The sequence below is a fragment of the Stylophora pistillata genome, chromosome 10, assembly GCF_964205215.1.
Source record: "Stylophora pistillata chromosome 10, jaStyPist1.2, whole genome shotgun sequence".
Classification (NCBI taxonomy): Eukaryota; Metazoa; Cnidaria; class Anthozoa; order Scleractinia; family Pocilloporidae; genus Stylophora; species Stylophora pistillata.
The window spans coordinates 9,809,548-9,874,262 of NC_142528.1; the positions used below are offsets into that span (position 1 = coordinate 9,809,548).

At 39.3% G+C, this 64,715-nt stretch overlaps 5 protein-coding genes and 2 pseudogenes across 5 annotated transcripts; all 7 read left to right on the forward strand.

Moving 5' to 3' along the window:
- The window catches only part of LOC148721748 (uncharacterized), a 1,682-nt pseudogene extending 1,296 nt beyond the window's left edge, over positions 1 to 386 (forward strand).
- Positions 387 to 3,786: 3,400 nt separating this feature from the next.
- On the forward strand, positions 3,787 to 8,240 carry LOC148721749 (uncharacterized). Its single transcript, XM_088737249.1, has 5 exons — positions 3,787 to 4,275; positions 5,106 to 5,356; positions 5,946 to 6,060; positions 6,461 to 6,610; positions 7,767 to 8,240. Exons 1-5 carry the CDS (start codon positions 4,185 to 4,187, stop codon positions 7,994 to 7,996), a joined length of 837 nt encoding a protein of 278 aa, XP_088593375.1. The 5' UTR covers positions 3,787 to 4,184; the 3' UTR covers positions 7,997 to 8,240.
- A 3,593-nt stretch (positions 8,241 to 11,833) lies between these two features.
- Positions 11,834 to 16,391, forward strand: LOC148721750 (uncharacterized). The gene is made up of 6 exons (XM_088736958.1): positions 11,834 to 11,842; positions 12,197 to 12,333; positions 13,754 to 13,884; positions 14,329 to 14,538; positions 15,637 to 15,786; positions 16,254 to 16,391. Exons 1-6 carry the CDS (start codon positions 11,834 to 11,836, stop codon positions 16,307 to 16,309), a joined length of 693 nt encoding a protein of 230 aa, XP_088593084.1. The 3' UTR covers positions 16,310 to 16,391.
- Positions 16,392 to 18,042: 1,651 nt separating this feature from the next.
- LOC148721751 (uncharacterized) lies at positions 18,043 to 20,713 on the forward strand (annotated as a pseudogene).
- A 467-nt stretch (positions 20,714 to 21,180) lies between these two features.
- LOC148721752 (uncharacterized) lies at positions 21,181 to 25,325 on the forward strand. Its single transcript, XM_088737247.1, has 4 exons — positions 21,181 to 21,906; positions 22,479 to 22,593; positions 23,018 to 23,167; positions 24,300 to 25,325. The coding sequence occupies exons 1-4, from the start codon at positions 21,784 to 21,786 to the stop codon at positions 24,860 to 24,862; spliced, it is 951 nt and encodes a 316-aa protein (XP_088593373.1). The 5' UTR covers positions 21,181 to 21,783; the 3' UTR covers positions 24,863 to 25,325.
- Positions 25,326 to 26,043: 718 nt separating this feature from the next.
- On the forward strand, positions 26,044 to 32,207 carry LOC148721753 (uncharacterized). The gene is made up of 6 exons (XM_088736959.1): positions 26,044 to 26,066; positions 26,418 to 26,515; positions 29,167 to 29,417; positions 29,973 to 30,087; positions 30,166 to 30,315; positions 31,036 to 32,207. Exons 1-6 carry the CDS (start codon positions 26,044 to 26,046, stop codon positions 31,557 to 31,559), a joined length of 1,161 nt encoding a protein of 386 aa, XP_088593085.1. The 3' UTR covers positions 31,560 to 32,207.
- Positions 32,208 to 35,507: 3,300 nt separating this feature from the next.
- On the forward strand, positions 35,508 to 53,303 carry LOC111344400 (uncharacterized). Its single transcript, XM_088736960.1, has 8 exons — positions 35,508 to 35,634; positions 36,049 to 36,198; positions 36,995 to 37,509; positions 37,925 to 37,961; positions 47,576 to 47,826; positions 48,406 to 48,520; positions 48,935 to 49,084; positions 50,931 to 53,303. Exons 1-8 carry the CDS (start codon positions 35,508 to 35,510, stop codon positions 51,452 to 51,454), a joined length of 1,869 nt encoding a protein of 622 aa, XP_088593086.1. The 3' UTR covers positions 51,455 to 53,303.
- The last annotated feature ends 11,412 nt before the right edge of the window (positions 53,304 to 64,715 follow it).

Below are 64,715 nucleotides of genomic sequence, written 5' to 3' on the forward strand. Positions count from 1 at the left end.
AACACCAACCTTGCTAAGATAAGCGGAAACTTTTAATTGTATTTTTCATTTTATTTTGTAAGCTGCTCTATTGTAATTACCACGAGTGTATTTTCGGAATCAAAGTTGTGAATTCTCACCGAAGTTTCCTACTTTTAATGACCTAAAGTTTACTGAGTATGTTCTTTCATTTTCGGCATATCAATATTTCAATGTAGATCATTTAACTTCAAAGAGACGTTTTCCGCTCATATTCAACTATTGTCAGTTTAAAGGACAATAGAACCACGCGCTCGATAGCACTTAAGCAAGCTTTGTTGATTACATCCTTGATTACTAAACTAAAGAGGCTAGAGGTCATGTCGCTTGTTGACCTGACCTAGAATAAAGTTTACTGTGGAACCAAATGCAGTCTCATCTTTAACGTCCGTATAAGCTCTTTCGAAGTAGATCTCCGTGTACCAGGAAATCGTGACGAGTTTCCGTTCTCGCTGCCGAGTGGGCTCTACCGAGTTATTTCCCCCAGTTATTGTTGTGCCGTCCGCGAAGGTTTAGTTCCCCAGTTAATTGGGTCGCGAAAACTTGTCGTCACACCTCACGGCAAAAAGAAAAGGACTCAATGTAAAAGAAATAGTCTCACTGCAAAAGAAATAACCTCACTGCAAAAGAAATAACCTCACGGCAAAAGAAATAACCTCACTGCAAAAGAAATAACCTCACTGCAAAAGAAATAACCTCACGGCAAAAGAAATAACAATGTCCTCACGGGAGTAAAAGAGAGCGCGGGGGCTAGGAGGTTATTTCTTTCGCCGTGAGGCTTTTTTTTTTTTTGCCTTCGGAGGTTTTTTCTTTTGCCGTGAGGCTTTTTTTTTTCTTTTGCCGTGAGTTTCTTTCTTTTACCGCATATACAGCAAAAAATTGTCATTTAACAACACACTTTCTTTGCAAGACTCACAGCAAAGGACAGCTGATTTCTAACCCGCCTTTTTGAAATACAGTTTTTCCAGTTTTCGAGTTTTTTTTAGTATTATTTGTTCACATCAGACGGTTATTACTAGGCTGGCTTGCAAATAGTGAAGAGCTAATCGCGGCAAGCCAGACAGTTGATAAATAATTTTACACAATTTTAATGTAGACATTAATCTTCGTGCTTACAAACATCCAGGTATTAGGATATATGTAAAGAGGAAAACTACAGATTAAACATAATTACAGGTAGTGATTAATCTTTCATCTTATTAATTAGAGTATCTATGTCGACATAGGAGTTTTCAGTTTCTAGAATTTCGATTAATTTTGTTCTAAAGGACTTTTTTAAAAGAGTTCTTGGATGATTTTTTGAGACTAGTTGGTATCCCATTCCAAATTTTAACGCCAACACGTGAAAGGGCCTTACTTTAAACATTAAGCGCAGATTTTTTAGTATAAAAATGCTCAGACGTTGATGAACGGTGTGCCGTAAGGGTGAACGCTGGTAATTTTAGAAAACAACTTCGAAATATTAATCGGTGCAGAACTAGTATTGATGTCGTACATTAAATTAGCAATTTTTTCATAATATTGGAATTTGAGCGGTAGAAGTTTTGTTTTCAAGAAAAGGGGTATTGCATGCTCCCTTACTGGGGCAAAGTGAATAGGACGGAGTACACGTTTTGCAGGACAAGAATGTTATTTAACAAGGTCTTAGATGCAGTTCCCCAAGAAGTTAATCCATCCGTTAATCCATAAGTTTGATATCTTTCTGTTAAGTGTAAAGCCTGGTTCTGCGATCGTGTGCGATCGAGTGCGACCGCGATCGCAGGGGATCGCAGGAATAGAACCATGTACTATTCGTGCAATCGGTTGCGATCGTCTGCGATCGAGTGCGATCATATGTGAACATAGTTCTGCGATCATGCGATTGGAATGTGTCTAATAATGCTATGCAAGCGGCATGATACCCTGACAAGCAGTTGTTTATCAACTTTTACACGTGCGTGTGTTTTGACAAAATAGAAGGTGAAATTGACACAGAACAGTTTATGGAAGAAATTAGAAAATACGATTGTTTGTTCAATCGCTTTAGCAGAGAATTCTCTCTTTCTGCACCAAGAAGCGACGTTTATTCTTTTGACTGGCAGCGATTCTCCCTTTAAGTAAAGACACTAGAAGCAGAATGTTAACACTTGTTGAAAGTTCAGCGTCCTTTGCGTTTATGTTGGTTGACTGGATTGCTGCTGAATGGTAAACCATGAAATGTCTTGAGATTTTCGTGAGAGTAAAGGACAATAGTATCATCTGCAAAAAGAAAAACTTTAAGCTTCCTGGAGCAATATTAAATATCATTGACATAGAACAAAAAGAGGAGCGGCCCTAAAACGGCTTGGGGTACACCACAGCTAACTACTTCTTTATCCGTAATATAAGAGTTAATCTCAGTTGTTTGAGTACGATTTGTTTAATATGAGGAAAACCACCGATTGACAATTTCTCGAAAGCCGTAATAATTAAGTTTATCAAGTAATGTTTTATGGTCCACCAAGTCAAAAGCTTTTTTAAGGTCGATGAACACCCCACAAGAAAAGAGTGTTTTATCCATATTGGTACGGATGGACTCCACCATGTCCAGCTGTAAAGTATAATTGAATGCGCTTGGCGAAAACCGTATTGGGATGAGGATACTAGTTGGTGTTTTTGTATGAAAACTTTCAATTTGTTGTACACAATTTTCTCAAAAAATCCTGTTGAAGTTTGACAGTCAGATGGAATCGGTCTATAGTTGCAAGAATCTGTTTCATCATCAGCTTTGTAAACGGGTATAACTTTGGACATTTTCAGTTTAGAGGGGTATGCCCCTAGACTGACAGACTTGTTCAGAAAATTTGCAAGGACAGGGGATATTATGTCACAAGAGCGTTTAAGAAGTTGTGTAGGACAAGACTACAGGCCAGATGATTCATTGTTCGGTATGGATAAAATTTCAAGCTTCACTTCATGTGGAGTAACAGGTTTGAAGAAGAATGAGGTGTCAGGTGATTTGGAGTTACAGAGATAGTCCATACAAGGATGCTCAGTTTGTGTCATTCGCAATCAATATCTGACCCTCAAATGAATTTTAAAAGACACGGCAAACGGAGGCTTTTGTTGAAGTACTATTTTAGGCAAGGGTACGAATACGAGGTGATTCGTAATCCGCCATGTTTAAATACACAGTGTCATACGCAATACGCAGTCAGTATTTGAACGATATGAGCCGCTGACCCTCAAAGCATTTTAAATTTTGTTTTGCCGTGAGTTAATTTTGTTTTACCCCGAGTAATTTTATTTTGCCGCCAGTTATTTTATCCTGCCGCGAATTATTTTAATTTGCCGTGAGTTATTTTATTTTGCCGGTGCTATTAGCGGAAAACGAAAAACGACTTGACTTGACTTGTAATCTGTTTTTCAAATTCCATACGAAAGCGAAAAACGGAAAACGAAAATAGAATTCCCAATTCATTTTTTTACAGCGTAGCGAAAAACGAAAAACGAAAATGAAATTTGATTTTCATTTCCTACGCAATTGACAAACGGTTGGTACTAAGTACAAGCATTATAAACGTCCACCGTCAAAGGCTGCCGGCATTCTGAGGCCAACTCGACATTCCTATCCCTTATAATTTGGATGTATCAACAAAGTTGAAATGGTAAATTGGCCACCGTAAAGATTACAAAAGCTGACGTTTCGAGCGTTAGCCCTTCGTCGGAGCGAATGGCGAAGGGCTAACGCTCGAAACGTCAGCTTTTGTAATCGTTACGGTGGCCAATTTACCATATCAACTTTGTTGATACATCCAAATTATTTCGTTACCCCCACCGACGCAGCCCCCAACAGTTTCTTTCGAAACTATCAGCCTTTATTTATTTCTATCCCTTATGTAAACGAAAATGAATTCCGGAAATAGAACCCGGTTTCAGAGCAGCTGCACAGCACTCACTAAAACATTACCATTGGTATTGTTGACCTTGGCAAGTAGACTACTAATGCAAACAGTGATCACGGGCGCCTTAGAATGTTTTACTATTAATGAAGTCACCCTTACGTGTTTGCTGATTTCCTGTCTTTAGACTGTACTTCTTTAAAGTAATTAACCTTCCGTTATTGAAGTGTCCATCAGTTAAGTATTCCTTGTGGTTCTAGGTCTCGTTAGTTATCCTCCAACGGCCAGCTGCCGAACTTGGATTTGATGGCTCGGTCAAAGCTGTTTTTCAAGCTCAAGCAAACAAATATTTTTCCTTTCATGGTTCTCATGCTGACTGAAATCGTACAAGGAAACGGTGAGTCCGTAAATCATTTGGAATCTCAAGTAATTTCACGCACAGTAAGACAAAAAATCCTAGGGTTCATCTGGAATCATTTGCAATCTCAAGTAATTTCATGCACAGTAAGACAGATAATCCTAGGGTTTACAGTAACTTCGCCATCACAACAAACTCTTCACCACAAAACTCGCCACGACTCAAAGTGAAATCACCACCGGTGGCGATTGACTGAAACGTTTGTGTGAAACTTTCATCCGAATAAACGGTAGTTAAGATGTGGTAGTATATTGCGAAAAGGGAAAGGTGTACTGTCTGAATAATGGAAAGTTAAACGAAATAAACATGATCAGTTAGCGAACAGCGAAATCAGTCCTTTCTTTGTTTGGTAAATCCTTTGTTTCAATGAGTTAACGAATGCAGTCATCAGAGAGAAAATCGCTGGCATGCTACTTGTTATTCTGACTTGTAATTATAAGTTTGATCGGTTTGCCCTTCAGGAACTCCTAGAGGGCGTCAAGTCCCTTTCTGCAGAATTTTTCCGTGTTTACACGCACTCTTAATTTCACATCATAAAAACTAAAAGATGAAAAACCTTCAAGATCTAACCTTGCGTATGATATAAGTTTCATTAGATTTGATTTCGAATCGTGCTCATAAGAACAAAACTAAGTTGGACTTGAGTTTGCACCTGCGCTGGATGGAAATAGAAGTTAGCATACAATGAAACAATATAAAATAACTTTTATTCATTTATAAAAGCCTCATCGCTGACACTAATATCAAAAGGGGATACTGAAAAGCAGATGTTAATATAGACAACTAAACTCTTTTTCTTCTTTTTGTAGGCGATTGTCGCACTCTACAATTTGGGCTCCAAATGGTGGGGAGATCTCTGTTGAATCACACGATCATTTCGGTCGTCATAAACTCGATGGAAATTTGTGAATTGAGGTGCTATCTTGAACACGACTGTGTGTCGATCAACTTTGGAGCTGAACATGACGGAGGGAATAGATGTGAACTAAGTGACTCAGATCACATTATTCATCCTGGAGATCTTAAAAGTCGAGAGGGATTTATCTACAGATCAGTTGAGGTATCATTGTATTGGTCTTTCAATTCCATGGAAGTCTTACGCCATGAGATTTGAGACCACAAAATTAGCTGAGTAAAACGAGGGACATCGCACATACTTCTCAACTTTGCGCCAAGACGTTGACGAGTTGTTTTCCCTTCAGGCGCACTCTGTTTTTCTAACCTACTTAGAAAATGCTTATCCTGGGCTTTCCGGCTCAAACCAAACTAAGAAAAGAAATCGTGGCACTCTTATGTGTTCAGTACGCACTGTTTATTTCCTCTCTGCCTCTATCTCTCCTTATTTTTACGACAAGCATTTCCTTTTCAATCTCTTTTCCTCTTATTCTCTGCTATTTTCACAAATTTTTTATTTTCTCTTGTATAATATCTCCCTTCTACAGTAGAACTCCAGTAACACGAGCTCGGTTAACTCGAACTCGGTTAACTCGAACTCCCTGGTAACTTGAACAAGAGCCGATTTCCCTTGAACCATTTTTTGTTTCCTTGTGGAGTTCGAGTGAGCAGGGTTCTACTGTATTTTCTAGCAATTTCTCGCCTCATTTAATGAATAAATAAGTTTGTAATAGAATTTCTTATTGCGTCAACAGAATTTTTGCACCAGCAATCCTTGTTCATCGAATGGCCGCTGTCAAACAGGATTTGGAGATAAAGGATACCGCTGTATATGTTCTACAGGATACACAGGGGAACACTGTTCCACTGGTAAAACTTTTTGTGACAGTTTTTTGAATTTCTGCCTTCCCTACCGACAACTGATAAGATTTAACCCTTTCACTGGCAAGATCTGATAAGAAATTTTTCATACTGTCTGCCATCCAATTCACATGACGTTTCTTCAGAGAATTTGCAATTGGATCCACTTAGGATCCTCTAATTGATATTTTTTTTCTCATCACTTGTCTGCTTGATATTGTATTGATACTGTCTTGGGTACCCATGGGAGTGAAAGGGTTTTATCATTATTGTTATAGCCAACCATCTATAATTTTCATCACTTTGTATTGTTAAGCGATTACTTTTCAGAGTTTTTGAGGACACCAATAAAATTTAGGCGCAACTCACGCCTAAGACATGTATTTTCGTTATGATTCGTTGCATCTAGCGATCCTCGGTCACGTTAAAGAAAAACCCGGAAAATCTTGTAAACATATCTTGGATACTGGGTCATCGAAAGGAAACGGGGAGTACTGGATCGACCTCGGGAACAGCGGAGACCCTTTAAAAGTTTACTGTGACATGACAACTGATGGAGGTATGAAGGATTCTTGAAATATTGATAAACCAATCGGGTAGCAACCTCCAGCCTTAGTGCACCTCCCCGCATGAACCCAGCCACGTGATAGAAGCTCAACTTACTCTGCCATACAGTTCTTACAATGTTAGTTTGGAGAGTTTGATTTTGGATCAACTGATAATCCCCTGATTGTCTTTTTTCCTTATTCTCATACCTCGTCTGCTTGATATTGTATTTATATTGAGATAGAATGAATATATGAAGTTTATATATTTTGAACTGCGGTATTAGATACGTATGATGCACGATCCTCGCAGTAGATAGCGCTATTTATGCAATAGCGAAAATCAGACCTGAAAAAAATCAGGCCTGTACGGGACTCGAACCACTGACCTCTGCGATACTAGTGCAGCGCTCTACCAATTGAGCTAACACTCGCTTTCACGGGTTTATTACGAATCAACTTAACGGCCTGCTCCCAGTTGGCTTGTTAGCCCAATTGGTAGAGCGCTGCACTAGTATCGCAGAGGTCAGTGGTTCGAGTCCCGTACAGGCCTGATTTTTTTCAGGTCTGATTTTCGCTAATGTATAAATAGCGCTATCTACTGCGAGGATCGTGCATCATACGTATTGTATTTACATTGTAAGGAGAAATTATGTCTTGATCACTCAAGGCAGTTAAAGGGTTAAGGGTATCATGAAGAGAGGATTAGCGGCATTTATAATTCGTGCTTTTATGCACGAGCAAGCATAGACAATCCCATCAATGTACACATTTTATGAAAGCTTGATAATCATGGAAACAACCACAACTTTGAAGTTCCTTAAAAGGTAATTTCTGCCAGAATTTATGTTTGCGAGATTCGCGTGCTCTCAAAGCAACCATCCGACGGCTGTTGAATCCTTTTTTAAGACTCGAAAACTCTGTAGGCCTGAAAAATTGATTTTCCGATTTGTGAAGGGTTCGCAGATCCGTTTCAAATTTATTTATAAATTGATATTTTGCATGCTTTTTGTAATCCTTGTGTCGATCTCTTTCAATAATATTTAAACTTTCCCGATCCTCCCTCCGTTCCTCCTGAAACCATGTGTTCCCCTCCCCCTCCCCCCCCTAAAATCCTCCGACTCTATTCAGGCGATAAATGATGACACAATTAAGTTTGCTTGATTTCAGGAGGTTGGCTGCTGGTCGCAAACATTGTGGCTGAGGATTCCATTCCTCAGAAGATGACGTCTATGAGATCATACCTTAGAATACAAGACTACCACAATTCAAAAATGTTCCTTTCCGATACTGCCATGACCGAACTGCGGAAGCGTTTGTCTTTCACTCAGCTGAGATTCCACTGCAGCAAACAACTGGGACGCACGTTCCACGTGACCACTGTCGCTAACAGCTCTTGAACTTGAACTTTGAACTTTATTTTTATTTAGACACGGTAAATCTATCAGATAAAATAATAATATTATTACAATCTATTTTTACAGTTACAATCTATTTTAATTTATATAAACATGATCTAAAATTTAAAAGTAAAATAGAAAAAAATAAAGAAATTCTGCTTTACATAGATGCCGTGTGTGTTTTGTCGATTCAGAGGAAGAAATTGCGACAACCATTTCGGAAGGATTGAAGTGATTTTGCTTGCCGCAAAGTGATTGAAGTGATTTTGCTTGCCGATTTTGATTTTCGCTCTGGCGAAGCCGTGGTCAAGTACTTCAGCGGTCAGACGGATGAGCGACCTTCTTCATGCAACTCTTTCCAGAGAGTAGAGGGGGATAATTCTTACCTTTCTGTGATGTGTCATGGGTGGGGAGCCACTTATGGTGGGAAATGGGGTCACTTGCGCCGGAATAACAGGCTATTTAATCACTTGGCGTACGTTTCACCTATGTATCACTGGCATATCCGCCAGAAAGACTTGTTGTGCGATGACAAAAGAAACAAAAATAACCTATCACGTGGAGATTTTTGGAAAATATATGCGCGATAAGCTATCTTAAGAATTACCCTCACTCGACACATGACGATTGAAAAGAGTGAAATTGTGACTGTTAGATTTTTCGGTACTCTTTCCCCATCACAGTCTGTAGTTACATTTTTACCATGAGTATAATTCAACGAGACAATACGGTTGATGAGAAAAAAGAGAGAGTTCTAACATCATTTGAACATCATAAAAAGCTGCACCCAGCCTTTTTAATCTTAGGAAAGCACACCAATTAAATCAAGAACAAAGGTTAAAAAGGTGAGTTATTATCAAGTATAACCTACCTTATTTACTATATTTCGGGTATTATAGTTTTCTCATCGTATATGTTAAAAAGACTTTGATTACAAAAATCTTTGCGAAAGGTGTTCAAGAACTTGTAAAACGAAGACAATGACGTAATAACTTTCATTGTTGTCGCATAAAGTATGCGACCTGGTGACACTCTTTGTGGAATGATCTTGTTCCCAATTCAGTTGTCATTGTATAGTGTTATACTTCGGTAGCAGAGTGTTTTAGAGAACCGTTATGAAGGACCTCGAGATAAGTTTATGTTTAGAGCCGTCCCGAAGGACATCGATACTAGTTCAGTGTTTAACAAATGGCAAACACCACAGCGTACACTATTGAGTTATGGATGCACGCGGGAGGTTGCTAAGCACGAAAGAAGCGTAAGAGTCGCGCGAGGAGATAGCCGAGAGCGACTCTAGCCTCTTGAGTGCTTAGCAAACTTCCCAAGTGCATCCATAACTCAATAGTGTACGCTGTGGTGTTTACCAATTGTTTTATTACATAACATAACATTGATACATTGTAGCTAAAGAGTTCCCATTTATTTAACAAAATCTTACGTGACCAGAAAATACAAGCGCGCGCGGAAAAATAGTCTTTGCATTTGCTCACGTCAGCAGTGTACACCCATGGGAAAATGGGGGACGCTAAATTGACCGATCAGAGCGCGCGCTTTAGTTTGGTTATGTTATAATTCTTTTGGTGTTTCGTCCAACCAGTATATGAAACACGGAACAACTTGAACCCTTTCATCACAAAAAGTGAGAAAAAAACATTTCTCTTTACAGTATCAGTATATTTTCCAGCAGGAAGTTGATAAGATGAAAGAAAAATATCAACCAGGATCATTGACTGATCTAGCTCCAAATTTTCAAACTTTGAGCAATGCACGGCAAACAGAGTGGATCTCTGGATCATCGACCTGAAATTCATAATATCTGACCCATACTTCTCCATTCTAGCAGCTTCAAGTACTTTCACGTATGTAAATAAGTTGTAAAACTGGTGTGGAATCGCTGAAAAATATCGCGTAGTCTCTTAGTTGATCAGTTAGATTTTCTCATCGTCTGTTTGCTGGATAACACCCTGATATTCTTGATATTAAATGTCAATCACTTCTAAGAACGCAAATTGAAGTATTGCCCTTGAAAGTGAAAGACCAAGCCGACTACTCTTACATGTGATCTTTATGTGTTTTTCATGTATTCTTCATGAAAAAATTTTGATACTTATCCATTTTGATAGCCGCAAATACCTGCAAATTGTAGAGGAAAAGCATCGTAATATCAACATTAATTTATAAGTGCTAATTAAGTGTCACATAACACCTCTGCTTGCTGAATTACATTGGTTACCAGTGCGCGCCAGAATACATTATATAGGATACTTTTAATAACTTATAAAATTTTGGACCGTCATGCGCCTAAGTACCTTTCAGACCTAATCAGCATTCAACAGCCTTCGTGCTATAGCTTAAAACGTAATGACAATGGTCCCTTGCTTGAAAGAGCAATTGCGAAAACAAAGAAAACAATAGGTGACAGAGCACTTCAGATAGCTGCTCCTCTTTTTTAATTGGAACGAGTTACCTAGGTCTGCACAGGAAGCAAGGAACTTAGAATCTTTTAAGACTATAATTAAAACATTTTTATACAGTCAAGGAATCGTTTCACTTATCTTAGTAATCTTCTTTTATCCATTAGTATTTTAGAACTTCTTCTGTATTATTCGATTTACATTTTTAAATGTAAATAGTTTGTAAGCTTTACTGAAAGATTTGTAAGATTCATAATAGAGGTTTAAGTTTAGTTATTAAGTTATACGTTATTGTGATGAGCTTTTGAATATTGTATTGGCTAGGAGAATTTCAGTCAGTCAGTCAGTGAGTAACTTTATTACCATGTCAAATCTTCTAGCTGACCACAAGTCGTCTACTAATTAGGGACACTTAAAATTACACTTAAATCTAAAAATCACACTGAGATATTTAGGACAGGTGTATAAATATATAGCGGGAGTAAACATATATAAGTTACAATGAAATGTTTACAATAAGTTAAATTGCGTATACTTATGAATAAAATTAATTGGTACTTGACAATTATAATAGAATAACAATTTTAATAGTTAAAAACTTAAAAGCTCCCGTTAATTAATAATTACAAAGGTGACAGTTAATGCAGTCGCCATCAGTAATTAATGTAGCAGGATTCTCCCTCCTAATATTTGCTTTAAATGTTTATAAGGAAGTTATGGCTCTGTTCTTACCGGATAGTTTTGACCAAATTTGGTATCGGATCAACTAATAATCCCCGAATTGATATCTTTACTTTATTCTGTTTACTTGTCTGTTTGATTTCGTGTTGATATTGTAAGGAAAAATTCTGCCTAGGTCACTCATGAAGGTTTAAGGGTTGAAGCGAAAACGTTGCTTTGAAAACAGAAGCTATAATCGGGTACGAAAGACCGTGACGATAACTCGTAAGCTTCCTTACAACCCACGCAGGCCCATCAAAAGTAGGTCAGGAGATGAATGACACAAATTGCACATCATAGTTGACAATACGACGTGTTGATTGACTCACACCGGCATATATTCGCATGATTAGGTACTAGTGAGTGGCAGCGTTCATTTCCGTTAGACAATTCTACAGACGTTATTATTCGGTTCAACAGTTAGAATTTCCTTATCATTGATCATTCATGATAACCAGTGGTTATGATGAGGTTGGCAGTCAAAATCACATCCTATGTTCTAGGAACCACTTCCTGTATTTCTTAGAAATCCGTTGACATCACCTGTAAATCCAACAAATATTATTAACAAGATAATCTCATAAATCGTTTCGATTAAACTTGATATCGTTTGAGGTGAAAACATTCCATATAGACGGCATATTCCCGTATCTTTACGGACTACATACGTCATTCTGAGGATTCCGTTTGTTAGAATCAAGCGATGGAAACTGTAAGTACGTACAATCAGTGCGAAAACGATATCATCGAAATGGGTTGATGGTTTTTACGGCTAATGGTTAAAATTTTTGCTATTTACGGCTAAGGGTGAATATCATTGCCAGGAACGTTAGCCTTAAAAACTCTTTACGGAGGCCAATGTACTTTGTCAACCCAGTTGATAAAGTCAGATTATCTTGTAATACCCCTTCCCCACCCCCCACCGCCGCAGCACCACAGTTTCTTTAGAAACTTAACTTCTTTATTTAATCATTACCGTGGTGATAAATAACAATACACTGGATTTGCAAAGACGCGCTAAATCTTTCCCCAAGGAAAATTTTCTCCTTTTTCTTTCAATTCGCAGGACGATCGAAAGGAAGGGATGACAGCATTTGTCGAGAAACGAAAAGCCGACTTTACGGACAGTTCACGGTCTGTTAGTTTTCGGGGAAATCGTAGCTTGCGAGAACTGTGGAATGTTGGGTGGGAAAGTTTAGACAGGTGAAAGAATAGTAACAGCTTATGCACAATGACGCGTGAAGCGTAACGAAAACATGTAGCATTAATTTTCTAAAAAACAAGAAGACTTAATCAATAAAATTGAACGAAAAAATAAAATAAGTAAAGTGGTATCATGATCATTTTTCGTTCGTTCGCTCATGTGTTGTATGGATACCGCGCAGTATACATTGCGTCTGGAAGAAGTATAGATTTCAGTTCCGTTTAGTTCGATATGCTAATTAAGACTCAAGCCAGGATAATTAAGTGACGCACTCTAATTGAGAACTCTCCAGTAATTGTTAACCCACTGTAAACCAAGTTTTTCTGTACTCATTCTATTTTTTAGTTTAAGTGTATAACAAAACATTTAATGACTTGCCCCACAGGAAACAGTGCTTTTTATTTCCTCTCAGTGCTGAATGGAAAGAAAACTCAATCTTCCGCTAGGGGTCAGTCATTAAATGCTTATCATCTTAAACGTGTTAGGTGTCTGTATTAGAATAAACTCTATTGGTAGGGTAGCTAGAGGGAAAAAGATGAAAAGTTTTTAGAGCATCGAAAGTTACATTCCTTATTTTGTTTTCCTTCAATTAGATTTTACTTACGCAGATCAGAAATAGAAACACATACATGTACAGTAGAGCACATAAACCTGCTAATTGTGACTCGTAAATGTATGACTTAGCGCGTTGGAAGAAATGCTGTTAGTTTACTTCTCTGCACAGAAAACACTAGAGCTTTGGATGTTTACATTTATGTTCTGAAAGTAGTTGAAGTTTTCTTTTGTGTCCGAGTAACCTGCCGCCTACGCTTTGCTATTGACAAAAAACCGAGTCATTAGACCATTTCAATATGAGGCATTACTAATGTAGGAGTATCAAGCCGTTTCTATTCATTTCATTCATATTTTATGAAAAGTTGATCAAAGATATTTGCAATATAAACAAACACGCAAAGAGCTTGTGGAAAAAATAATCAAAGGTGAGAGTAACTGAGTCGTTTTGAGGAGGAGGCAAGTTTTTCGATTTGGCAGAAAAGAAGATTACCGCCTAACTTTATTAAGAGTGGATATATAATTCTTGAATAGTTCCGCTCCGATAATAGGTGTAAGTAAGACTTGTAAAAACAAAAGACCCATAATAGAAGACAAGTCGAGAAAAAGTCGGAAACTGACAGGTAAGTGTGAGTGAGGAGCTTGCTGTATTTACTTGTTATCGAGTGAATACCTTATGCGAGCCGGTGGACAAGTAGGGAATTGAAGATCCCATTTTATGGCTTGGTAGTTTAAAAGGCCTTTGTATTCTTTCGTCAGGCTCAGAAAAAAATTTATAAAAACTTCAAATTTGTAAGCTATTTGTTGTTTTAAAAAAGGTCGTCATCTGTCAACGATGCTTTTTTTTTTCTTTTATAAAAATTACAGGATGAGAGGGCATTTTGTTGGTTTCCTTTTCTGTCCTGTTCTGTTGAGTGGTGTCTCTGCATTTCTAGAGGCATTCAGTTCGTCGCTGAGTACTGACTTGAACAAGGACGAGCTTTTCGAAAGAGTTGAAGGTAATGCGAGAATGTGTTATAGTTCCCAACACAAACATTAGGTTCTACAACATAAGGCTCTATAACATATTATGATGCCCCTCACTGGCAGTCAATTTTCTATACTTTCCTCGTTATACTCTCTTTGTGACGACTGCTCCCCTCTCCGTTCCCCTTAAAGACCATGTGATTCCTCCAAAATCCCCCCTCCTCCCCATCCCAGGTGATATATAACGACTGGTCTCTAACTCCTTATAACTCTTAAGGCTACTTCACCTTTTTACAGTATCGGCAATCAAGATGGCTTCTCAGAACTGATTAAACAACTACACACAAACTGTTTCCGTACTTTATCGCTCCCCTTTTCACTTTGTTCTTGATTAAAGTATTTACGATACACTGTATGAAGATAACTGATGAAACTAACTGAACTTGTAGCTTTCACGACTTTTGTTGCTTTTCCAGGATTTGAGCTCGTTGGTCACATCACCAAGACATTGTACGCTGACGAAATTAGCTGTGGATTAAGATGCCTTCAGGATAAAAAATGCCGATCATACAACAGCAAATCCGATACTAATGATGCAGGGAAGGAATGTCAGCTGAGTAACCAAACCAAACAATCAATTCCGGAAAACCTGAGGCAAAACCCACGTTTTACTTATTATGGAACAGGTATTGTTGAGTAAGGTACTTAAGGCTATTTTAACATCTATGCTATTAACCAAGCGTGAGGTCAAGATGGCTGGATATTGGCCGTGGTCTTTTTTGTATTCTGTGGACCGAGACGAAGTCGAGGTCCATAACAATGCGAAAAAAGAACGAGGCTAATATCCAGCCATCTTGACCGAACAAGCTTGGTTAATAAAGGATTTATTATAACGCAAAAATATTTCGTTTTATTAAGAATTGAGAATGACTTGTTTATTTCGAGAGCTGGGATAGAAAGCCAACTGTGTCAAGCACAACAAACTCACGAGTATCGTTTCTGTTTTCTTTGTTTTGACTATCTTCTGCCGCTTTTTGCGTTTCCATCCCCCGAAATTGTCCAAGAATTAGAAACGTAGTTCTAATTCTATTTTATTTCATGCGCAGGATCGATGCGGGCAATCCCGGGCGGGTAAGATGGGCTCATCATGCCCGCTCAGGTAGCCAATCAGAACACAGGATTCGCTTCATCTCGCCCACGGGCACTGCGAGCGATGTAATAAATTATTACTGATGGTTTCAGTCCAAACGTCTGTTAATAATCAACACCAAACTTCTAGAAAAAGATTTTAAAAATTCCCCATACTATTCTATTACTCGGATGGAGGGGGGGGGAGGGGGGGGGGTTCGGAGGATTTTGGTTGTGTCAAAAAAAAAAATCAACCTTATCCCCCAAGTTCCTCCTCATTGGTAAACAATTTTCTTTGGTCTTCCATTTAACCGTCTCTGTTAGCGACGACTGATCCCCTATCTGTTCCCCTTGAATACTATGTGATTCCCCTAAAGATCGTCCCGCGCACTTTCCCTCTGGTAAATGATGACTGACTCTTACTTATAGTCATGGTCAGAGGTTTTCAAAGCTCTCTCGTGTTATGTGTTACTTTTCCTTCAGTTCTCTTTGAGATCGAAGGGCGCTATCGATCCTACAAAGATTTTCAAAATCTAGAGTGATCTAATAATTAAGCGAAGTGAATTACCAATGGAATAAGACCTACATGGGGTGTTTTGTTTCTGAGTTTGATCCTCGTCTGTTTTCAAAGATTATTCTTTCCTCCTCTAATACAGATAAACGAGGTCTTGATTCTGCTTATCCGGCTCATTCCTGCAAGGAAATTCGGGACTCTGGACACTCCGAAGGTGACGGGGAGTACTGGATCGACCCTGAGAAGAATGGAAACCCTTTGAAGGTCTATTGTGACATGTCAACATATGGTGGTGAGTAAATGCGTTTTTGTTTTTGAGACACGAGGACTTTAACCGGAGTGCATTGGACTTTGGGCCGGTTTTTAATGAAACATTCTGTGGTCTGGGGTGTTAGTGCTTTCTCTACTAAGGTGTTTGTTATGGTTTTTTAAAGGGAAAGTACGGTCTAGAAAAAGTTTATCTTAATTAGAAGACTTTTTCCTCAGGAGTTCGAAAATAACTGCCATTTTGTCTAGTTTCCTTTGTATTAGCGATAAGAGCGCTTTGAAGTTGCCCATTTTTACAACTTTCGTGGTTTGAAAAACGCCATCTTGGATATTACGTCATTGTGACGTAGCAATAGTCAAACTTAGTTCGGCACTTTGTCCTTGTTGACTAGTTCGACCTTATGTGAAAACAATTTTCCAATACTCCCAATAGGGGAAATGAGGTGAACTATCCTGTTGTTGAATTTCAAAATACATACTAATATTCAAAAGGAAAAGATGCAAGCCTCTACAAGCTACCGGAAAGTGAAATATTAAGGAAAAGTTAGCCGGCAAAAATGACCCGCGACGACGACTTTCCGAACCCTGTAAAATCTCACAACTTCCAGAACGAAGACTTCCAGCGAGATATACAGGCATGTAAGTTTTCCTTGTTGACCTTCGCTTCGAACTGAAAACTATGCTTACCTTTTCCATATTCAACACAGCTCCCCGTTATTTATTCTACGAGTTTTTCCAAACCATTTTAATGCGAGCGAATAAATTGAAGCTCGTAATGGTGGTACACCGTGTGTGGCAAATTTTCAGTCGCCACCCTTGACCAAAGCCGATTTACAACATCATGCGCTTTTCCAAGCGGTGTACAAATATATCTTGTCTTTCCTAAGTCTGATAAGTGTCCATCGAGTAAATTTTCTTTACCCCAACAGTCACATTCTCCTGCGGAGAAAAAACTACGTGACATTAATACATCGCTAGCAAATTTTCAAGACAAACACGTTTGCGACTAATACAAATTATTAAAAACTGGATCATTGGATAATGCAATTCAAGACTTCTTATTGGTTTAGCCATTATGGTATATGAGCCAATATACCATAGATCTACAAATATGGTAAGCGTACGCGTCAGCTTAAAATTAAAAGGGAGCTAAAAAAATAAGATTGGTAAGATTTGTCTAATATCTTGGAGGCGTTTTTAATAAAACAATTAATCCACGCGCGCTTGTTGGATGTGAGATGATTATGGCCAACTCGGCATACGCGCCTCGTTGGCTATCTATCATCTCATATCCAACGCGCGCTCGTGGAATATTTGTTAATTATCCTTCGTCAGGCAGTTGCCATATTTCACTCTATCATATCGATTGGACACGATAAAAATAATATGAAAATATTTATGTCTTCCAACCAACTACTTGACGTAATTATGCAGTGCTTATGCTTTCAAAAGAAATCGAAAGTTTCATTTTAACTTCAATTCCTAATGTAAACACTGTGAATGAATGAATACCTTTATTTAAGTGTCAGACTAAAATAGCAGTACATAACCACTAAATGGGGACACTACAAAATAAATTAAAAATGACTAAATTCATATATTAATTAAAGTTAAAATGCTAATTGAGCTAAAAATACTAAGATTGGTTAACATGCTAAAATATTTACAATATGTACAAGATAAAATGTACATTAAAAAAAACTTTTTTACATTAAGTACTGCATAAAATACAGTTGGTACAGTAATTATCGGTCAGTAAAGTATTTAGATCAATCTTACGGATATTTATCTTGAAAGATGATAATGTTGGCAGATCTCTAATGTTCTTGGGTACAATATTCCATAACTTAGGTCCTGTATATCTGATAGAGTGCTTACCATATGTTGCTGTATTAAATCTAGGAATAACAAATTCTTTGCTACGTAGGGCATATTTCGTATCAGACCTCCGAAATAAACTGTATGACAGTGGCGATTTTCTGGCGCCCGTCGAAAATAACATAGCTCTACTTCTCACAAGTCGCGACATTTAGAGCGAAAAATACGGCGCTGAAGCTAATTCTAAGCAATAAAGATGAAAAAAAACTTTGCAAATTAAAGGTAAATGCTGCAAGAAACAAAATTTAATTCGTAACAATTAACTTCTGCCTTTTGTAAGCGTTAATTTTGGCAGCTAAGCGTTTGTAATCAATTTTGTCAGTGTTTACGCATACGAAGAATGATCTTCAAGTCTATCATTTCTAACTTGTTGCATGCCAACTGGGGCTGATCTTAGTTCCAAATGGCTCGTGTTCCGTTCATGATACACCGAAAGCTGGGTTCCTGTAACTGCAAAAATAGTTACATGGATAGCACTGAATTATTTAGAGTTTGTTTTATCTTAGGGGGTTGGCTTCTGGAGTCAAACGTTGAGTTCTGAAGCCCCTCTCCTAAAGTGTCAGTTGAGACAACGTACCGCGGAATCAGTAATTCACATATGGTTCTGCAGAAAGGTGCCATGAAAGAGTTTAGAAAACACTTGTTATTCACCGATCTGAGATTTCACTGCCGTAAGAAACTGGGGCGCACGTTCCACGTGGTCACAGCTTCCAATAGCTCTGGTGAAGTTGTGGTCCAATACTTCAGCGGTCAGACGGATGAGCAGCCTGACGCCTGTGGTTCGTTTGTGAGATTGAAGTGGGATGACAGTTCCAATTTAGCTGGCATTTGCAAAGGCTGGGTCTACTAAAAAATGGAACTTACCTTGTTGGAAAGTGGGGACATGGTGAAGATCAAAACAGGTTATATTGGTACCCTGCCTTCAGAAAAGATAAGTATCACTTGACGATCTCTTTGAATGACGGTGGTGACCTCACCTCCCTGCAATGCGATGATAGCGGTCTGGACGCCAACTCAACTGGAGATTTTTGGAGAGTCTTTGTCCGATAATGCCAAATATCTTTAAAAACCTAGAAGCTTTCTGTTCAAAGAGCGACCCTTAGTTGTGAAAAAAAAAAAAATACGGCCAATAGTCCATTTTACAGCTGCATGCTTGATTGCCAAGCCTTTGATCAGGAATGAGGCTAAGGGTGACCTTGTTATGATACAGATGTTGCTGCTTTTCAACAGTAGATTACTTTGTATAGTAATCATGCTAACTAGATACTGGTCTCTATCACAACAAGGTCACCTTCAGCCTCACTCTAAATCAAAGACTTGGCAACTAAGTACACAACTGTATGAGACAAGGCAAATCAAATACTAATGCAATATTTATATGCCCTTACCAGGTTTTAAAGCTCTTATATTTAAGACACCCCTTTCCCTTGTAGTAGACTGATTAATGCTGCTCCACTGTTGTTACTATGAAGTTGTAATGTTACATACATCGCACATTGAAGTATTCAATGAGACAACCCGCGGTAGAAGTTCAGCTATGCTTATTTCCATGGACAATAAAAGCTCGAAGGGTAAGCCTTTCCCTCTAACTGGCGACAGAATTTGAAAATTGTAAGAAAGATACTATAATAAGGATTGAAAAAAAGGCACTCATAACCAATAAGTTGAAAAAGTAAGGGAATAAAACACAAAGTTGAATTGACTTCTAAATAAAAGTAATGTGGGTGATCACGTAAATTTTTGTCCGAAACTGGTCCCGAAAAAGGAGCGCTTTAAACGGGTTATACGGCACAGAGATTTTGGTCTTCGCAAAGTTCTCAGTCTGGATAGGCTAGTAACTCATTGAAGGAAATACCCAGGACTAAATAAATATGTTACTAATACTCCAGTAATGTAGTAAATCTCCTGAAAGGCACATTTGCATCTGCTTGCTTCGTTTCAACGGTGTTAAGGAAGATTTGTGCTACGAATACTATACACCGCTTGTTTTTCACATGTATCAAATGCAAAACATGGCAGAAAAATAACGCTGAATACCTAATGAATAATATGTTTCTGTTATGCCTCCTGTTTCCCTCCTAAAATCAATTTTTTAAAACTAAACTAGTAAGCAGAACTCTGCTAACAGTATTTATTACACGACTCGGGAAGTCAGAGGGCCAATAACTAAAATCAACCAATCAAAATGCTCTACTGCCGGTCAATATTCTCTCAGTATTGGACCGGGCACTGTCCCGAATGGTCCCGAATGATACCGCACTTGTGTCCCTTTGAGCTTCAGTCCTGTAATAAATCTCTTTTTAACCAAGCTTGCTCGGGACCATACTGGAATAATATCGGCCCTCGGTCTTTTTTGTACGGACCGAGCGCAGCGAGGTCCGTACTGTCAAGACCTCGGGCTGATATTCTTCCAGTCCGGCCCTCGCACTTGGTTAATAAGATATATATAGTTGTAAAACTTCTCTTTATTCTCGGACGCGTTTCAGCTCGTTTCGTCTAAAATATTGTAGGCATGCAAGATGAGGAAAATATTTTGGGACCGAGTATTTTATTTACCTTGCCTAAAAATTTTTCAAATGTAGTAAATCTATTATTAACCATAACTGTAGGGTTCTTTGTAGCTGTGTTAGATGTGTTGTAGTCCAATTTTATCCTTGGTTCAAATTTTATTTTCCTTTGTTTCGAACTCATTATCATACATTAACATGACCGAGAGCAAAGGAAAATAAAATTTGAACCAAGTATAAAATTGAACTACAGCAGATATATAAGAATAACATGATTAGAGTACAGAAGAGAAAAAGGATCGACTAACTGATGCATGGTTGAAAGATCTGCGCTACTTTAAATAGCTAGATATTTCCATGGCTTTGATAAGAAGTTCCTATTATAATTTTTCCGCTCAGCAGCAATGTTGAATTCTTAACGAACTATTGTATTTCTGTTACACGCCTCTTGTTTTTACCTTAACAAGTAAGGATTATAACAAATTCAAGGTTGCACAACTTGATCTGCTCTTAAGACAGTTCTTAATTATTTTGATCCGTTAAACCTCCCAGCCATGTAAAGCGGTCAGTCTCTCATAAATAGCTCTGGAGCTTTCAACTCCTTTAAAGTAGTACGGCAAGTTTCAGGATTTTTTCTCGCGGTGGCTTTACCAAATTTTTGCATGTCAGAGCGAATATTTCTCCAGGCCCTTTTTCTTTCCGTAGCGCTTGGGTTGTTTAAAGTCACTCAAGGAAGCGGTAAGCTATTCATTTCATATTTTACACTTAAATTCCTTCAAGAGAGGATGAGGAACATCATCCCTCCTTGGTTCCCTCATTTGATCCTCTTATAAATCCCTCTACTTCTTAAAACCCTGAAATAGTGTGTTAGTGAGAATATCTCTTTGACGCTGTAGATCAAGCCATATGTAAATTTAAGCTCTCATCCATGTGGTAAGGCAAATCTGACATATTTTCGTAGTTCTGTAAATGAAAAAGTAAGCGTAAACTACTATAATAGTCACAATTATCATTAACTCTGACTACTCTCAAAATGTATGTTTTTTTTTTTTTTTATGGCAGCCAAAAATTGGTCTGTACTGACTATAGTTTGAAAGCCGTTCGTGAAAGCTTGGATTGGGTTTTTTAGGAATTTCTCAAAGTTTCCGTTTCCTTTTTACTTTCGTCTAATTTATTGCCGCTTTTAGTTAATTAGATAAAGCCGAATTATCCGTGTTTAGGGATCGAATGTGACAAGGGATCTTGAGATCAAAGATTGCGAAGAATGAAAAAAATCAGCGTAATCCTTGGGTATTTTTATGATTAAACAGAGATCGAGGATGTCATTTAATAAAAGTCAGGTTTGTAAGCACAGGACGCGGGTGATGAGAATGACGAAAGTCGACCAATGAATGTTTCATTTAACACTATTTGGAGTAACACGCAGAAAAGTAACTTATCGTTGAAATAATTCGGGTTTAAGGCTTAACATCTTAACTTCGTTTCTTTCATATTTATTATCACTAGATGAATGTCGCACGCTATTGTTTGAATCCTCAATCGAAGGAGGCTCCTTGTCTATTGATCACGTGATCAGCTTTCATACGACGGAATCGTCTGAGGATTGTGAATTGAAGTGTTACTTTGAGGACGATTGTATGTCAATCAACATTAGAGCCCTGGGTGATGGAACATATTATTGTGAATTGAATGACTCAGACCATGTCATACATCCTCGAGATCTCGAAAATAAGACAGGCATTATTTACAGATCAGTAAAGGTATGAATTTCTCGATTCAAATTGATGGCGAATCAGTGTTAGGCTGCGTTCAAGCTTGGTGCTCGAGCACGAGGCCCGAGTACGATTCTTGGTGGGCACTTATATGAAAGCACCTTTTTTTTCAAGTGCATGCGACAGAATTTTTGCACCGTGCCTGTGCACGAGTACAAGGTCGGTTACCCAGTGTCTGAACATAGCACCCATTTTGTGCCGAAGTCCGGGCACTAATGCTCGTGCATCAAGTGTGAACGCACCCTTAGAGTTTGAGTACACAATTAGGCCCTTATTCCATAAGGGGAGGCATTCAACCTAGTAATAGACTGCTATTCTTTTGTGGAAGATCCCATAAGTATTAAGTTAAACAGCGAAAAAAAACTGAAAAAAAAACGTAACTTTCGTGTGATTTTTTTTTTCTATTCTATTCTTCCCTGCCTTTAGTTTACTTCCTTCGCGCGCGCGCGGGGCTCCGACATCTCGTCTCATTTTCTATGCTTTTTTTGCCTTCCTCCCCTTTCATTTTATTGTAGTCGTCATCCATCCAGTTCTTGTAGTGACAGTATGTTCATCAACAGAACGTTTGCATCAACCATCCTTGCACACCGAACGGCCGCTGCCAAACAGGATTTGGCGCTAAAGGATACCGCTGTAAATGTTCTGCGGGATTTAAAGGAGAACATTGCTCTAATGGTAAAGGAAAAAAATATTGTAAAATATCTATAGGTTATGGATCATTGAAATATCAACCATTACTAATTTCTCTCGATCGGGTGTAGAATCGAAGCATGCGGATCTTCTGAAACACAATTTAGTGTCGATTGGTTATTACAAGAGAAAATAATAGTTTTATTATTTTCTCTTGGTGATTATCAATCAAAAAAGTATGAGCGATGCAAGTCAAGACATTGTGTTGACGAAATGGGGTACTTTGCGATGGATTAGCCTTCTAGAGGAGAGATACCTGTGGTAACATTATGTTTTAATGAGCAGGACCAAACCCTCAGAACTATGCGAGTCAGTCTCACACGTAACTTTTCTCCTTCTCTTCTTCATAGCCTCGGAATCCGACGACTCTTCTTATTTCAAAGTTATTTCTGTTTTCATTAAAATGTAGAGATCATTGGTCACGATAAATTGAAACCTGGAATTTCTTGTGGACACATACTGAACAGTGGGTCATCTGAAGGTGACGGGGAGTACTGGATCGACCCTGAGAACAGCGGTGTTCCCATGAGGGTTTATTGTGATATGACAACTGCTGGGGGTAAGGCTACTTTAATATTTATTTTTGGTAAATTGTTCTCGACGAGCGATAATACCATCGAGGTATTAACCAATTGAGCTAACCGTCTCCCGGTTAGCTCAATTGGTTAGAGCGCCGAATTGTGTTGTGTGGGAGGTCGAGGGTTCGAGCCCCGGCCGGACCAATACTCATGGTCTTAAGATAACTGAGGAGAATTTGCTACCTTTCTATAATAACAAGAAATGGATAGATTTCTAGTCTTCTTGGATAAGGCCCCGTCTCTTGCAGGGTTAGGGGTAGGAGACATTAATTTCTCACGCACGAGATTACTGTGTGGTGGATGTCCTCCCCTGGGGTGAGATGGGTGGGTTTACTGGGCCCGCAGTAATTCGCCTGTCGGCGAAGCTAATAAACTAAAGGTGCGCGCACTCTCACTAGTCGACGATGAAGTCGTATCTTTTTAGTCACCCCCAACGAGATGATTTTAATGTTAAACATTAATTTTGAATCTGGCCATCGATCGGTTTTACTTCTTATTAACTAAAATTTTGATTGGTCGAGAGCATTCAGTTATTAAACAATAGCGTGTGAAAGTGACATATCTGCAGCAGTTATTAGATTATTATGTCGAGTTCAAAGTCTGTCCAGTTTCCGAGCCCCTCACCCATTAAGCGTTCTCAAACTATTGCAAACACACAGAGGAAATTGTTTAAAAATGTATAATAAAACAGTTATTGTATTCGAATTATTTCATGATATCATGAATTATCAACCTTCCGTATCTGTGTTATCAGCCTCAGCGTTCGGCTACGGTAGATAACTCAGACCTTGGCAGTGATAATTCATGATATCAAGCTCAACCTAATCCTAAAATTGCTTATTGTTGGAAGAAGTGACTGGCGTTTTGACAACCTGAGCGGAAGTCATCATTACTTGAAAAATTGATATATGTATATATATATCGGAGTTTATTCGAGACGCTAAAAATGTCTAAGAAGGGTTGAAATAACGGATTAGTCCCGTCAAAGGGTTGTTCTTAAATAATTCCATCATTACTTGGTTTGAAGAATTCCAGTCTCTTAATTACATGGAGCACATTACATGTTTGTTAATTACTTTCGTGGGGTGATCAGTTAGATTTGCTTCATTTCAGGAGGCTGGGTTTTGGTCACAAACATTGAGATCTCTAGCTCGACCTTAATTGCTGGTTTAACCGTCCACAATTCGTACCGAGGAATAGAGAACTACAAAAACAACGTCATGGCTCTGACAAATAGCGCCATGAATGAACTGTGCAAGATTCTTCTTGTTACTGAGCTCAGATTCCACTGCAGAAAACAAATGAAACGAACCTTCCACGTGACCACGGCCTTCAACAAAACTGGCCAGGCTGTAGTCCAATACTTTTGTGGCCAGACTGACGAACTTCCCTTATCGTGCGAGTCTTTCAAAGTAATGAGAGATGATAATTCAATTTTAGCAAGACGTTGCAATGACTGGGGAGATGACGGTGCGCAGACACAAGTCGGGACGTGGGGGCATTACCTCACCGCCACTGACCCCGACGATGGAAGGTTGTACAGTTTCGCGGCATTTATTGGGAACACCTCTTATTGGCACTTAAGCCCGATCGAACGACTGTTATTATGTGATGATAACAGATTAGAATTACCCGGGCTATATGCTGGCGATTTCTGGAAAATATATGCGCGCTAAACTATGCTTTAAAGATACTTTGGCGTCTTTTTCATTTAACAAATAGATTCCATTTTGACGAGTGTCTGTTCAGTAGATCAAAGTGTTAAAATTGTTTTGTACCGCCACTACAGTTGAATCTCGATTATCCGGACCTCGGTTATCCGGATATCTCGATTGTCCGGACTTTTTCTGGTCCCATTTTTTTCATGAATATTTAATGATATTAGTCGTGTTCAAGATCCGTAGCCATATTATTTTCAAAACTACAACGTTCAAAAGTGAAGTAAAGGCGATGTTCTTCTTTAAGCCAAACTGACTTACTTCAACATTTTAGGCCGATGTAAAAATATTTCATTGATTTTAATTGTTAATACATACGTTTAGAGGTATTCACTTAGGACAGTAAAGATGTAGACCACATCAATTTTTAAAACGATTCGTAAATTTTTGTTTCAAGATTAAATTTCGCTTTCTTATTTAATCAGTTTTTTGTTCCTCATTAATATTCATATTCTCGATTATCCAGACTATTTCGTCTAGTCCAAACGAGTTCGGATAATCAAGGTTCGACTGTATCAACATCACATATCATTTATTATTAATCCTTCCATTTTGAGTGTTTTAATCATTTTAGGGAGCTAGAACCCCTCAATTACTTGGAAATTGTTTTGGATATGATAAAGTGTGTGTCAGTCTTTGTATCAGTCGGAGCGGCTGTTGGTAGCCTGAGCGTTTCGCAGCAAACTTGAAACAACTGCGAACCGACTTAGAAATTGACTGTGATGATAGATAGTGCAAGGAACGAGATTTCAGTTTATTTAACTAAAGGCTCACAGCACGAGTTGAAAAAATTATAATGCAATACCCACTGTAATCAGCGGACGATGCACCATGAAAAAAAATAAACAATGATAATAAGCACCTAAAATATTAAAGTTGACGACACTATTTGTCGAGACATGAGCGTACGTTGTGGACGTTCTGACAGCCTTACACTGGGGGTGGGCGTAGATTTCGCTTCGTCCTTGTGATCCGGTCGCAGCCTCTAACATAACGCGGCTTAACTGTTAACTTTCATGCACTAATATACATGCTCTGGTTTATGCAGTCCACAATGACCTATCAACGGCTACAGGTACATGTACCAAGTATAATCTCGTTCCCATGGACTTTTTTCCCTCCCACCCCACCCCCAAGTAATGGAAAAGGCCATGGGAACGAGGTTGGTGCTAAGTAAACTGTTTATAATTAACACTCTCGGATAAGAGTCAAAATTCACCTACTTCTAAACTTACTCTTAAAAAAGAATACTCATACAATTGTTATGTAACAAGGAGGTGCGGATACTATTTCTTTGAATTTAAATCATTCCTCTCCAGTAATTTTTGATAGTCACGAATCAGACAGATACAGATCCAGAGATCAAACATGAGTGTACGAATAGTATTTCTGAAAATTATTTTTAAGCGTAAAAATCACATATAAGTTTAAGAATAAGATGAACAGAGATGATTTGCGGGGGCTCGGTGTATTAGATATTAAACACGTTTTTTTCGAAACTTACCTTTTTTAGTCACGTTCTTGCTCTGAATATGCTATGCTCAGCACTAGAAGAGTTAGGTCTACAAAGTTCTGCTAATGTTGAATGTTTCACTAGGAACCAATTGCAAGGTACTCTGGAACTAACTATAAATTAATGTTAGATATCTTCCAATTACGTTTAGTAACTTCATTTCGTCACAGAAAGACAACGCAGATCTGAAAAATTACTCATCACTGAAATAAACACACACACACACAAAAAGAGAAAAAAGGTTAACATTTATTTCAAATTATAGAAAACTCTCTTCCCTATAAACGTCCACGGTCAAAGTCTGCCGGCATTTTGAAGCCAACTCGACATTTCTATCCCTTAAGTAAACAAAAATGAAATTTCGGAACTAGAACCCGGTTTCAGAGCAGCTGCGCAGGATTTACTAAAAAATATTATTATTTGTAACATTTTTATCAGGCCCCTTAGAATGTTTTATCATTAATGGAGTCACCCTTACGTGTTTGCAAATTTAGTTCTTCTGTTTAGACTGTACGTCTTTCGAGTAATTAATATTTTCCGTTCTCGAAGCGTCACTCAGTTAAGTGCTCCTTGTGGTGTGGTGTCGTTAGTTATTCCCCAACACCAGTTGTCGAACTTTGATTTGATGGCTCAGTCAAAGCTGTATTTCAAGTTCAAGCAAACGACTCTTTTTTCTTTCATGGTTCTCATTCTAACTGAAATCGTACAAGGAAACGGTGAGTCATAAGTCATTTGATAATCCCAGGGTTTACGGTCAATTCACCATCACAACAAACTCTTCACCACAAAACTCGCCACCACTTAAAGTGAAATCGCTACGGGTGGCGATTGACTAAAACTTTATGTGGGAAAGTTACATCGAATGAAAGCTGATGAAGATGCAGTAGTATATTGCGAAAAGGGAAAGGTGTACTGTCTAAATATTGGAACGTTAGACGAAATAAAACATGTTGATATCACGAAGATTATGATCAGTTAGCGAACAGCGAAACCAATTTGTTTGGTAAACCCTATGTTTTAATGAGTTACTTTCTGCAGAATTTTGCCTTGTTTGCAAGCACTCTGAATTTCGCATCATAAAAACTAAAAGATAAATAAACATCAAGATCGAACCTTTCGTATGATATAAGTTTCATTAGATTTGATTGCGAATCGTGTTTATAAGAACGAAACAAGTGTTAGAACGTATGTCGTCGACATTCTCTGTGCCTGAAACAAGAGTTTACCAAACAAAGAAAGAACGCCAAAGTCTGTTGGAGTAAAATTCTTTGTATTTGTACGCGCATTTAATCTCGCAATATACTTCGACTTCTTAGCATTTATGTGATGTAAGTTTCACACGATTTCATTCATTTTGGCGAAAATCACTTACATCACTCGGCGGATATCACTCTGGTTTCGCTGTTTGCTCATTGATCATAATCTTCCTGATCTCAATACGTTTTATTTCGTTTAACTTTCCATTATTGAGACGCCACACCTAACTTCCGAGTCCCTTTCCCTATTCGTAGTATACTACTACATCTTAGCTTTCATTTGATGTGAGTTTCACACGAGAGGTTACACATAATGTTTTAAGTCAAATCGCCACCGGTGACGATTTTTACGTTGAGTGGTGGCAAGTTTTGTGGTGGCGAGTTTGTTGGGGTAGCGAATTGATCGGATACCAATCCTAGCCCTTCAATGACCAGGTAAAAAAATTCCGAACTTACTTTTTTAGCAGTTTTTCCTTTTTTTGTTTGTTTGTATGTTTGTTTCAGTTGTTTTGGCCTCTTTTTTCTTTTACGTGACCTAAAAGAAGACGCTTGAAGCCTATTTTATAAAAGAGAAGAACTTATTTACATCTATGCTGATGATTTTCTTGATCCTAGATCAGTAGGACTCGAGTTCGCACCTGCGCTGAACGGAAATAGAAGTTAGCATACAATGCGCATAAGTAATTGAAACGATATATCAAAACAATAAAATAGCTTTTACTATAAGAGCCTCATCGCTGACACTAAGATCAAAGGGGGTACTTAAAAGCAGATGTTAGTATAAACAACTAGGCTACGTTAAGAAAATCAGTAGCATCCCTTTCCATCGTTTTAAGACTGGTGCAAAAACACTCGCAAATCCATTTGAAACGATCGATACCATGCAAGAACAGACTTCTACCCCCTTCTCACTCAATTTTCAAGTGTATTTCTTTGACACTTTCCAAACAATTAGTTTATTCAGGTGACAAAGCAAATCCGGGATAATAATGTTATTGCTTTTTAAAAATACGTTCTGTAAGGGAGTTATCAGTTATCGCCTAGGGTATCTCTTATTTTTTTCGGAGGAACGGATTCGAGATTAATCGTCGTCAACACAATGTATATAAAGAGGGGACTGTGGACAATTGACTGCCAGTTAATTGCTAATGTAGGGGGGAGGGGGAAGGGGAATCATTAGAATATTTTAAAGCCTTATGAGGGAGGTCAGGTTCATTTTATCGCGACAAAACCAAAATCCTTTCCCCCCCCCCCCCCCACAGGTGATAAAGACTGGTCCCTATTTGGCCGAGGAAAAGCCGGCCACAATCTCAGCCGCTCATGTCCAAGCCTTTTGAATAATAAAAACAATCGCCATTCAGTCACTAGTCTGTTCTGTACTTTAGACAGGTTAAAAGCGTTTTCAAGTTGGCACCTTGTGGTATGAACTGATTATTCTAAATTGAAGATCTGGTTGATTAAACTGTTTTTTTCTCTGCTACTTCCTTTTACAGACGATTGTCGCATTGTAAAGTATGAGCCCCAAATGGTTGGGAGATCTCTGTTGAATCACACGATCATTTCGCTCGTCATAGACTCCATGGACATTTGTGAATTGAGGTGCTATCTTGAATACGACTGTGTGTCGATAAACTTTGGAGCTGAACATGACGCAGGGAATAGATGTGAACTAAGTGACTCAGATCACGTTGTTCATCCTGGAGATCTTAAAAATCGAGAGGGATTTATCTACAGATCAGTTGAGGTATCATTGTATTGGTCTTTCAATTCCATGGAGGTCTTATACCATGAAATTAGGACTGCAAAATTAGCTATGCAAAAAGAAAGACATTGCACATACTTCTCAACTTTGCGCCAAGACGTTGATGAATTGTTTTCCCTTTAGGCGCACTGTGTTCTTCTGACCCGGTTAAAAAACACTTATCCTAGGTTTTCCGGTTCAAACCAAGCTAAGGAAAGAAATTGTGGCGCCCCTATGTGTTACGCATTGTTTATTTCCTCTCTGCCTGACAAGCTTTTCCTTTTCAATCTCTTTTCCTTTTATTCTCTGCTATTTTCACAATTTTTTTATTTTCTCTTGTCTAATATCTCCCTTCTACAGTAGAACTCTAGTAACTGAAACTTGGTTAACTCGAACTCCCTGGTACCTTGAGAAAGATCCGATTTCCTTTAACCCATTCTTTGTTCCTTTTGGAGTTCGAGGTAGCGGGGTTCTACTGTATTTTCTAGCAATTTCTAGCCTCTTCTGGCATGAAATGAATAATTAAGTATGTAATCGAATTTCTTTTTGCGTCAACAGAATTTTTGCACCAGCAATCCTTGTTCATCGAATGGCCGCTGTCAAACAGGATTTGGAGATAAAGGATACCGCTGTATATGTTCTACAGGATACACCGGGGAACACTGTTCTATTGGTAAAACTTTTTGTGACGATCTTCTGAATTTCTGACTTCTTGATCTTCTGAATTTCCGTTATGATTCGTTGCATCTAGGGATTGTCGGTCACGTTAAAGAAAAACCCGGAAATTCTTGTAAACATATCTTGGATACTGGGTCATCGAAAGGAAACGGGGAGTACTGGATCGACCTCGGGAAAAGCGGAGACCCTTTAAAAGTTTACTGCGACATGACAACTGCTGGAGGTATGAAGGATTCTTGAAATATTGATAAACCAATCGGGTAGCAACCTCCAGCCTTAATGCACCTCCCCGCATGAACCCAGCCACGTGATAGAAGCTCAACTTACTCTGCCATACAGTTCTTACAATGTTACTTTGGAGAGTTTGATATTGGATCAACTGATAATCCACTGATTGTCTTTTTTCCTTATTCTCATACCTCGTCGGCTTGATATTGTATTTATATTGTAAGGAGAAATTCTGTCTTGATCACTCAAGGGAGTTAAAGGGTTAAAGGTATCATGGAGAGAGGATTAGCGGGATTTATAAGTCGTGCTTTTATGCACGAGCAAGTATAGATAATCCCATCAATGTACACATTTTTTGAAAGCTTGATAATCATGGAAACAACCACAACTTTAAAGTTTCTTAAAAGGTAATTTCTGCCAGAAAAGCAACCATCCGACGGCTGTTGAATCCTTTTTTAAGACTCAAAAACTCTGTGAGCCTGAAAAATTGATTTTCCGATTTTTGAAGGGTTCGCAGATCCGTCTCAAATTTATTTATAAATTAATATTTTGCATTCTTTTTGTAATCCTTGTGTTGTTCTCTTTCAATAATATTTAAACTTGCCCGATCCTCCCTCCGTTCCTCCTGAAACCATGTGCCCCCGCCTCCCCCCTAAAATCCTCCAACTCTATTCAGGCGATAAATGATGACACAATTAAGTTTGCTTGGTTTCAGGAGGTTGGCTGCTGGTCGCAAACATTGTGGCTGAGGATTCCATCCCCCAGAAGATGACGTCTATGAGATCATACCTTAGAATACAAGACTACCACAATTCAAAAATGTTCCTTTCCGATACTGCCATGAACGAACTGAGGAAGCGTTTGTCTTTCACTCAGCTGAGATTCCACTGCAGCAAACAACTGGGACGCACGTTCCACGTGACCACTGTCGCTAACAGCTCTGGTGAAGCCGTGGTCATGTACTTCAGCGGTCAGACGGATGAGCGACCTTCTTCATGCAACTCTTTCCAGAGAGTAGAGGGGGATAATTCTTCCCTTTCTGAGATGTGTCATGGGTGGGGAGCCACTTATGGCGGGAAATGGGGTCACTTGCGCCGGAATAACAGGCTACTTGATCACTTGGCGTACGTTTCACGTATGTATCACTGGGATATCCACCAGAAAGACTGGTTGTGCGATGACAAAAGAAACGAAAATAACCTATCACGTGGTGATTTTTGGAAAATATATGCGCGATAAGCTATCTTAAGAATTACCCTCACTCCACACATGACGATTGAAAAGAGTGAAATTGTGACTGTTAGATTTTTCGGTACTCTTTCCCCATCACAGGCTGTAGTTACATTTTTACCATGACTATAATTCAACGAGACAATACGGTTGATGAGAAAAAAAGAGAAAGTTCTAAAATCAGTTGAACATCATAAAAAGCTGCACCCAGCCTTTTTAATCTTAGGAAAGCACACCAATTAAATCAAGAACAAAGGTTAAAAAGGTGAGTTATTATCAAGTATAACCTAACTTACTTACTATATTCCGGGTATTATAGTTTTCTCATCGTATATGTTAAAAAGACTTTGATTACAAAAATCTTTGCGGAAGGTGTTCAAGAACTTGTAAAACGAAGACAATGACGTAATAACTTTCATTGTTGTCGCATAAAGTATGCGACCTGGTGACACTCTTTGTGGAATGATCTTGTTCACAATTCAGTTGTCATTGTATAGTGTTATACTTGCGTAGCAGAGTGTTTTAGAGAACCGTTATGAAGGACCTCGAGATAAGTTTATGTTTAGAGCCGTTCCGAAGGACATCGATACTAGTTCAGTGTTTAACAAATGGTAAACATCACAGCGTGCACTATCGAGTTATGGATACACGCGGGAGATTGCTAAGCACGAAAGAAGCGTAAGAGTCGCTCGAGGCGATAGCCGAGAGCGACTCTAGCTTCTGGAGTGCTTAGCAAACCTCACAAGTGCATCCATAACTCAATAGTGCACGCTGTGGTGTTTACCATTTGTTTTATAACATAACATTGATACATTGTAGCTAAAGAGTTCCCATTTATTAACAAATCTTACGTGACCAGAAAATACAAGCGCGCGCGGAAAAATAGTCTTTGCATTTGCTCACGTCAGCAGCGTACACCCATGGGCAAATGGAGGACGCTAAATTTACCAATCAGAGCGCGCACTTTACTTTGGTTATGTTAAAGTTATTTTTGGTGTTTCGTCCAACCAGTATATGAAACACTGAACAACTTGAACCCTTTCAACACAAAAAGTGAGAAAAAAAATTTCTCTTTACAGTATCAGTATATTTTCCAGCAGGAAGTTGATAAGATGAAAGAAAAATATCAACCAGGATCATTGACTGATCTAGCTCCAAATTCTCAAACTTGAGCAATACGCGGCAAACAGAGTGGAGAAGTGATCTCTGAATCATTGACCTCAAATTCATAATATCTGGCCCATACTTCTCCATTCTAGCAGCTTCAAGTACTTTCACGTATGTAAATAAGTTGTAAAACTGGTGTGGAATCGCTGAAAAATACCACTTAGTCTCTTAGTTGATCAGTTCGATTTTCTCATCGTCTGTTTGCTGGATAACACCCTGATATTCTTGATATCAAATATCAATCACTTCTAAGAACGCAAATTGAAGTATTGCCCTTGAAAGTGAAAGACCAAGCCGACGACTCTTACATGTGATCTTTATGTGTTTTTCATGTATTCTTCATGAAAAAATTGTGATACTTATCCATATTGATAGCCGCAAATACCTGCAAATTGCAGAGGAAAAGCATCGTAATATCAATATTAATTTATAAGTGCTTATTAAGTGTCACATAACACCTCTGGTTGCGGAATTACATTGGTTACCAGTGCGCGCCAGAATACATTATATAAGATACTTTTAATAACTTATAAAATTTTGGACGGTCATGCGCCTAAGTACCTTTCGGACCTGATCAGCATTCAACAGCCTTCTTGCTATAGCTTAAAACGTAATGACAATGGTCCCTTGCTTGAAAGAGCAGTTTCGAAAACAAAGAAAATAATAGGTGACAGAGCACTTCAGATAGCTGCTCCTCCTTTTTAATTGGAACAAGTTACCTAGGTCTGCACAGGAAGCAAGGAACTTAGAATCTTTTAATACTATAATTAAAACATTTTTATACAGTCAAGGAATCGTTTCACTTATCTTAGTAATCTTCTTTTATGCATTAGTATTTTAAAACTTTTCTACAGTTGTTATTATTCGATGTTAGATTTTTAAATGTCAATAGTTTGTAAGCTTTACTGAAAGATTTGTAAGATTCATAATAGAGGTGTAAGTTTAGTTATTAAGTTATACATTGTTGTGATGAGCTTTTAAATATTGTATTGGCTAGGAGAATTTCAGTCAGTCAGTCAGTGAGTAACTTTATTACCGTGTCAAATCTTCTAGCTGACCACAAGTCGTCTACTAATTAGGGACACTTAAAATTACACTTAAATCTAAAAATCACACTGAGATATTTAGTACAGGTGTATAAATATATAGCGGGTGTATAAATATATAAGTTACAATGAAATGTTTACAATAAGTTAAATTGCCTATACTTATGACTAAAATTAATTGGTACTTGACAATTATAATAAAATAACTATTTTAATTGTTAAAAATTTAAAAGCTCTCGTTAATTAATAATTACAAAGGTGACAGTTAATGCAGTCGCCATCAGTAATTAATGTAGCAGGATTCTCCCTCCTAATATTTGCTTTAAATGTTGATAAGGAAGTTATGGCTCTGTTCTTACCAGACAGTTTTGACCAAATTTGGTATCGGATCAATTAATAATCCCCGAACTGGTATCTTTACTTTATTCTCTTTACTTGTCTGCTTGATTTCGTATTGATATTGTAAGGAAAAATTCTGCCTTGGTCACTCATGGAGGTTTAAGGGTTGAAGCGAAAACGTTGCTTTGAAAACAGAAGCTATAATCGGGTACGAAAGACCGTGACGATAACTCGTAAGCTTCCCTACAGCCCACGCAGGCCCATCAAAAGTACGTCAGGGGATAAATGACACAAATTGCACATCATAGTTGACAATACGACGTGTTGATTGACTCACACCGGCATATATTCGCATGATTAGGTACTAGTGATTGGCAGCGTTCATTTCCGTTAGACAATTCTAGAGACGTTATTAATCGGTTCAACAGTTAGAATTTCCTCATCACTGATCATTCATGATAACCAGTGGTTATGATGAGGTTGGCAGTCAAAACACATGCTATGTTATAGGAACCATTTCCTGTATTTCTTAGAAATCCGTTGACATCACCTGTAAATCCAACAAATATTATTAACAAGAGAATCTCATAAATCGTTTCGATTAAACTTGATATCGTTTGAGGTGAAAACATTCCATATAGACGGCATATTCCCGTATCTTTACGGACTACATACGTCATTCTGAGGATTCCGTTTGTTAGAATCAAGCGATGGAAACTGTAAGTACGTACAATCAGTGCGAAAACGATATCATCGAAATGGGTTGATGGTTTTTACGGCTAATGGTTAAAATTTTTGCTATTTACGGCTAAGGGTGAATATCGTTGCCAGGAACGTTAGCCTTAAAAACTCTTTACGGAGGCCAATGTACTTTGTCAACCCAGTTGATAAAGTCAGATTATCTTGTAATACCCCTTCACCACAGTTTCTTTAGAAACTTAACTTCTTTATTTAATCATTACCGTGGTGATAAATAACAATACACTGGATTTGCAAAGACGCGCTAAATCTTTCCCCAAGGAAAATTTTCTCCTTTTTCTTTCAATTCGCAGGACGATCGAAAGGAAGGGATGACAGCATTTGTCGAGAAACGAAAAGCCGACTTTACGGACAGTTCACGGTCTGTTAGTTTTCGGGGAAATCGTAGCTTGCGAGAACTGTGGAATGTTGGGTGGGAAAGTTTAGACAGGTGAAAGAATAGTAACAGCTTATGCACAATGACGCGTGAAGCGTAACGAAAACATGTAGCATTAATTTTCTAAAAAACAAGAAGACTTAATCAATAAAATTGAACGAAAAAATAAAATAAGTAAAGTGGTATCATGATCATTTTTCGTTCGTTCGCTCATGTGTCTTGCCTCTTCCGGTACGAAACGAATAATTAAGTTTGTAATAGAATTTCTTAATGCGTCAACAGAATTTTTGCGCCAGCAATCCTTGTTCATGGAATAGCCGCTGTCAAACAGGATTTGGAGATAAAGGATACCGCTGTATATGTTCTACAGGATACACAGGGGAACACTGTTCTACTTGTAAAACTTTTTGTGACAATTTTCTTAATTTCTGCCTTCTTTGCCGACAACTGATAAGATTTAACTATTTTACTGGCAAGATCTCATATGAAATTCTTCTTACTGTCTGCCATACAATTCAGATGACGTTACATCAGAGAATTTGCGATTGGATCCACTGATGATCCCCTCATTGATTTTTTTTTCTCATCCCTAGTCTGCTTGATATTGTATTGATAATGCAAGAAGAAACTCTGTCTTGGTCACCCATGGTAGTGAAAGGGTTTCATCACTATTGTTCAAGCCAACTATTTATAATTTTCATCACTTTGTATTGTTGAGCGATTACTTTTCAGAGTTTTTGAGGACGCCGATCAAATTTATGCGCAACTCACGTCTGACACATAAATTTCCGTTATGATTCGTTGCATTTAGCGATCCTCGGTCACGTTAAAGAAAAACCCGGAAATTCTTGTAAACATATCTTGGATATTGGGTCATCGAAAGGAAGCGGGGAGTACTGGATCGACCTCGGGAAAAGCGGAGACCCTTTAAAAGTTTACTGCGACATGACAACTGATGGAGGTATGAAAGATTCTTGAAATATTTATAGACTAATCGTGTAGCAACCTCCAGCCTTTGTGCACCTCCCCGCATGAACCCAGCCACGTGATAGAAGCTCAAGTTACTTAACCATTTCCCTCCCAAGATCTCACTAGCAATTCTCTTTACTGTCTGCCATATAGTTCTTATCATGTTAGTTTGGAGAGTTTGATATTGGATCAACTGATAATCCCCTGATTGTCTCTTTTCCTTATTCTCATCACTTGTCCGCTTGATATTGTATTGATATTGTAAGGAGAAATTCTGTCTTGATCACTCGGCAGTTAAAGGGTTAAAGGTGTCATAGATCAGAGGATTAGCAGTATTTAGAATTCGTGCTTTCATGCACGAGCAAGCATAGATAATCCCATCAATGTACATATTTTTTGAAAGCTTGATAATGATGAAAACAACGACAACTTTGAAGTTTCTTAAAAGGTAATTTCTGCCAGAATTTATATTTGCGAGATTCGCGTGCTCTCAAAGCAACCATCCGACGGTTGTTAAATCCTTTTGTAAACTCGAAAACTCTGTAAGCCTGAAAAATACACTTGATTTTCCGAGTTGTGAAGAGTTCGCAGGTTCTTCTCAAATTTATTTATTAATTAATCGTTTGGATGCATTTTGTAATCCTTGTGTCGTTTTCTTTCAATTTTTTAAATTTACGCGATCCTCCCTCCGTTCCTCCTGAAACCATGTGCACCCCCCCTCCCCCCTAAAATCCTCCGATCCCTTTGAGGCGATAAATGATGACACAATTAAGTTTGCCTGATTTCAGGAGGTTGGCTGCTGGTCGCAAACATTGTGGCTGAGGATTCCATCCCTCAGAGGATGACGTCTATGGAATCATACCTTAGAATACAAGACTACAACAATTCTAAAATGGTCCTTTCCGATACCGCCATGAGGGGGCTGGGAAGGCATTTGTCTTTCACTCAGCTGAGATTTCACTGCAGCAAACAACTGGGACGCACGTTCCACGTGACCACTGTCGCTAACAGCTCTGGTGAAGCTGTGGTCAAGTACTTCAGTGGTGAGACGAATAAGCAACCTTCATCATGCAACTCTTTCCAGAGAGTAGAGGGGGATAGTTCTTTCCTTTCTGTGATGTGTCATGAGTGGGGAACCAAGTCTGATGGGAAATGGGGTCACACGCGCCAGAAAAACAGGCTAGTCGATCATTTGGCCTACGTTCGATACAATTATCACTGGAATATCAGGGAGAATTACTGGCTTTGCGATGACAAAAGAAACGAAAACAAGCCATCACGAGGAGATTTTTGGAAAATATATGCGCGATAAGGTGTCTTAAGAATTACCCACACTCAACACATGACGATTAAAACGAGTAAAACTGTGACTGTTAGATTTTTCGGTACTCTTTCCCCATCACATGCTATAGTTAAATTTTTACCACGAGTATAATTCAGCGAGACAATGAGGTAGAATAGAATAGAATCTTTATTTATACACGATAAGAATTAAAGCTAAAAAGCTTGTGGGGTCGTGTACTTAACAAAATAGTATCGAGCCAACTGTTGATTATACTAAGACACATTTTAAACTAAATAAGAAACTATAATACCGTAAAACATTCAATTTTCCAATTTTTTTTTTTGATGAGAAAAAAGTTTAATGAGAAAAAAAGAGAAAGTTCTCACATTATTTGAACATCATAAAAAGTTGTACCTAGTCTTCTTTATCTTAGAAAAGCACACCAATTAGATCAAGAACAGGTTATGAAGGTGAGTTATCATTAAGTATAGCCTACCTTACTATATGCCGGGTATGAAAGTTTTCTCATCGTATATGTTAAAAAGACTTTGATCACAAAAACCTGTGCAGAAGGTGTTCAAGAACTTGTAAAACGAAGATCGTAATAACTTTTATTGTTGTCGCATAACGCATGCGACCTAGTGACACTCTTTGTGGAATAACCTTGTCAGCAATTCAGTTGTCATTGTATGGTGTTATACTTCATGATCAGTAGCAGAGTGTTTTAGAGAACCATTACGAAGGACCTCCAGACAAGTTTATATTCAGAGCCGTTCTGAAGGACATCGATACTACGTCAGTGTTTATTTTTGGTGTTTCGTCCAACCAGTATATGAAACACGGATCAACTTGAACTCTTTCACCACAAAAAGTGAGAAAAAAAAAGAATTTCTCTTCACAATATCAGCATATTTTCCAGCAGGAAGTTGATGAGAGGAAAGAAAAATGTTTTCTAGGGGTTATTGACTGATTCAGCTCCAAATTCTCAAACTATGAGCAATGCACGGCAAACAGAGTGGGAAGTGATCTCATAATATCCTAACTTTTGAACTTTTTGAACTTTTATTTATTTCACACTATTGATGAAAGTTAATATTCATATGAAAAATAGGAGAGAGAGAGAAGAATAAAAGTATTATTTGGCCATAAAGATAAGTTTGAGAGGTGCACGGTGTCCAAAGTGGCAAAAGCTTTCTAGTTGGACACCGTAATGGTCATATTTAACAATTATTCGCCGAAGGCGAGGTGAATATCGTCGAATAATCCCCGAAACGAAGTCGAGGGGATCATTCGACAATATTCACCGAACCTGAGGAGAATAATTGTTTTAGTATAACCTCAGAGCTGAACAACAGCGAAATTTCTAAAATCATAACATTTTAGTAACATTTATTAACATTTTATTTTAACATTTTATATAAACCGCGTGGAGCGGTTTATATAGCGTCATATAAGGAACCACTCGACCAATCAGATTACTGGAAACTCATTGCTCAGCCCTGAATTTATACTAAAAATAGATAGCAGCCTACAATAAAAGTAAATCAGCAGTAAAGTAAGTAAAATGATTAGGTTTTGTTGAACAAGGTTAAAGTTTCCATTTTTCCTTAAGAGTAGATCAGTAGCAAAGTAAAATGACCAGGTTTGCGGGTTGAGCAAAAGTTGATGTTTCCAGTCTTTTTTAAAGCTGTTGTAAGACATATATTTAAGATAAGTGGGTACGGTTTCCCATATCTTTGAAGCAGAGAACATAAAAGATGATTTTCCCATGTTAGGGGATACTCTTGGTCTAAAAATATTTGGGAAACAAAGCCAACTGTGCTTGTAGCACAACAAACTCACGAGTGTCGTTTCTGTTTTCTTTGTTTTGACTATCTTCTGCCGCTTTTTGCGTTTCCATCGCCGAAATTGTCTAAGAATTACAAACGTAGTTCTAATTCTATTTTATTTCATGCGCGGGATCAATGCGGGCAATCCCGAGCGGGCAACGTTAACATGGGCTCAGGTAGAACACAGTATTCACTTCATCTTGCTCACGAGCGTTGTGAGCGGTGTAATAAATTATTTTAGTATAATTTAAGAGCTGAGCAAAGAGTTTCCAGCAATCTGATTGGTAGAGCGGTTCCTTATATGACGCTATATAAACCGCTCCAAGCGGTTTATATAAAATGTTAAAATAAAATGTTAATAAATGTTACTAAAATGTTATGATTTTAGAAATTTCTCTGTTGTTCAGCTCTGAAATTATTCTAAAACAATTATTCGCCTCTGAGGTTCGGTGAATATTGTCGAATAATCCCTTCGACTTCGTCTCGGGATTATTCGACGATATTCACCTCGCTTTCGGCCAATAATTGTTAATTATAAATATTATTATTATTGTTATATCAGCATCTAAATTCTGCTGAGGAAAAATCTGTTGGTAGTGATACAACTGAAATATGCGTAGTGCGAATACATGTTTAACTCTTCTGCTTCCAAGATATCATTGATGATTCTCCCAACTATCTGCCATACAATTCTTATGTTGTTAGCTGGGAGAATTTCACTCAGTCAGTCAGTAACTTTATTTAGATATTTAATACAGGCTCCAGTTGTTCAAAGGGTGGATAATGCTATCCAACGGATAAATCGCTATCCAGCGGATAAGTGTTACCAAAACGTACTGCGCTGTCCACCGGATAGAGATTTATCCAGTGTATGGCGTTATCCATCCTTTGAACAACCGGGGCCAGGTGTATAAATATATAGCGGGTGTATAAATATCTAGGTTACAATGAAATTTTTATAATAAGTTAAACTGCCTTTACTTATGACTAAAATTAAATTGCTACTTGACAATTACAATAAAATAACAATTAAGCTCCCGTTAGTTAAGAATTACAAATGCAACAGTTTATGTAGCCGCCGTCAGTAATAAATGTAGCAAGATTCTCCCTCATAATATTTGCTTTAAATGTTGATAAGGAAGTTATGTCCCAGTTCTTACTCGATAGTTTTGACCAAATTTGGTATCAGATCAACTAATAATCCCCGAATTGAAATGTTTACTTTATTCTCTTTACTTGTCTGCTTGATTTCGTATTGATATTGTAAGGAGAAATTGTGCCACATTCTGTCACGTACACGCTTGAAGAGTCTCGGACTCGATCGATGATAATACTTCGCCCTGCTCAATGACTCAGTGATTGTCTTAATTAACTCTGACCGAGACAGAACTGATTTCCCCTAACAATATCAATACAAAATCAAGCAGGAAAGTGATGGGGATAAAGAAAAATATCAACTAAGGAATTATTAGTTGATCCGAATTCAAAATTCTCCAAAGTAACCAAAATCATCAGATAGGTCTATATTTTTCGACAAAAGCGATCGGAGCTTTATGACACGCAACCACCATAACTCTGAACTTCAAACTGCGCTACTTTCCAAACCAAGCATGCTATTGAGCTGAAAATATGAAGACAGACACGAATTTAGACCCCCCACTGCCTGATGAGGATACATTTTTGGATTTTGAAATTTGATGATGTCACGTGAAAATCAGCATCATGATTCTTAAAAAAAGTCAGGTTGAGTAGAAATCAATGTTTGGCTCACGCTTAAGTTACAATTTCAACGGTCGAATCGCCTCACCGCTACACAAGAAAGCGCCGAGTGAGCAAAGATGTACCTCCCTGGCCATGTGGAGTTATTGTTCAGATCAGCATTTACCCAGTATTTAGTAAGGACTAAGTTTAAGATACAATGAAATATACGAGGTTCATATATTTTGAACTGCGGTATTAGATACGTATGATGCACGATCCTCGCAGTATATAGCGCTATTTAAGCAATAGCGAAAATCAGACCTGAAAAAAATCAGGCCTGTACGGGATTCGAACCACTGACCTCTGCGATACTAGTGCAGCGCTCTACCAATTGAGCTAACAAGCCAACTGAGAGCAGGCCGTTAAGTTGATTCGTAATAAACCCGTGAAAGTGATAAATCAGATACAATGAAATATATGAGGTTCATATATTTTGAACTGCGGTATTAGATACGTATGATGCACGATCCTCGCAGTATATAGCGCTATTTAAGCAATAGCGAAAATCTAATACCGCAGTTCAAAGTATATGAACCTCATATATTTCATTGTATCTGATTTATCACTATCACGGGTTTATTGTGAATCAGCTTAACGGCCTTCTCCCAGTTGGCTTGTTAGCTCAATTGGTAAGAGCGCTGCACTAGTATCGCAGAGGTCAGTGGTTCGAATCCCGTACAGGCCTGATTTTTTTCAGGTCTGATTTTCGCTATTGCTTAAATAGCGCTATATACTGCGAGGATCGTGCATCATGCGTGACTAAGTTTAAGTTGATTTGCATGTTAGGTACGCTTGCGGGTTTTTGATGATCAAAATCATTAAATACGTAAAATTGAAGCTCCCCCTTAGGGGCTTAAGTGCTTAAATATCTCCACTGGCAGGAGGCAGACTAGTTGGCTATTTACAGAGCGCATCCAATGAGTTGAACCAGGAGCAACCGAGAACAAATCCAATTAGTGGCAGAAAACTAAGATAATGCTCGTAGGATCACAGCAGAAGCTCGCCAGAGTTACTGACTTTTGTATTACAGCACGTGATAAGACCTTGGGTAGAGTTTAGGAGCTTACGTATCTTGGTGTCATGCTTGATCCGTGCCTCTCTTGGAATGACTATATTGACCTTATTTCAACTAAAATTTCATCTCGGTTGGGCATGCTACGCAAAGCTCGTACGGTCATCCCTCGAGAGGCTTGTATCACTTTGTAGAAATGACACCATGATTTTTGCTCTGTTTGATTACTGTTCTGTTGTCTGGGATGGCTGTGGAAAAACAAACCGCGACTACCTGGACAAACCGCAGACTATTTGCAAAATACAATACCATGAAATAAATCGCACTCTTAGTTGGCCATCATTAGAATCACGTCGGAAGTATCAAATTTGCCTTCAGAAATTCAAGCACCTTAATGGCCTTGCGCCTGCCTACCTGTTGAACGATTTTCACTATTCGCGCGACTTCCACGCAAATAACATACGGAACAAGGAGTTTCTCCGTTTGCCTTTAGCAAAAGACCACTAAATACCAAAGTTCTTTTCGCTACAACGAAGCTAAAGCATGGAATGATTTACCCTACAAGCTTAGGATAGAAACTTCTCTTTCGAAATTTAAGAAGGGTCTTAAACTGCATTTCTGCACCTCCAAATCTAGTAGCTTATGACTTATACAGTTGATTTATATCATTCGTTTCTAAGTCGTTTCACCTAGTTATTCATTCACTTAATTACCTAATTATTTCAGTCATATATAATTTAAGTATTTCTAAATAAATGATTTAGTACACAGGCTTCCATTTAAACCAGCCTTAGCTGAATTGGACCTGCCTGCATAAATATTGCTTATAAATAAATAAATAAATAAATAAATAAATAGAAGATTTGAACCCGGGACACCGGATTACAAGTCCAGCACCCTAACCACGTGTCCACGTCGTCTCCTGTAAATAGGTTGTTGTAAAACTGGTGTGGAATCGCTGAGAAATACCCCTTAGTCTCTTAGTTGATCAGTTTGATTTTCTGATCGTCTGTTTGCTGGATAATGCCCTGATATTCGAAGGAGATATTAAATATCAATCACTTCCAAGGGCGCAAATTCAAGTATTACCCTTGAAAGTGAAAGACAAAGCCGACCACTCCTAAATGTGCTCTTTATGTGTTCTAAAACCTAGTGTATGGAAATATAAAAATAAATATAAATAACGGAGGTGGCGGCGGGATCATTGCCCCATATTCGATTTGAATGAAATTGACAACGAACAATATGTCAATATGACAATTTCTTTCTCCGATTAGTTTGCGTCTTCACGGACTGATGATTCAAACACACATTCAAATAACGGACGATAATCATGATCAAGATTTAAACCGTTCCTTGATTCTGAAAGTTTCCTTTTTCCTTTCCAAAGAGGAAACTCTATCATAACTTATCACGCCAGGGGGGCATGAAGTGCAAGCCCTAATCAAGCGGACATTGTTTCTCGGAATAACAAAGTAGGGCACTGCCAGTGGTAAAAATGCTGCGTGGTTTCTCACAAAGATGCATACGGCACATGCCTAGTGAAGTTAAAAGGCACTGTGTGACATTCAATAGACTGTTCAGTTGTGTCCTTCGCCGCACCACGGATACGCCACACAATTTCATATGGTCTATTCGTCCCCCATCTTATCTCCATACTTCCACTTGTTAACTCCAAGCGGAGGAAGGAAATTGTCAAATCTAGTGCATAGATGATTGACTCTTCGGGCTGGTGAAAACTGCAACGGAGTCCTCAATTCATCCAGGTAATAACTCAATATGCATGTGAGAGACTTCCTGTTTTCAGAATGTTATTAGTTTCTCTAGATATCGTCACGGATCTAAACTCTTCGTACGACATCAACGGAAATCGAATCATTTTCACGATGTCGTCTCTCTAATAATTCTTGATAGTCACGAATAAAACAGATACAGATCCAGAGATCAAACATGAGTGTGCGAATACTATTTCTGAAAATTTCTGAAAATTTTTTTTAAGGTCGATATCTCTAGCGTAAAAATCACATATAAGTTCAGGAATAGAGGTGAACAGAGATGATACGCGGGTGCTCGGTCTATGAGATATGAATCATATCTGCGTTTTTTGAAACATATTTTTTTTAGTATCGTTTGTGTTCTGAATATGCTATGCTCAGGGCTAGGAGAGTTAGGTTTGCACAGTTCTGCTAATGTAAAATGTTTCATTAGGAAGCAATCGAAAGGTACTCTTTGGAACTAAGTATAAATCAATGTTAGATATCTTCCAATTACGTTTAGTAACTTCATTTCGTCATAGAAAGACAACGTAGATCTGAAAATCCCTCATCACTGAATCAAACACACGAAAAAAGTTCTAATTAATTTCAAATTATAGAAAAATATCTTTCCTATAAACAATGCGTGTACCTTAGTGCCAACCGTTTTTCGATTGCGTAGGAAAATGAAAATGAAATTTCATTATCTTTTTTTTGTTTTTCGTTTTTTCGTTTGTTCGTTTTTGGTTTTTTGGTTTTTGGTTTTTGGTTTTCGTTTTTAGTTTTTCGCTGCGCTGTAAAAAAACGAAATTGGACTTAAATTTTCGTTTTCACTTTTGTATGGAATTTGAAAAACGGATTGCAATTTAAGTCAAGTCGTTTTTCGTTTTCCACCAATGGCACTGAAACTGACATTCCGTGGGAAAATTAATTCTACCTAAAATAACAACCAATCATGTTACGACAGATCCCCGCGAAATAAGGGTAGACGCGGCAAAAAGAAGAAGACTCACGATAAAAGAGAAAACCTCACTGCCAAAAGAAAAGGACTCACGGCAAAAGAAATAACAATATTCTCACGGCATTAAAGAGAGCGAGGGGGCTGGGAGGTTCTTTAATTTGCCAGGGTTTTTTTTTTTCTGCCTTCAGGTTTTTTTCTTTTGCCGTGAGGCTTTTTCTTTTGCCGTGAGGCTTTTTCTTTTACCCTGAGTTTATTTCTTTTACCGCATATACCGCAAAAAATTGTCATTCAAGAACACATTTTTTTTGCAAGACTCACAGCAAAGGACAATTTCGTAACCCGCCTTCTGAAATACAGTGTCACGAGCAATCAGTTTTTGACCCTCAAATGAATTTTGAAAGACTCAACAAACACAGGCGATTGTTGAAATACTAAGGTTATTCGTAATCCGCCATATTTAAATACATTTCCGTTCATATGCAATACGCAGTCAGTCTTTGAACGATCGATATTAGCCGCTGACCCTCAAGTGAATTTTAAATTTTGCCGTTTTTGCCGTGAGTTGATTTTGTTTTGCCCCGAGTTATTTTATTTTGCCGCCAGTTATTTTATCTTGCCAGTGCCATTGGCGGAAAACGAAAAACGACTTGACTTGCAATCCTTTTTCCAAATTCTATACGAAAACAACAACGAGAAACGAAAATTGGGGTCCAATTTGGTTTTTTTACAGCGCAGCGAAAACTATAACGAAAATAAAATTTCATTTCATTTTCCTCCGCGATTGAAAAACGGTTGGCACTAAGGTCTACGCATTATAAACGTCCACCATCACAGGCTGCTGGAATTGCGATGCCAACTCGACATTTCTATCCCTTAAGTAAACGAAAATGAAACTCAGGAACTAGAACCCGGTTTCAGAGCAGCTGCACGGCACTCACTAAAACAATACTATTGGTATTGTTGATCTCGGCATGTAGACTATTAATGCAAACAGTGATCACGGGCGCCTTAGAATGTTCTATTATTAATGAAGTCACCCTTACGTGTTTGCAAAGTTAGTTCTTCCGTTTAGACTGTACGTCTTTCGAGAAATTAATCTTCCGTTCTCGAAGCGTCCATCAGTTAAGTGCTCCTTGTGATCCGTAGCTGTCGCTAGTTATTCTCCAATCACTAGTTGTCGAACTTGGATTTGATGGCTCAGTCAAAGCTGTATTTCAAGCTAAAGCAAACAATTATTTTTCCATTCATGGTTCTCACGCTGACTGAAATCGTACAAGGAAAGGGTGAGTCATATATCATTTGGAATCTCGAGTCATTTCATGCACAGTAAGACAAAAATCAGATAATCCTAGGGTTTACGGTCAACTCGCCATCACAACAAACTCTTCACCACAAAACTCCCCACCACTTAAAGTGAAATCGCCACATGTGGCGATTTACTAAAACGTTATGTGTGAAACTTACATAAAATGAAAGCTAATGAAGATGTAGTACTATATTACGAAAAGGGAAAGGTGTAATGACTGAATAATGGAACGTTAAACGAAATAAAACATGTTGATATCACGAAGATTATGATCAGTTAGCGAACAGCGAAACCATTCCTTCTTCGTTTGGAAAACTCTTTGTTTTAATGAGCTAACAAATGCAGCCATCAGAAAGAAAATCGCTGACATTCTACTTATTACTCTAATAATTATAGTTTGATCCGTTTGCCCTTCAGGAACTCCTAGAGGGTATCAAGTCGCTTTCTGCAGAATATTTCCGTGTTTGTACGCACTCTTAATTTCGCATCATAAAAACTAAAAGATAAATAAACTTCAAGATCTAACCTTTCGTATGATATAAGTTTCATTAGATTTGAGAGCGAATCGTTTTCATAAGAAGGAAACTAAATTGGACTTGAGTTTGCACCTGCGCTGGACGGCTGAATAGAAGTTAGCATACAATGCATACCCGCAATTGAAACGATATATCAAAACCATAAAATAGCTTTTATTGTACTTGTAAGAGCCTCATCACTGACAATAAGATTAAATGGGGATACTGAAAAGCAGATGTTAATATAGACAACAAGGCTACGTTAAGAAAATCAGTGGCATACCTTTCCATCGTTTTCCAAGACTGGTGCAAAAACACTCGCGACTCCATTTGAAACAATCGATAGCACGCAAGAACAAACTTCTACCCCGTTCTCAATCTTTTTCCAACTATTTTTCTTTGACACTTTCCAAGCATTTGGTTTATTCAGGTGACAAAGAAAATCTGGGGTAATAATGTTATTGCTTTTTAAAAAAAAAGGTTCTTTAAGGGAGTCATCAGTCATCGCCTAGGGTATCACTTAGTTTTCAGGAAGAACGGATTGGGGATTAATCGTCGTCAACAGGATATAAAGAGGGGACTATGCACAATTGACTGCCAATTAATTGCTAATGCGGGGGGAAAAGGGGGGGGAGGGGAAGCATAAGAATATTTTAGAGCCTTATGAGGGGGTCAGGTACATATTATTGTGACAAAACCAAAATCCTTCCCCCCCTCCCCGCTGGTGATAATGACTGGTCCCTATTTAGCCTAGGAAAAGCCGGCCACGATCTCAGCCGCTCATGTCCAAGCCTTTTGAAAACACTCGCCATTCAGTCACTAGTCTGTTCTGTACTTTAGACAGGTTAAAATCGTTTTCAAGTTGGCACCTTGTGATATGAACTGATTATTCTAAATTGAAGATCTGGTTGATTAAACTCTTTTACTCTGCTACTTCTTTTTGTAGACGATTGTCGCACTCTAGAGTTTGGGCCCCAAATGGTTGGGAGATCTCTGTTGAATCACACGATCATTTCGCTCGTCATAAACTCGATGGACACTTGTGAATTGAGGTGCTATCTTGAACACGACTGTGTGTCGATCAACTTTGGAGCTGAAGATGACGGAGGGAATAGATGTGAACTAAGTGACTCAGATCATATTATTCATCCTGGAGATCTTAAAAATCGAGAGGGATTTATCTACACATCAGTTGAGGTATCATTGTATTAGTCTTTCAATTCCATAGAAGTCTTACACCATGAATTGAGACCACAAAATTAGCTGAGTAAAACGAAAGACATCGCACATACTTCTCAACTTTGCGCCAAGACGTTAATGAGTTGATTTCCCCTCAGGCGCACTGTGTTCTTCTAACCCCGTTTAAAAAACACTTATCCTGAGCGGGTTTTCCAGCTCAAACTAAACTAAGGAAAGGAATCGTGGCGCCCTTGTGTATTACGCACTGTTTATTTCCTCTTTGCCTCCATCTCTCCTTACTTTTACGACAAGCATTTCCTTTTCAATCTCTTTTCCTCTTATTCTCTGCTATTTTCACAAATTTTTTATTTTCTCTTGTCTAATATCTCCCTTCAACAGTAGAACTCTAGTAACTGAAACTCGGTTAACTCGAACTCCCTGGTACCTTGTGAAAGATCCAATTTCCTTAAACCCATTCTTTGTTCCTTTTGGAGTTGGAGTTAGCGAGGTTCTATCGTATTTTCTGGCAATTTCTTGCCTCTTCTGGCATGAAATGAATAATTAAGTATGTAATCGAATTTCTTTTTGCCTCAACAGAATTTTTGCACCAGCAATCCTTGTTCATCAAATGGCCGCTGTCAAACAGGATTTGGAGATAAAGGATACCGCTGTATATGTTCTACGGGATACACTGGGGAACACTGTTCTACTGGTAAAACTTTTTGTGACGATCTTCTGAATTTCTGACTTCTTGACCGACAACTGATAAGACGTAACCCTTCCTCTCGCAAGATCTGATAAGAAATTCCTCTTACTGTCTGCGATACAATTCACATGACGTTACTTCGGGGAATTTGCAATTGGATCCACTTATGATCCCCTAATTAATATTTTTTTCTCATCCCTTGTCTGCTTGATATTGTATTGATAATGCAAAAAGAAACTCTGACTTGGTCACCCATGGTAGTGAAAGGGTTCTATCATTATTGTTATAGCCAACCATTTATAATTTTCATCACCTTGTATTGTTAAGCGATTACTTTTCAGAATTTTTGAGGACACCAATCAAATTTAGGCGCAACTCACGCCTGACACATATATTTCCGTTATGATTCGTTGCATCTAGCGATCCTCGGTCACGTTAAAGAAAACCCTGGGAATTCTTGTAAACATATCTTGGATACTGGGTCATCGAAAGGAAACGGGGAGTACTGGATCGACCTCGAGAACAGCGGAGACCCCTTAAAAGTTTACTGTGACATGACAACTGATGGAGGTATGAAGGATTCTTGAAATATTGATAAACCAATCGCGTAGCAACATCCAACCTTAATGCACCACCCCGCATGAACCCAGCCGCGTGATAGAAGGTCAAGTTACTTAAGCCTTTCACTCCTAGGATCTCATTAGCAATTCTCCTTACTGTCTGCCATACAGTTCTTATGATACTAGTTTGGAGAAGCTGATATTGGATCAACTGATAATTCCCTGATTTTCTTTTTTCCTTATTCTCATCACTTGTCTACTTGACATTGTATTGATATTACGTATGATGCACGATCCTTGTATTGATATTGTAAGGAGAAGTTCTGTCTTGATCACTCATGGCTGTTAAAGGGTTAAAGGTGTCATAGAGAGAGGATTAGCAGTATTTAGAATTCGTGCTTTCATGCACGAGCAAGCATAGATAATCCCATCAATGTACACATATTTTGAAAGCTTGATAATCATGAAAACAACCATAACTTTGAAGTTTCTTAAAAGGTAATTTCTGCCAGAATTTATATTTGCTAGATTCACGGGCTCTCAAAGCAATCAGCCGACGGTTGTTGAATCCTTTTTGAGACTCGAAAACTCTGTAAGCCTGAAAAATACACTTGATTTTTCGAGTTGTGAAGAGTTCGCAGATCCGTCTCAAATTTATTTTGTTACGGTATTTTCACAACCGACAGAAAGATACAATTCGTTCAAACTCAACTACTTTATTGACTGACGTAATAATCTTACTACGGAGTGCCGGATATCAATAACGAATGCAATAACTATACTCTTATCTTAGAGCCCTCTATAAAACTATAATCTCAGTGCACTACTGCAAAACTCACAGTTCTCTTCCAAGATCCTTGTAACTTATTGATGTCTACAAAACTTTTCTCAACGTAGCCTTGCACACAGCTGACGATTCCAGTAACAGTAAATAATTCCAACAATTCTCTCTAGTCCAGCTATGTAATAACACTAGCTTCTCTGGGCTCTTCGCGACAGCACTAACTCTATTGAAACTCTGCGACAACACACAGTTTCACAATACACTGGCTCTGCTCTCTGGCTCGCTGGCAGTCCAAAATGACTCTCAGGAAATATTAACTGAAGAAAAAGCTCACTGAAGAAAAGGCTAACTTTAACCGATCGCAACTCCTTATATATGTTTTACACATGAGAGGACACACAGGGCTTGCACTGTAAGTATCCCGGAATGCTTCATACAATTCCTTATGATTTGATTATAAGGAATTGTATGGAACTTTTTCAGCGTTAGTCGTGGCGCAGCGGGTGTTGTCATGTATGATCCTTGCGAGGATCATAGGTGAAGACGCCTGCTGCGCCTCGATTAATACTAAAAAGCTCCATACAATTCCTTACAATTTTATTAGAAGGAGTTGTATGAAGCTCTCAGAGATACTTACAATGCAAGCCCTGTGTGCCTTCTCACCAATGTTCTGAATATTCCAGGGATCTGTAATACAACTATTTTTAATATCATTACATCTGTATTGCATAATAACAAAATATGCTGACTAAGGCTTCTAGAAAGTCCCATTAAGAGTTCTTTATGAGTCAGCATGACTAAGCGTTCTAGAAACTTCCTTAGTTCTAATTTTAGTAATTCTGTAACACGACGCTTTCTAGAAAATACGGGCACTCTCCATAACAATTATTAATTAATCCTTTGCATGCGTTTTTTAATCCTTTCGTCACTCTCTTTCAATAATATTTGCATTTACCTGATCCCCCTCAGTTCCTCATGAAAACCCCGTGACCTCCCTCCCACCCCCCCTCTAAAATCCTCCGATACCATTCAGGCGATAAATGATGACACAATAAAGTTTGCCTGATTTCAGGAGGTTGGCTGTTGGTCGCAAACTTTGTGGCTGAGGATTCCACTCCTCAGGGGAAGACGTCTATGGAATCATACCTTGGAATACAAGACTACAACAACTCTAAGATGTCCCTTTCCGATACTGCCATGAGCGAACTGAGGAAGCGTTTGTCTTTCACTCAGCTGAGATTCCACTGCAGCAAACAACTAGGACGCACGTTCCACGTGACCACTGTCGCTAACAGCTCTGGTGAAGCTGTGGTCAAGTACTTCAGTGGTGAGACGATTGAGCGACCTTTTTCATGCAACTCTTTCCAGAGAGTAGAGGGGGATAATTCTTTCCTTTCTGTGATGTGTCATGAGTGGGGAAACACGAATGATGGGAAATGGGGTCACACGCGCATGAAAAACAAGCTAGTCGATCATTTGGCCTACGTTCCAAACAAGAATCACTGGGATATCGAGCAGAATTACTGGCTTTGCGATGACAAAAGAAACGAAAGCAAGCCATCACGAGGAGATTTTTGGAAAATATATGCGCGATAAGCTATTTTAACAACTACCCACACTCAACACATGACGATTAAAACGGGTAAAATTCTGAATGTTAGATTTTTCGGCACTCTTTCCCCATCACATGGTGTAGTTAAATTTTCACCTGAGTATAATTCAACGAGACAATGAGGTTGATGACAAAACTGAGAGAAAGTTCTAACATTATTTGAACATCATAAAAAGTTGTACCTAGCCTTTTTTATCTTAGAAAAGCACACCAATTAGATCAAGAACAGGTTATGAAGGTGAATTATCATTAAGTATAGCCTTCCTTACTTACTATATGCAGGGTATAATAGTTTTCTTATCATATATGTTAAAAAGACGTTGATTACAAAAACCTGTGCAGAAGGTGTTCAAGAACTTGTAAAACGAAGACAATGACGTAATAACTTCTATTGTTGTCGCATAACATATGCGACCTGGTGACACTCTGTGGAATAATCTTGTCCGCAATTCAGTTGTCATTGTATAGTGTTATATTTCAGGAGTAGAGTGTTTTAGAGAACCGTTACGAAGGACCTCCAGACAAGTTTATGTTTATAGCCGTTCCGAAGAACATCGATACTAGTTCAGTGTTTATTTTTGGTGTTTCGTCCAACCAGTATATGAAACACGAAACAACTTGAACCCTTTCACCGCAAAAAGTGAGAAAAAAAGAGAATTTCTCTTTACAATGTCAACACATTTTCCAGCAGGAAGTTGATGAGAGGAAAGAAAAATGTTTTCTAGGGGTTATTGACTGATTGAGCTCCAAATTCTCAAATTATGAGCAATGCACGGCAAACAGAGTGGAGAAGTGATCTCATAATATCTGACCTATAATTCTCCATTGTAGCTGTTTTACTTTCCAGTTTGTAAATAAGTCGTAAAAGTGGTGTGGAATCGCTGAAAAATTCCACTAAGTCTCTTGGTTTTGAGTTAATATCAATTACCTCTTTGCGAGTTCAAGTATTGCTCTTGAAAGTGAAAGACCTAGCCGACCACTCCTGAATGTGATCTTTATGTGTTTCAAAACCTAGTGTATCGAAAGGAAAGAACAGGACCCAAACATTGTATTCTTTATGAAAAAAGTTTGATTCTTATCCATTTTGATAGCTGCAAATACCTGCAAATGATTGTAGAGGAAAACTGTCGTAATATCAACATTAATTTATACTGAAGTGCTTATTAAGTGCCACATAACACCTCTGCTTGCCGAATTACATTGGTTACCAGTGCGCGCCAGAATACATTATAAGATACTTTTAAGAACTTATAAAATTTTGCACGGTCTTGCCCCTAAGTACCTTTCAGACCTAACTAGACGCTCGAGGAGCGTTCACTCGGGCTTCTTTTATAGCCATGGCATTCACACTAAAAAAGAGTGCAGTCAGAACATAGCTTGCAAATTCGGGCAATGAAATTCAATAGCGCGAGCGTGCTTCAATTTTCCCTTGTGCACGCTGGTGATGTTGGCAAACAAACGCCTCGCGAAAAAAATTTTTTCTCGCGAGTAACTTCAGCATTTTTCAGGCATTAAAAGACGGGAAAAACTTCCGCAAAAAAGTCAAGCTAGCCATGGCAACAAGGGAACAGGCCGATGAAGATCTGCCCACTTTTTCTTTGGGAATGGATTTTTTAACTCCCGAGAAAGAACCCAGAGAAAGGGAAAACAAAACAATCAACGCCAGTTTCATCTCGTTTCGCAACTCTAACTTCAACATCACGCATGAATTCATCTGTCAGTTTTTGACCAATCTGAGACAAGATCATTGAAGTATAGCGAAACACTTTTCCGAAACAAAATAAACAACGCATTGAAGCGTAGGGAAGAGTATTTCTGCCCTTAAAACATAAACTACAGCTTTGAAAATGTAATAAAACAATTGGTTTATGTGTCAGCTGGGCGTTCATCGAGACTTGAAGCACTTGGGAAGTTTGAAGAGGACTCGAGAAGCTAGAGTTGCTCTCGGCTGCGCCTCGAGGAACTCACGGCCCCTGGGTCTCCGAGGATGGAAAGATGCCTAAGAGTCTTAGGCATCTTTCCATCCTCGGAGACCCAGGGGCCGTGAGTCGATTTCAAGTTTGGGTAGAAGAGTCCCTGGGGACATTGTCTTACAAGACTAGTTCCAAACGGTCGCAGTCGTTCTGGCATCTGATTGGTGCGAGAAAATCTTTGTGTTTTTCTGCCCAATCAGAGTGAAGTGTGCTTTAGAGTCCTTTCGTGTGTTCTACCACGGACACATACAAGAAGCTCAGTTGCTCGCCATGATTGCTTGGGCCGTACGACGGAGATTTTCTCGAGGTGAAAAGTTTCAGTCTCAGCGCACAATGTCAGAAAAATCGATCAGATTGTCCGCGAAAATCTTAGCGGAAGTTGTACTGAATATTTTCGCAGGTATCGTATAAAACATAATGGTTGCAAGCGTTAATATAATTGTTGCTTTAAACGTTAGACGAGATGTAAGCTTAAATCTGTCTAGATTTTTTGTATAATTTTCTGTAACTGAAACTTTGCCAATCCCGAGAAGTTATTCGTCGCACGGGCCACGCAGGTATGTCGAGCAACTGGCACTTACGCAGCTTTCTGTGCGCGCCAAAATCTAATCTAATCTTTGCTTGAAAAAAAAAGAAAAGCTAAGCGTGGAAACTTTTGTTTATTAGATGTGGGTAGATGACCCTATACTAAGCTGACACTTACAATAAAGCAAACCCGCCCTTTCCATCCAATATTTCTTGGTCTTTGGTTTTGTCTTTTCCAATGAATCGAAAGCAGCGTCGATTCTGTTGATAAGCGCTGCTATTAGGCAGTGAAGAGCACTCAGAAATGAGAATAAACAGCTCATATGTTTTAATGGCGGATACCCAACTGATAACATGAACATGCGCATTCGATGCGCCTCACTATCTGCTGACCAGTATCTCACGGACATGATACTGATAATATCAACATCCTTCTTTCTCAAAAGAAATTTCAAAGAAAAAAGAAAATAAAACAACGATAACAGGTCCAAAATGACGAGTTCATAATGGTGAATGAGTTCTAGCAAATTTCACAACTTCGACAAACGAAAAAAGAATATATACATTAGCAACGAACTAATATTTGATCTCATAGTCTTTGATCCAGTATAGTTCTTTCCTGATCCGCTGCGGTCTTGTCTGCAAGTTTGCTTGAGCACTGTCTGCCTCAGTGGTATCTTGGGACTCGGTCGTATTGTCGGTGTTTGTTGGTAGACTGTGCATATTGTTCTCCACAGCAGTTGTTGGGGTGCTTTCTGATGGAGCGTTCAATGCCGTTGGACGTAAATGCACCCTGTTTCTCTTGTATACACCTCCATTTCTATCTATTATGTAGGATCGGTCGCTGTGCTCAGAGCGTACTGTACCTTTTCTCTAGTTGCACTTCTTTCCTTCTGTGTGTTGGTACTAAACTGGTTGGCCAGAAGTGAGTCGCGTCAGGTCTCGAGCATCTTTGTCGTAGCTACGCTCGACGGCAAAGCGGCGCTTGGCTCTTCTCAGCATTACTTCTTTCTTACATCTGTTTCTCTTAGTTCTTGAGGATGGTAGCATTGATCGTGTGTTTCTACCAAACATCATTTCAGCAGAGCTGGCTTCAGTATCTTGGAGAGGTGTGTTCCTCAATTCAAGTAGGGCTTCATATTGGTCGGTCCTATTCAAGAGCGTTTTACGCATCATTATTTTGGTAATCTTTACCGCGGCTTCCGCTTTTCCATTAGATTTGTGGTGATGTGGTGATGTGGCGATGATGTTACATGGCCAATGCCCCAGTTTCTTGTGAAATTCTTGAATTCTCTTGAGAGGAATTGTGAGCCAGAGTCAGTCACCATCTGTATTGGTATTCCATATCTTGCAAAATGTCCCTTTAGCTTGGTAATGACTTGTTTAGTCGTGGTGGTTGGCAGGTAGTTAACTTCTATAAAGTTCGAGTAATAGTCGACAGTGACTAGATAATTTCTTTCCTTGATCTCGAAGAAATCGACACCAATTTTGCTCCATGCTGTTTCTCCTTCTTCATGTTGTTTGAGTGTCTCTTTCTTGTTCCGTGGTTTATGTATCTGACAGGCTTCACAGTTCACGGCTAATTGACGTATCTCCGTTGACATTGCAAGCCAAAATACGGTATCACGGGCTCGTCTCATCAGCTGTCATAACCACGGTGTGCAGCATGTAGCGTTTTCTTCATGATGTCTCTTAGAGACTTTAGGATTACTATTCTTTCGCCTTTCAGAATAATTCCATCTTGATGGCTAAGAGTGTCTCTTACGTCAAAGTGTGGCCTTAGTTCGCTGGGCACGTCATTCTTGTGTTTAGGCCATCCATCCTTTATGATGCCAAGCAAAGTCTGCATATTTTCGTCTTCTGCAGTAGCCTCTTTCACTTCCTTGATTCTCTCATCTGATTCTCCTTTTAGAGCGTTGACTCTCATAACTCTGATATGGCTATCAGGAACATCTAGATAAGCTCTGCTGAGAGTGTCCGCAATAAAAAGTTTGTTTCCCTCTATGTAGTGGAAATCAACATATCGATGCAGTCGCAATATCAGCGCTTGTAATCGCTTTGGAGCTTGACTGAGGGGCTTCTTCAGGATTGAGGCTAATGACTTATGATCATTTTGAACAATAACTTTTCTACCATATGTGTACTGATCAAAGCGTTCTAAACCAAATACTACTGCCAATGACTCCTTCTCTATTTGCGCCCAATTCCTTTCAGCACTTGTTAGTGCTCGCGAAGCATACTTAATTGGCTTCCCATCTTGTAGAAGGGCAGCACCCAATCCTTCTTTGCTACCGTCTACTTGAAGGACAAGTTCCTTGTCAGGGTCAAAGTAAGCAAGCACAGGGTGTCTATAATGTTCTGTTTGATCCTTTGAAATGCTTCTTCACATTCAATAGACCAATTCCACTCAGCATTCTTTCTAGTCAGCTCTCTTATGGGTTGCAGATCACTTGCTAAGTGAGGGAGGAACTTTGACAAGTACTGGATCATTCCACATAATCTCTTCACACCTTGTACATCAGTGGGAGCTGGCATGTTGAGTATGGCATCCACTTTGAACTTGTCTGCGTGTACTCCTTCATTGGTTATTAGGTGACCCATGAACTTGATCTGTGTTTGCTTTATGACAGACTTCTCATCGTTTAGCTTTATGTTTCTTTCCGTGCACCTTTTCTGTACCTCGCGGAGGTTCTGCTCATGATCAGCATCAGCTTCTTCTCTTGTGTTGCCACTACCCATCACCAATGGGTCATCTGCAACGCAGATTACACCACTTAGGCCACAGAGCGCCTCATTTAGCTTCCTCTGAAAAATTTCACTGCTAACTTTTAGGCCAAAAGGGAGTGGGGCCAATTGTATCGACCAAAAGGGGTGATCATGGTTGTTAGTAGACTGGATTCCTTGTCTAGTTGCACATGCCAGTAGGCTTGTTTGATATCTAGTTTACTGAATACCTTTGCATTGTTCAGGTTTGGCAGCACATCGTCTAGCGTTGTCAGCCTATAGTGTTCTCTTTGTAGAGCTTCGTTCAGAGGTTGTGGGTCAATACAAATCCTGAGAGACCCGTCTGGTTTTTTGACAACAGCCATCTGACTCACCCACACTGAGGGTTCCTCCACAGGTATTAGAATTCCAATGTCGACTAGTCGGTCTAGTTCCTGTTTCACATCTTCTTGCAATGCAATGGGTAACTTGTGGCAGGGTAGTGCTCTTGGTGGAATATCTGGGTCAACGTGTAGCTCTGATTCCCCCAAATTTCCCAATAGGTTGCCATTAGAGGTTACTTGGGCTATAAAGTTGTTAACATTAATGGTGAACAGTCCCATTTCCTGCACAGTTTTCAGCCCAAGAGACAACTGAAATCGTTTCGAACAACAATAAATTCAACCTCACTCACTTGTGCATTCTTAGGATTCAAGAGTTCTAGGGTGGTTTTTCCAAGTGGGATTAACTTTGATTTATTCCACATAATCAATTTCTGTGAAGTGGGTTTCACTTGTGACTTCTTTACAAACTTCTGACATATTGTGTTCACATCAGCAGCCGAGTCTAACTGAAATCTGACTTCACAGTTATTAACGTGCATCAAAGCAGTTACTCCCTTATTCTGATCAGTCAACACATTAGCTAACCACTGTTCATCAGAGTCGGTTAAGTCACTCTCAGCATTAAGTGAATGAACTCTCTTGCATTTCACATCAAAATGATTTCTGCCTTTGCAGTACTTGCATGTTTTGCCCCAGGCTGGACATTTTGTCTTTACTGCTGCATGCGACTTGCCACAAAATTTACATTCTTTCAGGATACGAGGGTATACTCCCGTTAAGGTTTCATAGGAAATTTCTGTAGTGATCTGCTTCGTACACCTACTTTATCAATTTTCTGAGCTTCACTACTTGCATTCATTTCCTTTGTGTTTCTTGAGGTGATTTCAAAAGCTCCACAGATTTCTATGGCTTTCTTTAAGTCTAAGCTTGTTTAACGAAGTAATAATTCTTGCAACTTACCGAAGACACTGAAGATAGTTTTGTCCCTGATCATTCAATCCTTTTCTTGAAAGTTACACGAAGCAGCAGGGGAATGCAGTTCGGTTAGAACACATCAAAAAGCTCGTGGAATGGAATGTTCCAGAAGCGAAAACTTTGATGAACTTTATTTTGTCGCGGGTTACAGTACTCTTCCACCTTTTCAAGAACTTTCGCTGGATCGTTTTATCATCTTCTTCATCAACCTGGAAATGATCGTACACTTCGAGGACTTGCGGGCCAGCGCAGTATAAAATGATCGCTGTTTGTCGCTGTTTGGGCTTATTGGTAGTTCCACTAGCTTCCATGTAGACTTCCAACTGACGTTTCCATTTCCTAAAAGCATCTGCCAGATTACCATCAGTCAGATCGAGTTTTGGCGGTAAATGAAATTGAGCCATCCCCATGTGTAAATGTGGTTGTCTTGTGCTCACACTTATTCCAGAATAACTTTAGTACCTTTACTGAAATCCCACTACTGCCACCATGTTGATAACCGCTGCTATTAGGCAGTGAAGAGCACTCAGAAATGAGAATGAACAGCTCATATGTTTTAATGGCGGATACCCAACTGATTACATGAATATGCGCATGCGTTGCGCCTCACTATCTGCTGACCAGTATCTCATGGACACGATACTGATTATATCAACAGATTCCCAGTGATCAAAGGTATTTAACTTGGTGTTTAACAATCGACAAGAGGTGAAATGACAATGACAAAGGGACTAGAAGAGAATCCGTGGCCTTTCGAGCTAAAGAATTTGAACACTCTAGGCAGCAGTTGAAAGATTAAGCCCTTCGGTAACTGTCCGAAAACATCTCTCCTTCCCACTATGTTCTCGATAATAAGTTTTTGTTCAGATTTTAATTAGCTAACCGGAAACACAGCTAAGCTTTCTCTAAGCGCTTGCTGGAGGTCGTCCACGAACTTAACGTTCTCTGCAACCTTGGCCATATTGTGAAAGACTACAACAAAGCGAAGATTAGATTTTGGCGCGCACAGAAAACTACGTCAGCGAAAGCGCCAGTTGCTCGACATACCTGCGTGGCCCGTGCAACGAAATAACTTCACGGGATTGGCCAATTTTCAGTCAAAGCAAATTATACAAAAAATCTAGAAAGATTTAAGCTTAAATATCGTTTAACGTTTAAAGCGACATATCAATGCCTGTAACCATCGTGTATACGAACCTCGCAAACTTTTAAACACGTTCTCCTGGAATACCTGCGAAAGTATTTAGTATAATTTCCGGTGAGATTTTTGTGGAAAATCTGATCGATTTCTCTTACATTGTGTGCTGAGACTGAAACTTTTCACCTCGAGAAAATCTCCGTCGTACGGCCCAGACAATCATGGCGAGCAACTGAGCTTCTTGTACATGTCCGTGTTGAAACACACAAAGATTTTCTGGCACCAATCAGATGCTAGAACGACTGCGACCGTTTACAACTAGTCTTGTAAGACAATGTCCCCTGGGGTTCGTCTGCCCTAACTTGAAATCGACTCACAGCCCCTGGGTCTCCGAGGATGGCATCTTTCAGGCTCTCCAAACTTCCCGCGTGCTTCAAGTCTCGATGAATGCAAGCCAACGCATGACCCAATAGTTAATAGTGATTATGCACGAAATACCAAATCGTACTTTACAAGTATTGAACCCAATAAAAACCAGTAACAGAAACAGGATATCTAACGGAAGAGCTAAGCATATATATTTAACCTTACTATTTAAGTTACTTCTGTCAGTATCCTCATCCAATTCACTATTATTAGCGCCCCTTCTAAGTTGTGTTCACGAACATTCTTAATTTTTTCAGCAAGTGAGGTGTTCGTCTCAGCATCATAGTTTGTTGTCAAATCGGCCGTCACAGTTTTGCCGTATTTCCGTAGTTTGAACTCACATATGGCTCATTTGTTATCTCGTGAAAACTAGTATGAACTTTCCACATTTGGCTAGCTTTCAAGCAATGAAGTTCGTGGACCGGCCCATTCCGAAAACACTCGACATCATTTAGCATGGGCCTACCACGAACGGCGTGTGCGTTTGCATGTGGGATAAGCTTATAAAACAGGAATCTTTGCAAAGCGGTCAGTCACAAAACACAGCATTCTGTTAATTACGTTGTTTACGAAGAACGAGCTGACGATAAAACAAGCTTTCGCACTCTCATCCCCAGTTTCCACGGTTTATGCAAGGAACGCCTGGGACCATGACCCCCCTTTTGGCGACGAAAACGGCTTTCATTTTCAGACTCGGGCTTTGTCACGTTGGGACGTCATACGTGACACGCATGCTCTATGACATTATTACATAACGGCTCGCACGTGGTTTTTGTTTTTCTTTTCGACTCGTATCTTTTGACATGGTGTCAGGAGTAAACTATGGATAGCTTTCACAAGCCTAGCGCTTTGAGTCTCGACGGAAACACGTCACAAAATCGGCGGCTATTTAAGCAGCAGTTTGATATCTACTTAACTGCTTCCGGAAAAGGAAACAAAGCCGATGCGGTCAAGATTGCTATATTGCTAAACTTTGCAGAAGACGCCATTGAGGTCTTCAACACATTTCAGTCTGCCGAAGGCGACGAGAACAGGCTGGACAAAGTCCTTGAGCAGTTTGAGCAGTACTGTAACTCCAGGAAGAACGTAGTGTTCGAAAGGTATCAGTTTTGGCAGATAACACAGAAAGATTCCGAAACTGTGGATCAGTTTGTCACACGCTTGAAAAACAAAGTGAAATCTTGCGAGTACCCGTCGCCGGTTGATGACATGTTGCGAGACAAGTTCGTGTTTAGTATACGAGATCTACAAGTGAAGGAACGATTACTGAGAGACGAGAAGCTCACACTGGAAAAAGTGATTTCTATGGCAAGATCGTCCGAGGCTTCGAAAGAACAGATTAAAGTAATGGGTCCTATGGAGCAAAATAATGCAAATCCCACCGTGAATGAAATTCGAGCAGGCGGCGGCGACAGATTGAAGAAGAACCCTTCACGTCGCTCAAGACCAGGTTCAGGCTCACAAAAAGGAAAGTGCACGTTTTGTGGTTCTTCCCACGCGTGGGGCTCTTGCCTTGCTTTCGGAAAAAAGTGTGACTACTACCAGAAGAAGGATCATTTTGCAAATGTTTGCCGTAAGCGACTACGGGATTTTGGCGGGAAAACAGTACACGCCGTCGTTGAATCGGAGTGCAGTGACAACGAAGCCGATTTGCTAACTTTCTCAGTGGAGTTTAGTGCGGAAGATGCTTCTAAAGATGAGTGGCACGTCTCGCTCAAGATCGTTGATACAGATGTGAATTTCAAAATAGATTCGGGGGCTGATTGTAATGTCATCTCCAAGTCCTTGTTTGATCTTCTTCCAGTGGACCAGTGGATCCCAGACAGTCCTGCCAAGGCAAAGCCAAACTAAAAGTGTATGACGGACGTCGAATCACACCTTGCGGCAAGGTCAGCCTAACTTGCGAGTATAAAGGAAAATTCACAGTGATGGACTTCATACTTGTTGAGCAAGATCCACCATCCACTCTTGGATTGAATTCCTGTCTCGATCTAGGCTTTATAAACAGAATTTACCGCCTTGAAGAAGAGAACCTGGAATCCGAATATGCAGACGTGTTTGAGGGCTTGGATGAGATCAAAGGTGTCCAGTACAAGATTCAAATTGATCCCAGTGCCACCCCTATTGTGTACCATCCCCGTCGGGTTCCTGTGGCTCTTTGCGAACCTCTTAGAGAGGAACTTCAGAGAATGGAAAAGCTGGGAGTCATTAAGAAATGTACAGAGCCCACTGCCTGGGTACATGGTCTTGTTGTTGTTAAGAAGAAGAATAACAAACTCAGAGTGTGCATGGATCCAAGCGATCTCAATCGTGCCGTCATGCGCGAACATTTTCCCATGCAGACCGTGGAAGATGTGATTAGCAGAATGCCCAGTGCAAAAGTGTTCAGTGTCCCTGATGCTAACCATGGCTTTTGGCAGGTTAAACTAGCCACGGACAGTAGCAAGCTAGCTACCTTTAACACCCCATTTGGCCGGTATAGTTATATACGTTTTACATTTGGGATAGCATCGACTCCAGAAGTGTTCCAAAATGTTATGTCTCATTTGTTTCAGGACATTGAAGGTGTTGAGGCAATTGTGGATGATCTGGTTGTGTGGGGAAAAGATGTGTAGCAGCATGATGTGAGGCTTAGGTTGGTGTTGGACCGCTGCCGTGAGTGTAACCTCAAGCTTAACAGGGAGAAATGTCATTTTCGAGTATCCGGAGTTCATTATGTGGGCCACGTGTCGAGTGCAGATGGTGTTATGCCAGACCCGAATAAAGTTGAAGCAATCATTGCCATGCCAACCACAGCCAATCGTGAAAAATTACCGAGATTCCTGGGTGTGGTAACCTATTTATCTAAGTTTATTCCAAACATGTCTCTGAAGAGTGCCCCACTTCGCCAGCTGCTCCAGAACGATGTCGAATGGTCCTGGGAACAAGCAGAGGATGATGCATTTACAAGCCTGAAAAATTCTATCTCATCAGCTCTAGTCCTCAAGTTCTTTGACCTGAAAGAACCAGTGACCATGTCTGTTGATGTAAGCTCAAAAGGGGTTAGTGCAGTCTTTCTGCAGAATGACCGCCCAGTTGCTTACGCATCCAAAGCCCTGACTCCCAGCCAAGAAAATTATGCGCAGATGGTGAAGAAAATGCTGGCGATCGTCTTTTGGTGTGAGCGGTTTCATGATTATTTGTATGGGCAACGGGAGATTACGGTTGAAAGCGACCATAAATCGTTCGAAGCAATCCTGAAGAAGCCCATACATCAAGCTTTCCTTCGCCTTCAAAGGATGATTCTCAGGATTAAGCCTTACGCAGTTAAGGTTAAATATATACCTGGCAGCAAACTGCCCTTAGCTGATACGCTCTCCAGAGCATACTTACCCCACAACGGTACAGACCAACCTGATGAGTTTGAAATTCATATCCTGGACTCTGGACATTTGTCGGAGACGATGTTTCACTAGTTGAGGGACGGAACTGAGAGTGACCCTGAACTTCAACAGTTGCAGAAAGTTGTCATGAGTGGTTGGCCGCAGACTAAAGTAGAGACACCAGTTGAGACAAGGCCTTACTGGAACTACCGAGATGAAATAAGCTGCTACGAGGGGTTAATGTTCAAGGGTAATCGCATAATTGTTCCCCATAGCTTGCGACCTGAAATATTTAACGCATACACGCTGCTCACTTGGGGATACAGAAGTGCAGAGCGCGAGCCAGAAGTGCAGTGTTTTGGCCAGGTATCAATAGTGCGATCGACGAGTTGGTATCCAAGTGTAGTACCTGTCAGCAACACCAGCGAAGCAACCAGAGGGAGCCTTTGATTCCTCAAGAGGTCCCCGAGGGAGCCTGGGCGACAGTTGCAGCAGACATTTTCTACTATAAAGGGAGAGACTACCTGCTTGTAGTTGACTATTTCTCCAAATATCCTGAAGTAACCCACCTCTCCGGTAAGATTAGTGAAGCAGTTATCTTGGCCATGAAAGATATGTTTGCACGTCATGGAATCCCTGAGAGGCTAATCGCAGACAACATGCCTTTCAATAGTGTAAAATTTAAGGACTTTGCCAGTAAGTGGGAGATAGAAGTGGTAACATCAAGTCCACACTACCCGAAATCAAATGGTCTTGTGGAAAGAAACGTACAGACCGTTGAGCAGTTACTAAGGAAAGCTGGTGAGTCAGAACAGGATGCATTTATCGCTTTATTAGAGTTCCGTAATTCCTCTATCTGGAATGGATGAATCCCCAGCAGAACTTCTTATGAGCAGAAAGCTTAGAACAAGGCTGCCAACTTCCAAGAGCCCTCTTGAATCACAGCCTAGGTCCACTTCTCAGATTCGTCATAACCTGCTGACACGTCAACAACATAAGAAAGTACTCTATGACCGCGGCAGTCGGCCACTTTCCAAACTACACGAAGGCGAACCTGTGCGAATGAAGCAGGGACGGGAATGGACACCCGCAGTGGTCATCCGACAACACCATACTCCTCGTTCGTACATTGTAGTGACCCCTGATGGAACCCAGATGCGTCGAAACCGCTTCCATCTTCAATCGATCAAGGAGGAGGCATCTCAAGTCCGAAGCCCAGCACCAAGCTAAGCATGGGTAGTAGGAGGCAGTAATGAGTCAAATTCATGTATGCAGCCAAGCACTGATGCTGGTATCGAAACGTCAGAGATGGAAGCACAGCCCGATTTCGGGCAAGATTATCAACCCGTCAGAAGAAGTCTACGGGTCCGCAGACCACCACAGCGTCTTATTTAAACTGCATAGTGATACTGCCAAGCTGATCACAAGTTTAAGCTAGAAAAACCTTTAGGGTGATTTTGTAGTCGTACACACTCGGAACCGTGTGGACTGTTAGAACCTTGTTTATTTATTAAAGTCTCCTTTATGTTTTAACTTTTTTTTTAAGAAGAGGAAATGTCACATTGGGACGTCATGCGTGACACGCATGCTCTATGACATTATTACATAACGGCTCGCACGTGGTTTTTGTGTTGGTTTTCGACTCGTATCACTTGACAGGCTTTCCCACGGAAGCCCGAGTAATTAGCATTCAACAGCCTTCGTGCTATAGCTTAAGACGTAATGACAATGGTCCCTTGCTTGAAAGAGCAATTGCGAAGGCAAAGAAAACAATGGGTGACAGGGCACTTCAGATAGCT

Bases quoted from the DNA above. Each gene is read 5' to 3' on its own strand.
- LOC111344400 (XM_088736960.1), top strand. From the start codon at position 35,508: ATGCGTCAACAGAATTTTTGCGCCAGCAATCCTTGTTCATGGAATAGC. The intron at 37,510-37,924 runs GCGCGATAAGGT...TCTTTATCTTAG, and splicing joins GAGATTTTTGGAAAATATAT to AAAAGCACACCAATTAGATC. The intron at 47,827-48,405 runs GTATCATTGTAT...TTGCCTCAACAG, and splicing joins TTATCTACACATCAGTTGAG to AATTTTTGCACCAGCAATCC.
- LOC148721752 (XM_088737247.1), top strand. From the start codon at position 21,784: ATGTCAATCAACATTAGAGCCCTGGGTGATGGAACATATTATTGTGAA. The intron at 21,907-22,478 runs GTATGAATTTCT...GTTCATCAACAG, and splicing joins TTATTTACAGATCAGTAAAG to AACGTTTGCATCAACCATCC. The intron at 23,168-24,299 runs GTAAGGCTACTT...GCTTCATTTCAG, and splicing joins TGATATGACAACTGCTGGGG to GAGGCTGGGTTTTGGTCACA.
- LOC148721749 (XM_088737249.1), top strand. From the start codon at position 4,185: ATGGCTCGGTCAAAGCTGTTTTTCAAGCTCAAGCAAACAAATATTTTT. The intron at 6,061-6,460 runs GTAAAACTTTTT...CGTTGCATCTAG, and splicing joins AGGGGAACACTGTTCCACTG to CGATCCTCGGTCACGTTAAA. The intron at 6,611-7,766 runs GTATGAAGGATT...GCTTGATTTCAG, and splicing joins TGACATGACAACTGATGGAG to GAGGTTGGCTGCTGGTCGCA.
- LOC148721750 (XM_088736958.1), top strand. The intron at 12,334-13,753 runs GTGAAAGAATAG...TAAAAATTACAG, and splicing joins GGGTGGGAAAGTTTAGACAG to GATGAGAGGGCATTTTGTTG. The intron at 13,885-14,328 runs GTAATGCGAGAA...TTGCTTTTCCAG, and splicing joins GCTTTTCGAAAGAGTTGAAG to GATTTGAGCTCGTTGGTCAC.
- LOC148721753 (XM_088736959.1), top strand. From the start codon at position 26,044: ATGGAAAAGGCCATGGGAACGAG. The intron at 26,516-29,166 runs GTACTCTGGAAC...TTCCTTTTACAG, and splicing joins CACTAGGAACCAATTGCAAG to ACGATTGTCGCATTGTAAAG. The intron at 30,088-30,165 runs GTAAAACTTTTT...CGTTGCATCTAG, and splicing joins CGGGGAACACTGTTCTATTG to GGATTGTCGGTCACGTTAAA.